At 43.3% G+C, this 72089-nt stretch overlaps 1 protein-coding gene across 1 annotated transcript; it reads right to left on the bottom strand.

Moving 5' to 3' along the window:
• Positions 1-17764: 17764 nt before the first annotated feature.
• LOC137301579 (gonadotropin-releasing hormone II receptor-like) lies at positions 17765-23452 on the bottom strand. The gene is made up of 3 exons (XM_067971133.1): positions 22901-23452; positions 19006-19210; positions 17765-18279 (listed from the first exon to the last, which is right to left on the bottom strand). The coding sequence occupies exons 1-3, from the start codon at positions 23450-23452 to the stop codon at positions 17765-17767; spliced, it is 1272 nt and encodes a 423-aa protein (XP_067827234.1).
• Between the last annotated feature and the right edge of the window lie 48637 nt (positions 23453-72089).

The following is a 72089-nucleotide window of genomic DNA, read 5'->3' on the forward strand; positions in this document are numbered from 1 at the left end:
CACGGACTGCAGCGGTTCAAGTAAAAGGCCCACCACCACCTTCTCAAGGGCAAGTAGGGATGGGCAATAAATGCTGGCCTTGTCAGCGAAGTCCACATCCCGAGAATGAATAAAAAAAGAGACGACGCAGAAATTCAGAATGAAACAGACAAAAAAAGAGCAGAGATTCAAGGTGAAACTTGATAGAGGTCTTTAAGATAATGAAGAGATTTGATAGGGTAGATGTAGAGAAATTGTTTCCACATGTGGGGGAGTCCAAAATTAGAGGTCATAAATACAAGCTAGTCACCAATAAATCAGGAGAAGCTTCTTTATCCAAAGAGTGGTAAGAATGTGGAACATGCAATCACAAGGAGTAGTTGAGGTAAATAGCATAGATGTATTTAAGGGGAAGCTAGATAAGCACACGAGGGAGAAAGGAATGGAGAGGTATGCTGATAGGGTTAGATAAAGTAGGAAGGGCGCATAAATGCCAGCATAGACCAGTTGGGCCGAAAGGCCTGTTTCTGTAGACTTTATGTAACTTGATGCAATTTAAACATCATTTGAAGGTGACTGAAAGAAAGAAGCAAGATCTTGCATTTATATCTTTTGCAGTCTCAACATCTCTCCCAGCACTTCACAGCCTATAACTTATTTTGAAGTGTAATCACTATTGTTATGTTGGTTAACAAGGTAACCAATTTGTGGGCAGCCTTCTCTTGGGACTCAGAGGTAGTCATCTGTAAGAAGGCAAGAGTTGAAGACCATTCATACTCTCTCTATAGAGAACAATTTCAATGCATTAATTTTAAAATCTGCAGGACAGAAAATTGTGTCCAGCCTGACTCTAAAGGAAATTTTAAGAAACAATTTATAGCCTCTCCCACCCCCGCCACTCAAACACCTTGAAACCCCATTGGCTCTGTTCCAATTACTTTCATGGTTGGATATTGCATTGATTTTTGGGTTCTTTTAAGTTTGGGCTTCTGGTAATTGGGTTGCTAGGATACTTGGCTCCCTTTTAAATGGTGTCATAATGCTTTATCACAATTGGCTATTGAGATAGAGAACATGGCACCATTTAAAAGGGAATTGGATCAATATTTGAAAAGGCAGAATATACGGGGAAAGAGAAAGGAAATACAATTGGGGTAGATGGCTCCAGTTGAAGGGCTAGCAGCAGCACAGGCCCGATGAGCCAAATGGCCTCCTTCTGTGTTATAACTGGGATTATTGTAAGGAACCTTACAACACCAGGTTATAGTCCAACAAATTTATTTTAAAATCACAAGCTTTCGGAGATTATCCCCTTCGTCAGGTGAATGAGTGAAAAGGTTCTCAAATCACATATCTTATACTAGGCTGGGACAGCATCACACCAATCAAAAGGTGTCGTTGTTGTTCAAACAGGCCAGTCACGGAGAACAGCACGTCCCAGTACACTGGATATACATTGTGTCAATTACACAGACAGACAGAAAGAAACCCAAATGGCAGAGAGAGAGAGAGAGAGAATATTAAAAACATAACTTTTTTTCCCCTTTTTGCTGGTGGGGTTACGTGTAGCGTGACATGAACCCAAGATCCCAGTTGAGGCCGTCCTCATGGGTGCGGAACTTGGCTATCAACTTCTGCTCGACGATTTTGCGTTGTCGTGTGTCTCGAAGGCCGCCTTGGAGAACGCTTACCCGAAGATCGGTGGCTGAATGTCTTTGACTGCACATCATAACTGGGATTGTACTCCTTAGAGCAGGGAAGGTTAAGGGGCGATTTAATAGAGGGTTTCGATAGAGTAAATAAGAAGAAACTGTTTCCACTGGCAGAAGAGACAGATTTAAGGTGATCGGCAAAAGAACCAGAGGGGGGAGATGAGGAGAATTTTTTAATGTAGTGAGTTGTTATGATCTGGAATGCACTGCCTGAAAGGGTGGTGGAAGCAGATTCAGTAATAACTTTCAAAAGGGAATTGGATAAGTACTTGAAGGGGGAAAAATTTGCAGGGCTATGGGGAAAGGGCAGGGAAGTGGGACTAATTGGCTAGCTCTTTCAAAAAGCTGGCACAGGCATGATGGGCCAAATGGCCTCCTTCTGTGCTGGATTATTCTATGATTCTATGAACTTCTATGATTCTGTCAGTGATATCACAGGAGCAGACCTGGATTGCTGGATCTTCATCCAGCCTATAAAGGATTCTTGTCAAAGAAACTATATAAATGGTAAGAGATATTTTCATAACTTTACTTGTTATGAGACTTGAGCAGTTAGACAAAACATCTCAAGTTAGATATCAAGCCTGGGCTGGATCTACATTAACATTTATAACACAGTGATGAGCAACAAGAGACCAATATTTAACCCCGTTACACAATCCCACGTTCCCCACCATCCTTTATTTAATTTCACCTTATTATCTTCATTTAATAATAATGCTTGATAGAAATAAATTGAGCTCCGGGCACATTATAATTTTGCTTTCAGATTTCGAATTTATTAAGTAATTAGAGTCCTTTTATTATTAATGCTGCTAAACCTTCTAAGAACATAACAGACTCAAAACGGGAAAGCCCATTCCAAAATTCTTAGAATCATAGATTTTACAGTGTAGAAGGGAGCCCTTTGTGCTGGTTCTCTGAAACAATTATCCACTTTGTCACATTCCCCTGCGCTTTTCCATATATCCTTTTACATTTATCCACTTCCCTTTTAAAAGCTATTCCGGATTCTGCTCCCCCCGTTGTTCCTGGTAGGGCATTCCATGTCCTAACAACCCTCCGTGTGAACAAATTTTCGCCCAACCTCTCCTTTTGTTCTTTTGGTGGTGCCAATTTATGCCATTTCGTTACCGACTCACTGACCAGTGGAAATAATTTTGCACTATTTACCATATCAAAACCCTTCATAATTTTAACAGTTCGAACAGATCTCCTCTTAACATTCTCTGTTCTGATGAAAAGTGTCCCAGTTTATCTAAATCACTCTTCATAACTCCCATCCCCGGTATCATCTTAGTAAATCTCTTCTGTACCCTCTCCATGGCCTTGATATTCTTCCATAGACCATGTGCAATCTGCTCTATCATGGACTCTACCTCAACCATTCAGTCTCTGGGAAAAGGTTCTGCAAAATTTCTCCCTGTCCACAATGGTATTTCAAATAAAACTCCAGAATCTCTGTCTAACTTCACATCGTACATTAAACATATTTGGCCTGCTTTTCCTTGATGGGACACTTCTGTGGTCCCTACTAATCAGGAACCCACATGTTCCACATAGCATTCCATCCTTTCTAACTGCACTTACTCCTACAACCCTCAAACCTCTCCCTAACCAGGTCTGTTCATCCAGGTCTGTTCTTAAAAAAGAATCTTTGCAATGTCCCTCCTGAAGCTGCTGGCAATACTGCTGTACAGTTTCACAGGTCCCCATTGTCCAAGAGGCCATTTTTCTTGGGTGAGCCTAGAAAGTGAGTGTTGGCAAATTATTCAACAATCGAGAGCATCACCTCTGAGCCCAATCCTGTCCTTACTCTATGTCCACTTACGCACACTTTTCTTCAGGGGTCTCTGGATAAGGGATCAGGAGCTAAAATCCTGGCTGATTTTACCCCTCTCTAATGCAGGGAAAGGTGAAGCCAATGTAATGTCTTAACAGTACCCCAGCTGAGATCAACTAACTCAGTATTGACCAAGAATCAAACGTAGGATCCCTTGGTCTGAATGAATCTACCACCATGCCAATTCATGACTTTATCCATTAGCTCACCGAACGGGAGGGGCTATTGACCTTTTCCGTAAAAGAAAGGATATCCATTGATAAAAATATTAATTACAAAACCATTTCACTAAAGGAAGGTGAAGGACAACTACACAGCAGGTCCATCACCATCTACAGATAGGAAAGATAGGTTAGTATATTTTGGATGAAACCCTTTGTCAGAACCCCAGGTTATGCCCAAAATGTTTGCCTGTCTTTTTTCATCACAGAGGCTGACTGACCTGCGGTGTATTTCCAGCATTCTCTGCTTTTGTTTCAGATTTCCAGCATTTGTGCTTTTTGTTTTTTATTTGTGATGTAAAACCATCCTTTGAGAGACTGATGTCTTTATTGGGCTGTGTGAGTTCTTAATTGCCACCAAGCAGATTTGTACAGTCACCCAGTATTGTTAACAAGTGCGATCCAACCACCAAACGCATCTTCCCCTCCCCCTTTCAACATTCCGCAGGGACTACCCCCTCCGTGACACCCAGGACCACTCTTCCATCATCCTCAACAACTGCTGGTTATGGTTCTGCTGTTGCCATTTACAGCTACTCTACACCGATCTTTTGTTTGTTAACTTGTCCCATTACCCTCCTTGCCTTGCACCATCATCCCTTTTGTCATTTAGAATCATAGAAACAGCACGGAAAGAGGCCATTTGGCCCATCGAGTCCACGCCAGTTCTTTGCACGAGCAATCCAGCTAGTCCCACCCCCCCCCCCCCCCCCACCCTATCCCCGTAGCCCTGCACATTTTTTTGTTTCAAGTACTTATCCAGTTCCCTTTTGAAGGCCATGATTGAATTTGCCTCCACCATCCCCTCGGGCAGTGCATTCCAGATCCTAACCACTCGCTGTGTAAAAAAAATTTTTTCTCATGTCACCTTTGGTTCTTTTGCCAATCACCTTAAATCTTTGCCCTCTGGTTCTTGACCCTTCTGCCAATGGGAACAGTTTCTCTCTATCTACTCTGTCTAGATCCTTCATGATTTTGAATACCTCTATCAAATCTCCTCGCAACCTTCTCTGTTCCAAGGAGAACAATCCCAGCTTCTCCAGTCTAGCCTCATCCCTGGAATCATTCTAGTAAATCTCCTCTGCACCCTCTCTAAGGCCTTCAAATCCTTCCTAAAGTGCGGTGCCCAGAACTGGACACAATACTCCAGTTGTGGTTTTATAAAGGTTCATCATGACTTCCTTGCTTTTGTACTCTATGCCTCTATTTATAAAGCCCAGAACCCTATATGCTTTTTTAACTGCTTTCTCAACCTGCCCTACAACCTTCAATGATTTATGCACATATACCCCTAGATCCCTCTGTTCTTCTACCCCTTTTAGAATTGTGCCCTCTAGCTTATATTGCCTTGCCTCATTTTTCCTGCCGAAATGCATCACCTCGCATTTTTCCGCATTAAACTTCATCTGCCATGTATCCGCCCATGCCACCAGTGTGTCTATATTCTCTTGAAGTCTATCACTATCCTCCTCACTGTTCACTACCCTTCCAAGTTTTGTGTCATCTGCAAATTTTGAAATTGTGCCCGGTACTCCCAAGTCCAAGTCATTAATATATATCAAGAAAAGCAGTGGTCCCAGCACCGACCCTTGGGGAACCCCACTGTATACCTCCCTCCAGTCCAAAAAACAACCGTTCACTGCTAATCACTGTTTCCTGTCATTTAGCCAATTCTGTATCCATGTTGCTATTGCCCCCTTTATTCCATGGGCCGCAATCTTAATAGCAAGCCTACCATGTGGCACTTTTAATCACTCTTGCCCTCTACCCTATCACAGACCTTATCTTTTGTTCTTTCCTTCCCTCCCCTCCCTCCCCCACCCCCTCCCTTCCCCTGGCTCTGTACTTGCTTAAAAACTTTAACTCTTTAATATCTTCCAGTTCTGTCGAAAGGTCATCGACTTGAAACGTTAACTCTGTTTCTTTCTCCACAGATGCTGCCTGACTTGCTGAGCTTTTCTAGCATTTTCTGTTTTTATTTCAGATTTCCAGCATCCGCAGTATTTTGCTTTTGATTGTTAACAAGCTGATTGCAATCCGTAATTCTTAGAGAGTTGGGCATATCCGCCATTAGCTTAATGTCCCCATATATCAGTATTAATGAGATTCCACTTAGAAACACTTAATGACTCATTCTTCTAAAAGGTTATTTCCAGAAGGCTGTTTCTCCAACAATTCCTTTAAAAATTGCATATTGCAGAAAATTGCAATGAAGACCAAAATAACATGTCATTTTAGCTTAGGAAAGAACATTTCACCATTTGAATCAAATAGAGTGCTTATTGTTCATTAACTAAATCTTGCAGAGACCTTGGACACTCTTGTACCACTCCTCCCCACTCCCCGTACCGTGCTTTTAGTTGAATTTGGTTTAGGGTTCATTGTAATGAGTGAAAAATGTAAGTATTTTAAGGTTTGAAACAATTTTATATGCAACAGTTCAGCCTCTGCTTGGAAACTCCAGCCCTGAAAGTCCATTGGGTCACGATCCTGATGGGACGGCTGGGATTGTGCCTGGCAGTGCCCTCAAGCGCTAAACCTGCTGGAGTTTGTGGGGTCAATGAGAAGGCACCTGATTTGCATGAGAGGGGGAGGGGAGACTGGGGAATGGGGGGGCTGGGGGGGGAGAAGGGGGATTGGGGGGAGGGGAAGAGGGAACTGGGAATGGGGGGGAGGAGTGGGAACTGGCGAATGGGGGGGAGGAGAGACTGGGGAATGGGGGCTCAGGGAGACTGAGGAATGGGAGCTCGGGAAGAGAAGGAAACTGGGAAATGGGGTCCTGGGGAGATTGGGGAATGGGGGTTCAGGGAAAGAGGGAGACTGGGGAATGGGGTGTGGGGGAGGGAGATGGAGACTGGGGAAGGTGGAGAGGGAGACGGGGGAATGGGGGCTCGGGGGAGAGGTGGGGACTGCAGAATGGGGCTCGGCGGGAGAGATGGGGAATGAGTATGAAGGAGACCAGGGAATGGGGGCTTGGGAGAAGAGATGGAGACTGGGGAATGGGATGGGCATGGGGCCCAGTATTTCCTTCAGAGTTGGGAGCAGCAGCAATGTGGTAAGTGGGAGCAGCACTGGGAGAGGAGCAGCCAGTAAAGGGGTGAGTGAAACCTGGTGATCTTACTGTGGGTAAATAGTGAAAGATTGTTTCCACTGGTCGGTGAATGGAGAACAAGGGTTCTCACTGGAAGAAAGAAGGGGGAAAAGAGAAGGAAGGTTCTTGAACTCAGGGCTATTAGACTGTGGGATACTTCACCACATGTGGCTATTGTGATACAGACGAAAACATCATTTCAAAGGGAAAGGAATGAATATTTGAAAAAGAGGAATATAAAAAGATCGGTTTGGGGGGGGGGAAATAGGGTTACAGGAGAGAGCGCCAGCACAAGGGGCTGAACGGCCTCGTCCTGTACTGCAATTTCTATAATTCTATGAAAACCCTCCTTTTATTGAGACTGAGCCCGGGAAGTGGTTTAGAAATTTGGTGCTCAGCTGAGTTTAGGACCATGTGCCCTGTGAGAAGTACCCCAAACATTGAGCCCCCTGCCCTTTGTGCGATCACTCGGTTTGGTTCAGGTCAGTCTGTGCCCCCCAGTTTTGACGTGAAGTCCAAGTACACATTGGCTCTGACAGGTTGTCAGTTCACCGTCACACTGAACTGGAGTCCAAGGTGATAGGGAGATAGGGAGAGAGATGGGGCCTGCTAAAAGTGGCCTTGACTGGGGAGCCTGACCGCATCTTGTGCAGAGCAGGGGGATTCTGATTATGGTTTCAGGGTGAATATCAGCAGGTTTTAGGATTACTATTCATTACAGGTAGGATATCAGACATTAGGCCTATTACTACCAGTTACATATAGACTATCAGTAAGTTATTGTATTACTGTTGGTTATGAGGGAAATCTGATAGTTATCACTATTACTATTAGTTATCTGTGCAATTTCAGTGAGTTACCATTAGTTGCTGGTGGAATCAAAGTTCCTCCCACCTCCAGAAATGCCTCCAACGAGAGTTGGTAACCCTAGTGACATTTGAAATTTAAATCCAAATGAGTGTTCAAAACAAACGAGCTATGGGGTGGAGTCACTCTCTCCCTTATTCTAGATGGCTTGTGCTAAGTTAATCAGTATTTAGTACATCATAAATATTACAACATCAATTTTCAGCCAGCAATGCCTTAATATTTTTACCAGACTCAAATTCTCTGTTTTTATAAAACAAGGTTTTACAAATTCAACAGAAAATTGATCCTTATTCTACAGAGAAAAATTTTGTGTCTTGTATTAAATTTGTAGCATTGTCACTGTGAAGAGACTTAACAGTTTGAACAGACGGAGATAAATCTAAGAAAGCAGTCTTTATGCGAAAATAATATGCATTAATTGATCTCCATTGACACATGGGGAGTCAAGACCAAATATGGGGGGAAAATTGGATAGGGCCTGTTTTTGGGCGGGGGTAGCACAATCCGCTATTACCCCACGCCCAATGGCCCCTGCGCAGGCAGCTCGTCACGCCTGAGGACAAACCTGCAATCTGCATTGGAAATCAGTGTTGAACTTGGATTCAATGCAATTCGCACTTTCCACCAGCAGGGGGAGCTCCAATTGCTTAAAGGCAGGCTGTCTTTTAGAAATCTCTTAAAGGAAGCTGGTACCTGTTATTTGCTGAAAATAACAGTCTACTGTCTGCACGGAGTTTGAACGGAGATCAGACATCGCAAACATAAAGCACAGATGTACGTCCCATCCCTATGTTTACACACTGATGAGTTATGTTAAAACATTGAATAAAGGTTGCACACCATTAAATCTCACATCCTCCAATCTGCAAGCCAGACCTCACCAATCTGCTGATCTGAGTTGGTACCAGGCCTGTGAGAGTGCATGCACCAAGGTTCTCTGCTGATGCACTAAAGACCTTGGTGCAAGAGGTGGACAGAAGGAGGGGCATCCTATATCCGCAGAGGTGGGGGTGGAACAAGAGGCCCTCCAGACATATATCCAAAAGGCAGTGAGAGGCAGCGGGGGACGAAGTCAACACCAGGCACACTGCATCATGAACATGGATTCAGTGCAGGAACAAGTTCAATGCTTTGACATGAGTGGTCAAGTTTAGTGAGGTCAACTGTCAAGTCTCCTACCACCTGCACCAGGCACTACACCCCCCATCACCCTCATACCAACAAACTCTTTCCATCAGTACTCAACTCTTACAACCAGATGATTCCTCTCACCCTTACACATTACCACTGTTTCAAGCCGCCCACCCACAACTCACAGGCCACACACACTAGCTATTTAACCATGACAGGCACATCACTAAGACACACATCCCGCTTTCTTGCAGGAGAAGGTGGCAGATATCAGGAGGCAGCAAGTGGCAGTGGCATTTAGCCCCTCGAGCCTGTTCCACCATTCAATGAGATCATGGTAGACCTGTGATCTAACTCAATATACCCTACTTAGCCACATATCCTTTAATACCCTTGGTTCACAGAAATCTATCAATCTCCGATTTAACATTCACAAGTGAGCTAGCATTAACTGCCGTCTGCAGAAGAGCGTTCCAAACCTCTCCCACCCTTTGCGTGTAGAAGCATTTCCTAACTTCATTCCTGTACGTCCTGGCTCTAAATGTTAGGCTATATCCCCACGTCCTAGTATTCAAGTCTACGAGACCTCCAAAAGCAGTTACAAATGTCTCGGCAGCCAGAAGCAATAATCCAGCCACTAACCTGTAAATCCTGCATCGTCCCTTTAAATAGCACTGGTGGGGGGTCCTCCAGGCATTCTATGACACGTTCAGATGGTCGGGGTTAAGGCTGTGCGTAGAGTTGAGCGTTCAGTCCAAAAATGGTGACTATCACTTTAAGTCAGTGTTGATTGAAGCCATTTTCTCCCTACTTTACATGATTCCAGTGTTCGTTATCTGCGCCTGCGCTAATTCCTTTATCAAGATGTCGTCCGTGCACGTCACGCTGGAAACGTGTGTGCACATCCAAGACACCATCTTGGATGTCAGAGAGGCCGTGTAGCGCAGAAACAACGGGCGCTACACGGCCCAATTTAGTGCCCATAGTCTTCAACTGAAGTGGGGGGGAGGGTTAGGGGGCAGCAGGAAAATTGGACCAGGATGCATAATCTGGGAAGCAGAGAAACATAGAATCATAGAAAGGTTAGAGCCATTCAGCCCATCGAGTCAGCACCGGCTCTATGCAAGAGCAATCAAGCTAGTCCCACTCCCCTGCCCCATCCCCGTAGCCCTGCGCATTTTTTCGTTTCAAGTACTTATTCAGTTCCCTTTTGAAGGCCATGATTGAACCTGCATCCACCACCCCCTCGGGCAGTGTATTCCAGATCCTAACCACTCGTAGAAGTAGAGTTCGTTGAAGCACAAGAGTCTCTCTGCATTACAGGCTGAGGAGACATTCAAGATATGTGGAGATCAGAATGACCACAACACTTGCGATGATGTTGCAGCAGAGTGCATGGAGAGAGGCTGTTGGAAGGGATCATTGCTGATGGCATGGAACAAGAGGGAAAATGCAGTCTCATCGGCCCTCTTAGGTGGCCGTGGGTGTTCTATTAGCACGATTCAAAGAGCATGGGAAATTCTCCGAATGTCCTGGCTAATACTTATCCCTCAACCAACACCACCAAAATAGATTTGCCATTAATTTTCCATGGGGTTCTCCCGATGGTCCGCCATGATTTCAGCAGAAGATCTACAGAAACTCCAGAGAAAAAGCAGACGATGGGGAAAATCCCTATGGAAGTTACCGGGTACAGTAGCGTGGTGGTTATTTCAACCTTCTGGCGCCTCACTCAAGTGGTCATCGTTGACAGTGAATGTCAGCAGACTATTTGACTGCAGGGAACATCACAGCCTGGTCCTGTACTCGTTTGACCCTCCGACCAACAAGGTGTGACTGTGTGTTGATCAGGAGTGTGAGCTTTGGCTGATTTGCCTCTCCCTAGGTGCACTGAGACCCAGTATAACATCCCAACTGTCATCCTGGCTGACATCAGTTAACTCAATACAGATCAGGGATCAAACTTGGAACCTACCTGTATTGGTCCAATGCAATACATTGTGGTGCAATGCAAATTGGGTCATCAGAGGAACTTGTTGTAATAAATCATAAGGCAATAATTATAGCCTGGAAATGACTGTGACTGATCTTATCATACAAAATCTTAATACACTTGTACTAACTTACTCCCTCCACTATTTTAAAAGGCAGTCTAATAGCAGAGAAAAGAATTTGCTTTGAGTGGATTAAGCATTTGTACAGTAACATTGCTCACAGCCATTTCCAGGCTCACATTTCCAGAGTAGCCAAAGTGATGTATCTGTGTCTGTATCACTCAGAGCAGAGGAAATCAATGAAGAGCCAAGGGCTGAAAGTACAGCAGAAAGCCCTCAGGGTAGAAATTACTGTTGGCGCTGTTATCAATGAACACTTAAAACTCTCAAATTTTTCCCTCTGCTATTTTTACAGAGGGGTCAATCCGTTTAAAATAAAAGAGAAATTTCACTTTGCCTCTGCACTTCACTCCTTCTTTAAAGAAAGCAGCTCGTTACCCATCTCTTTGACTAAGTTATTGGTCAACCCTTCCAATCTCTCCTTTCCTGGCTCAACATTGATTTCTATACATAAAAACAGAAAATGCTGGAAGCACTCAGCACGTTAGGCAGCCTCTGTGGAGAGAGACACAGTTAACGTTTCAGATCGATGACCTTGCGAACCGTTAACTCTGTTTCTCTCTCCACAGAAACTGCCTGACCTGCTGTGTGTTACCAGCATGTTCTGCTTTTATTTCAGATTTCCAGCATCTGCAGTATTTTGCTTTTGCTTTCTATACACCTACCTGTGAAGCACCTTGAGATGTTCTTTCCTTTTACAGGTGCTATATAAAGGGAAGTTATGCAATATAAATTTGGTGGTAATGCCTTTAATAGCTATTCAGTTCAAGACAATCTTGCTTTTTTTTACGATTAAGAAGCTGAATGATTTTAGTGAAGGAAGCCTTTTCAAATAATGTAGTCACTCTTCTCAAGGATGTCACATTGATTAATGGTTAGGACTACAATATAATATTGAGTCATGCAGACCAGAAAGATGCCTGATTCAATCCAGGGCTTGTGTTGCCTCAGTTGGGGTATTATAATTGGCTATGGTGCTTCTGGGCTAAGGTTCAGCCAGGATTCCTGCCCCGATTGTTATGCAGTGACCCGTTCTTGAAAGGGTCAGGACAGGGTCAGGCTCAGCTATGATGCATCTCACAGTCAAAACCTTTGCAAACAATCAATATTTGGGCCACGTGTGAAGTACCGCTACTTGGAGCAGGCACTGCAAGGCTGTCTGCAGCATGGAACTTTATTCCAGCATGAGCCAGGCCTTCAGTAAAGGGAGACAGGCAAAAAGAAAAATAATAAGAGTCAGAGAGGCCCTCAGGCTACAATTTGACAAAATCCCAAAACAGTCAGCTTGGGGAGTCGATCAAATCTTCCAGCAAAGTGATCCTTCAGCTCAGCGGGTTTTTTTAAAAACATGGATCCCTATGCAGACCCCCGTGCTTTTAAAGAAAGAACCTGCATTTATATAGTACCTTTTACATCCTCAGAATGCCCCAAAGAGCTTTACAGTCAATTAATTACTTTTGAGGCGTGGTCACTGTTTCATCATAGCAAACACGGCAGCCAGCAAGATCCCATGAACAACAATGAGAGGAACGACCATTTAATCTGTTTTTTGGTATCTGTTGAGGGATAAATATTGTCCTTGATACAGGGAGAACTCTCCTACTCTTCTTTGAATGGTGCCATGTCCACTTGAGAAGGGAGGATGGGGCCTCAGATTAAAATCTAATTCAAAAGACGGCATTTCCGGCAATGCGACATTCACTCAGCAATATGTTGAAACGTCAGTCTAGATTATGCACTCAAGTCCTGAAGTCCTATCACTAGATCACAAAATAGTCACGGATGCAGAAGGTCATTTGACCCATCTTTGTTTAACCATCCAGAAAAACCCTATAGTCCTCATATTGCAGCAGTTAATTCTTAAACCATTGCAGGGTTTTGAGCCTCCATTAGTCTAACTGGAAGCCCATTTTATGTACTGATCCCTTTTTGTGTGAAGAATTTCCTAATATCATAGAATCATAGAATCATAGAAGTTACAACATGGAAACAGGCCCTTCGGCCCAACATGTCCATGTCGCCCAGTTTATACCACTAAGCTAGTCCCAATTGCCTGCAATATCAGTTCTAAATTTGCCTTTTACTAGTTTGAACCTGTGCACCCTTTTCTTGTTCCCACGATTTAGATTAAGGCAATTTTCCAGATTTACCTTTGCCATGCCATTTAGTATCTTATGCACCCTTAATATCACCTCTTAGATACCTACATTCAAGGCTCAAAAGTCCAAGTTTTCCAATTTTTCCCTATATCTCAGGCCTCTGACACCAGGGGTTTGAACCTTGCAGTTCTTCTCTGCACTGCCTCTTGCACTCGAATGTCTCCCTTCTGTCTTGATGACAAGAACTGGGCAGAGTACTCAAGGGGTGGTCTGATTCGAGCACTGGGACGTGTTAAGCATCAGGTCTTCTCAGACTCCTAATTCTTTGAAACTTCGCCCTTTAGTTATTTCAAACCGTTCATGGAGCACATATGCTGCCCATTTTTTTTCTTTTTATGTGCGGTGCTTTACACTTTGCTCTAATAAATATCAATACTTCAGGTCAAGTGTTGGTGCAGCTGCATCTAATCCCCTGCTGGTTTACATCACCTTAGACCATGTCTATTCTGGCAGATGCCAGCATCAATTGTTATTTTTAAATTGTAATTAAACTCAACAGGAAGGCAGTTTGGTTATTAAACTGGCACTCTGGGCCTAGATTGAGAGTGGTCAGACAGTCATATTTTCATGCACTCAAGCAGAATCTGCTAAAAGTTTCATTTCCAGCCAGCCTTAATCAAAGAGGGTCGGCAGCTAAGTAATACCATAGGCCAGTATATTAATTAAAGTCATTCGCTCCTTCACTGTGAATTCATGAATATTTAAAACGTAATGGCTAATCAATATTCCTGGGCTCCAGCTCAATATCAGTCTGCCCTTTGTATCTCTATTCAGTAGTTTCTGTCCTGTATGTTTCTCAAAAACTTGCCTACCACAGCAAGGGAGAACTTCTTCAGCTGGAGGAAGGGGATTTCAAGACAACCGTGGTCCCTTCATGAGGGCTGCTGCAGCATCGTATCCTCCTTTGACTATCAGGGTGTGTCCTGTCCAGCAGTTCCACTAATACTATTGCCATGCCCTGTTCCTCAGAGAAGGCCTTGTCTTGGAATATCTGCACTCCATTCTGCTCAAGTGTTGCTTTTACCTTTTATGGCTAATGGTTATTTCAATTTCTCTGAGTAAGCATCTTAGTTATTGGTTGGTCTTTGGCCTTAATCTCACCTTTACTTTTGTTATTGGCTTTTTCCACTACTGCAGTTGTTAAAATGCTTCTCTGCAGTGATGTCGCCTTTTAAATTGGACTGCTGCAGCTCTTTTATCCAGTTTTCTTCCCTTCCTTGCTCTACTGAAAGTGCAACTCCCGCTGAGCCACGGTTCCAAAGCCACCAGTGGCTCTCTGGTACTGCATCCAAGCTGCCATTCAGTGAGTGCTGGCAGGCTATTCAACCGTGTTAATATCGTATCTCAGCTCTAATCCTGCCCATGGGTAATATCTTATAAGATAGACACCAATAAATCCCGTAGGGAATTCAGGAGGAACTTTGTTACCCAGAGAGTGGTTAGAATGTGGAACTCGCTACCACAAGGAGTAGTTGAGGCAAATAGCATAGACACATTTAAGGGAAAGCTAGATAAAAACATGAGGGAAAAAGGTTTGGAAGGCTTATGTGGAGCATGGACCAGTTGGGCTGAATGGCCTGTGTCTGTGTAATCCAACTGTGTACGCATTCTAGTAAGTCTCACTGAATAATAATCAGGAGGAGGAATTCTGGCTGATCTTTACCCTTTCTCTAATCCACAGATGCTGAGGTCAATTATAGCACCCAAAATACGACCCCAGCTACTAACGCAGCTAACAGACCACAGTTCCTAGTTCAATACCGCAGAATACAATGCATTTAGCTACTGAGCTATCTGGGCCATTGCTAAAGCAATTCTGAATTGACAGTTTACGTCATATGATTCTCATATAAGCGTAACGCACACAAAGATAAACACATTTAAGCATAATTTTATTAAATGAGGATTTTGTCAACATATTAAGAAAAAGCAACAAATACTCATTCACAAAGCCATGGTAAATTCAATTCATAATAACTCATGGCAGAAGAAGGAAGGAGAGAAGACAAATATCATTTTCACAAGTAAAAAATATAATTTATATTAAATCTACACATTTTATTCTAGGAATGTAAACACCTGGGATAAGTAAGATTTTGTAAATGTGAATTTTGTTTCCCATATTTGTCAAGTAAAGATGGGGGGGTCATTGCAGTTGAATAATGTTTATTTATAGCTTGCAAATTGTTGGAAATCATTGATTATGTACATCAGTACTCCACAATATGCACTAGAGAGATGAAACTGCAGAATGTATATGCAATGAGTCAGGGGAAAACGATTTGAAGAAAACATCTGGTCTGATGAACACAACATTTGGAGCAAAAAAAGACGATTTCTTTCCCCATCAAGTCCACTTTATCCAGAGTACACATCTGGAAGATCTGTCCATTTAGTTCCATTTCACTGCTCTTTCCTCATACCCATTTGGATTTTTCTTCTCAAATATTTGTGCACTTCCCTTTTAAGCCCTGCCACAAAATTAAACCCCAACCCCTCCAAAAAAAAGGCCCAAAGCCCCCAATTCTGTCCCTTTAAGAGCTTCCTTCTGCCAAAAGTTTGCCTTTAACAGGCATTGTTCATGATCAGACCTAACACTGAGTGAAGATGATCTGGAAAACCACAGCTCTGCTCCAGGATATCATTTGCTTGTAGGATGCTCAATTAAGCTCGAGCACATTCTCTGCAACAGGTGTTAAGTCCAATCGGTAAATCACAGGTGGTGAAGGTAGGGCAGGGACTGAGTGGGATCGCTGGATGCCAGATTTGCATTGGTGGAAATTGTCGCACTGTGTGTAGAACAGGTGTTATGACTTAAAGGCTAATTTAGACATCTTTCCTCAACTGTTGGACCAGCAGTAACAATAAAATGAACACTAGCGCACTTAACCCAACTGGGGCAAACCATGGTAATGTAACCAAAAACCATCAGACACCGGCCCTGATATTTACAGGGAGGTGGGGAGGGAGCGGGAGGAGGGGTGACTTTTAGCGGAAATACGGGGAATGCGGAGGTCGTGTTGACTTAATGGCAGGACCTCATTTCAATGCTTTTTCTCTATTTCCCGGACGGCAGCCAGCCAGATTGAGAGGCTGCCCAGCTGTCAGGCGGGAAAGCCTGCGGTAGAAGGCCGCAGCCGGAGGAGGGAGGGAGGGAGAGATGGCGGATCGGCCTGGAGATTGGGGGTCGGCGGATGCCGGGGAGGGAGGCCGATTGTGGCAGGTTTGATTGTAGGGCTGGGGGGGGGAAGTATTCCTGCTCTCCCCGCCCACCAGCAGTGCTGGAAGAGCACTTACCTGCTGGATCCGGCAGTTCTCGCCTCCCTTTAGCTGCCGGGTTTCCAGAGCCCTGGGAAACCAGGCCCACATGCCATCAAATCTAAAAGGCTGCTAAAAATCTGAAGGACGCAGCCTCATTAACATATTTAAATTACTGACCCGCCTCACGAGCTTGTTACTCGCTCACCCTGGTTAAACCGGAAGCAGGCTCGTTTGCAGCCGGTTGGGGTCAGGTTTCACATTTTTAAGAATCTAACCCCCCACCCCCACCCATTCTGGGGGGTTAAAATTTCCCCCCACTGACTCAGCAGAAAGCAATGTAGTCCAGCCCTGCTACCACTGTTCAGGGCTGTTTGCAAGCCAAATGCTTGTTATCATTTTGCAACCATATTCACTGCACCTTGTATTCTGTACACATTGTATGCAATATATGACAATGTGCTGTGACCAAAGAACAATTGCAATCAAACAATTTTGTATCAGCCAATTCTGCTGTTGTCATCTAAAGCAAATCAACTCAAGGCCCTGTTGTGATTGAGCATTCAAGAACATTCTGTTCATTGTTAAATTCCAAACTGCATAACTAAAAGTTAAGACTGCAGAAATAAATTAAAGGACATTCAACTCATGCACCTCCCTTTGTATTTCAGATCACATCCAATCTAGCCTCTTTAAAGATCTTTATCCTCCCCCCTCAATCTCTGTACTCTTCACCAAATCCAGCAATCAATCTAAATTTCCATTAAACGTGTCAACAAAGTCAGTGTTTGCTCCAGGAGCTGGTTGTTTGCTCCAAAAGTCAGCAATTCTAATTCTGTAGATGTTGTTCGTTAGATTGAGTAATGAAGCTTATCCATTCTTAATCACTCCTCTATCAGGAATTCCTCTCTGGTGAACAGAAGATCCAACAGAAATTATCCTTCCCCATTCAGAAAAGCTGAAAATAGCCATCATAGTTTTCTCCAAGGTAACCAACACAACATCTGGAATTTCAGAGATGTTGAAAATATTCACATTACCAGACAACTCAGAGTTGAAATGCTTGGAGCCGTTTCTGACAGACAAAAAGACATTCTATATAAATACAAGTCTTTGTGTTTTAACGTTATTTGATATCAATGGCATTATGAGGGAACGTCTGGCTTTGTTTCCAGTTTTTGCAGATAGAGAAACAATTTACTTTTGAAAAAAGAAATCACAAGGTTAAGTAGGGCAGTCACCACAATTGGAAAGAAAAAAATTTAAAAGGTAAACCACTGGTAGAACTGAGAAAATTAAACCATGCACACACCAAATGAGCCATTTCTTGCAGGACTGTAACTGTCCTTTCGTGTACTGCAGGACTGTGTGGTGACTGTTATCATCCTAAGGGGTGTTTTCTGTATTCGTGTTGATGTCTTCATTGACATCATCCTTGTATACATCAAGATAACCATTGGCTTTGCTAGAAGGTTCAATTTCTGCGATCGACCTTTGACCTTCTTGAGCAAGTGCAGTCAACCTCTTGAGGCGAAAAGATGATGCTGAGCATCTGAATGATCCGGTCAGTGTAGAATTGAGATCCGAATTAGATGCTATTTTGGCAGAATGGCAGTAGCGTTGTAAGCCTTTCCTGAAATGGATGGTAAAAAGCCCATAGGTGAGAGGATCCAAGACCGTGTTGAAGAGACCAAAAATGAAGAGTATGTGGCTCAATGCGTGAGAGACCTTTTCTTCAGAAAGCATTTCTGGTGAGAACCAGTACCAAAGTCCCAGGAGGTAATAGGGGGCCCAGCAAACTATGAAGGAGGTTACAATAATGATGCTCATTTTTAAAGTTCTCATGCGTGCCTTTGGTATATTATTCTTTGATCGCCTTAAGTGCACTTCTTTTGAGGATACTGAAAGAGGACACAAAACAAAATATTATGATCTACACTGCCTTCATCAGAAAAATATAAAGGTTTAATAATTAGGTTTTTTTCTCGTTCTAATTTTCTCCACTTCTCTCAGGCTTACAGGTATAGGTAACCCTTCATGAAGTAATCACTCTTCATGTGTAAGACTGGACAGAGAGTACTGGTGGGTTAATTGACTTTACATCTGAGTCCAATCCGGTTCTCACCCAACAGCCACACATGAATACTTTCCCACGGAGGTTACTGGATAACAATTAAGGTTGGGATCACAGGCTGTTTTTTCCCCCTTCTTAGCCCAAGGGCATAAGCCAATTATGTTTAACCCTTTGCTCCTGAGAACAGCATAGACCAGTGATTGAACCTAGAACCTGCCTGGTCTATAAGCTTAGCACCACAACAAACAGTGCATTAATGCATACAGTCTTTGAAAAGTAAAGGTAAAGGAGGAAGGACCTTAGTGCAGGTCACCATCAAGGTTCAAAACAATAGGACAGCAGATTAAATAAATTAGGAAGTTGTGGGTAGATTTGAAATCTATGAATCAATTGAAAATTGTGGGAGGGGAAGACTGAGGGAGGTCTGGAATTCCACAGATTTGATAGCCTGAGAAAGAATGAGTTAGAATTGGAGACTGTGCGATGAGTTTTGATTTCAATACAGTGAAGATGTATGAAAGAAGCTACTGGTGATAATGAACGTTTAACTTACAATTTCCCATGGTCATTCTCTTTGATATCTCCATTAGGATTCGGGTGTAGCAGAATATCATGATGGCCAGTGGCATGAGAAACAGGAAAACAAAAGTAAACATGTTGTAGGCCGTCTCTTGCCAGTGTGCCTTGAAACTCCCCATGGTGGAACACTGAGTGAAGTTCTGGGGCTCAGTAATACTTACAGTGTGAAACAGGACAAGCTGTAACAAATAAAGAGAAGTTACAAATACAGTATTCCATAATATGTGCAAGATCCTCAATCATCTCAGTGCAAAAATAATGGGCTAGAATTTGCTGTCAAAATAACAGTGAGGCTAATGGCGCTCGCTATTATTTATGTGCAAATACTACAGCAACTTCAGGCAAGGGGCAGATTTGCGGTTAAACGCGGAAATCCAAAAGTTGCTGTTGGAGATACGCTGCCCCAACGTTAGCATCACGAAAATGGCATCTCGCTGTCTGCCTCACCATTGAAATGCCTTGAACGGCGTGAAGTTGCTGTGTTTGTGCAGTAGATACGAACTAAACTCACCACAGAAAGTTAAGTTTTGTCCATTTCAGCCTAAGTACCCTTTTAACAATGTGATAAGTGGTAATTACTGCCAGTCAACCTCTCTGGCATTGAAAATTAACTATTACAAGTCTTAAAAGGAGGAGAGAGTGCTTGAGAGATGGAGGGGTTTCCAAAGAGTGAGGTCTAGGCAGCTGAAAGAACAGCCTCCAATTGTGGAGCAAAAAGAAGGCGGGTTACACATGTGGCTAGAGACAGAAGAACAGAGAGTTAGGGTTGTAGATGGCTACAAAGAAGCGATGAAGTAATGGAGACATTTTAAGACAAGATATTTTAAATTTGAAACGTTGGCAATATAATCAGTAAGGATAGAGGTGATCGGTGTCCAAAAAGAGCAGTGGGATTTTGGGTGAGCTAGAGTCTATCGAGGGTAGAGAATAAGAGGCCTGCAAGAAGAACATTGGAGTAATCGAGTCTAGAGTTCTACTGGTCCTGGCCAACATTTATCCTTCAACCAACATTAACAAAACAGGTTATCTGGTCATTTATCTCATTGCTTTTTGTGGGGCCTTGCTGTGCATAAATTTCTTGCTGCGTTTCCCTACATTACAACGGTGATTACACTTCAAAAGATTTTCATTGGCAGTGAAGCACATTGGGACGCTGTGAGAGGAGCTATATAAATGCAAGTTCTTTCTTTCTAAAAGATGAATAATGCACAAGCAGTGTAGATAAATTGAGAGAGTGTCTTCACTTTCTGTTTCACTCATTTGAAAATCACTGTTGGGAATGAGTAAATTATTTGTAACACTCATGGAATTAAAGTTCAGTACATCAGAGTGAAGTAAAAGAACTGTGAGATGTGCAGCTGGCAATATCAAAGCCCTCCTATAACTTTACCTTTGGTTGAGACTAACTACAGGCCAACAAAAACATCCCTTAATAGGTGCAAACACTGTAATGCACTACGTAGTCACTAGTGGAGAAGGTTTTTGTGCACAGTATTATAATTTAATTTACATTTGCTCTGTCATGAACTGCAGTATCATTGAGGCACAGTGCAATCTCTATGAAACTAGGTACTGTTTTTAAAGCACAATCACAGCCTGAGCTCAGCACTTGAAAGTAAATTTTACATTGATTTTGTTAAATCTCTTTCTCCTATTAAGTATGACTTTACAGGAACTTGATCACTCTAATAATGCTTCTCATTTACAATACCTCTCTAGATAGCCCAAGCTTGGCCAAGGCTTAGGTTCAGCACTCACATCTGGGGAGGCTTTTCTAACATGTCTCATGCTCCTGGACAGGCTAAAGGAAAAAACAACTTGTCATCTGATAGGTGGCCTATTGCTCAATTCAAGCCTCCAACCTTTCTTTTTCTCTCTTTCTGTTGCAACCTGTCTTCTCTCTCTATTTTATTGACGCTATTGTGATTATTACTCCAATGGACTTTCTTCTCTTGTTCCTCCTAATCCAAAAATACAATATCCTTCTCACTGTGTTGAATTAAAGTCTCATTGTTGTACCATCTCCTACTCCTTATTCTTCCCCAGGATTTCAAAACTGTGGAACCCCACTCCATCTCCCCTTCCTTCCATAAGCGTAGTATAATTGTAGCCGATCTAAGTGCAGTACAATTTTGGGAGACCACCTCAAGGAGATAGTCTCACTCTGCTTCTACGGTGTTAGGACATCCTTTAAAATTTTATTTTTTAAAGTTTAAAAAAAGATCCTTGGTTTACATTTCTAATGATTGGAAAGAGCCAAAATCAGCGGCATAAAGGCAGCAAATGTTGCTGGGAGCCAGTTTGCACTGGTTAAATACTCATAAATATACATGCTATGGCTATTTGTACTTCAAGAGCAACAGGCCATAGCACTACTATAGATGTTCTGTGTAACTGTAAGTTTTCCCCCATTCCGAATGCCCTCCTTCTGTGCTGTAATTTCTATGCAAACTACCAAAAAGGTCCCTTGACCCTATCTGAACAATCTATTATCATTTTTGATTGTTCACTTAAAGAAGAATTGTCTTCATGAAAAAGCAAGCAAAATTTCATATAAAAATGTATCAACAGGGGCCTGACTGTTTGATACAAGGTACAAATCCAGCTTAAACTGATGAAATGAAATTCTCTTCTATGTGTCCGCACGAGTTGAACTTAAGTGCAGTACTTAATGGATGCAGCCCCATGACACAAAACAATCCCTTAATCTCAGGGAGAGACAACACAGGATGGCTGATGTGGGAAATGGAGAAATGTCACTCTGGTGCAGTAGGTCAGAGGTTGGGTTTAAGGCACACTGTAGAGGTAGCTGTAGTCTGCATCTAACTGCTGTTGCACCTGACCTGGGAGTGCTTTATGGAGCAGGGTAGATGGGGGCTTTACTCTGCATCTAACCCGTGCTGTACTTGACCTGGGCCTGCTTGATGGGGCAGGGTAAAGGGAGCTTTACTTTGCATGTAACCCACGCCGTACCTGATCTGGGAGTGCTTGCTATTGCTACTGAATACCCATAATAGAATGTATTCGATTCCCCAGCACTACTGAACCTCACTTTCATGTGTACAAAATTCACAAGAAAAGAGTTTTCTTTCTAAGTCTTACTTATGGGCAACATCTTCATTCTGAAAATCATGTATTGACCTTCTAACTTTCTCTCTCAACTTCTTGCCCCCATTTTTTTTTAGACCAACCTCTTCTGCTCATGAAGACAGCGCCCCTTAACAAAATAGTCTTTTCTTGACCTGATCTCTCCCAAACGCAGGGCTGTCAACATTGGACAAGTCCTATGTGTGAGATCCATAGTCTAGCGCTGAATGGCCAGGACATTGCCTGGTGGAAAGACACAAACATGGGAAAAAGCCGCCAAATGCATCCATCACGTGGGCCAGCTTTATGGTGTTCCCAATGGGAAAGCTTTGTGCAGCATCTCCATTAAGAACAATGAGGACCGTCACTTCTGCCTGGCTTAAGAGCATATTCAGAGTTACCTGACCCTGGGGAACCATACTGTTGGCTGGGCGTGCTGTACAGCCAGTTGTACAGCAGGTCTTTGCAGATGGTAAACAAGTGGTGCTTTTAGAAACTGTCAGTTCAATAGTTTAATAATATTATTTTGATCTGTAAAGTAGGGTATTCCCCAGTTGTTTTCCTCTATCAGGCGATGTACTTCAATGGGAATTTGAGCTATCCTTTCTACACCAGAACAGAGCATTGAACTGTCACAAAATGCTCTTTGTCTGACTCAAAATGACTGGCAATTTGTAGCCACTCAATCAATCCAAACTTGGGTCAAAACTCAGGACCTCAGTATGAAACTAGAAGCAACAAATGTTAAGCGACTCAAACTCCTGCTACCAAGAATCTCTTACCTGTGGAATGGACAAGAGGGCACTCAGTAGCCAAGCTGCTGTCAACATAATCTTATTCTTCTTTTTGGCTTCACTGATGCCCAGAGGATTTAGAATGGCAGACTGACGGTCCACACTAATCACCACAGTGACGAACGCGCAGGAATACATGGACATTAGCTTTAGGAACATGAGCAGCCTACAGGCGACATCCCCAGCCTGCCACTGCACCGTGATATTCCAACTGGCATCCAGAGGCATTACAATAAAAGTCACCAGGAGGTCCGCGGCGGCCAGGTTGAGGATCAAAATTCTGACATGGGATTTCCTCTTGTGATTCTGAGTGGTTGTCCAGAGCACGGCAAGGTTGCAGAAGGCAGAAATAGTGAAAACAAGAAAGGTGATTCCCACTCTAACTTTGGCTGCATTGGAGAAAACTGGCAGCTGAAAGTGACGGGCACTGCTTTTGTTGCACCAGTGTCCCAAGAAGTTATCCTCACATGTCCCATTATAGTTGCAGAGGAGAGTCTGGCTGAGGAAAGGATTGATAATATCTTCAAGACTTGAGTTCATCCTCAATGCTGTGTTGTGTATTGTGAAGTAGGATATCGGTTTGATGGGATCAAACACAATGGGAATTCTTCTGTGACTGGCAGGTTATCCTAAAGCTGGACAGTCCCATTTTTTACTTCAATGTTGACCTGAGGAGGTGGCCCAATCCTTAGAGCCTGCAAGCAAACAAGATGCATGTTACACATTGAACAAAACAATGTGGAGAAACTATAGATCATGACCACAAGTCTGTGCTATTTTAGCCGATCTCAGGCAGGGTGGCAATAGGGTTGCGAAAATTGGCCTCAGTGCTTCTGGAAAGGCATGGTTCTCCCTCTAGATCTCTATCCCGTGACTTCTGCTGGAAGTGTGTGTGTATGGATGCCAGATGGAGACAGGATTAAACTTGACTATGAATGCTTACTTGTGGAAGCTTCAGAGAGATGCCTGACTCCATGGAACTTTCACCATAGGTCAGCCCCTTCACCAATGGGGCCATTCCCCAAGGAAAGAAAAAGACTTGCGTTTATGTAGCGCCTTTCACGGCCTTGGCATCTCCCAAAGCACTTGACAGGCAATGAAGTACTTTTGAAGTGTAGTCACTAATGTAGGAAATGAGGCAGCCAATTTGCACACAGAAAGGTTCCACAAACAGCAATGTGATAATCACCAGATAATCTGTTTTAGTGCTGTTAGTTGAGGGATAAATATTGACCAGGACATGAGCGAGAACTCCCCTGCGCTTTTTTGAAAAGTGCCATGGGATCTTTACGTCCACAAGAGGACAGATGGGCCTCGGTTTATCGTATCAAACTGAAAGACGGCACCTCCGACAGTGCAGCACTCCCTCAGTACTGCATTGGAGTGTCAGCCTGGATTTTCAAGTCTCTGGAGTGGGACTTGAACCTACAACCTTCTGACTCAGAGGCAGGGTGCTACGACTGAGCCATGGCTAACCCCAGCACTGATCAGCTCCTTCTTTCATGGAACTGTACCCCAGCATGTGTCAGACCTTTAGCAGAGAAAGGGAAAAATTGGGGGAGAACAAAAGAAAACTGCAGAATATGACTGCAGGAATCACACTATAACACGGCCAAGCAACAATCCAGGTAGCCAGCACCTGAACACAAATTTATAAGGGGGTGGGGGAGAGAGTGCAGAGGTTCGATCCACCTCATTCAATAATCCCACTGAAATTACAGACTGTGTACAAAGACCGGGGTGGGGGGGGGGGTGCAGAAATCAGAGAAACACTCAAAGGATTGCAGCAGGACCTGCAGGTTAAAAAATAGTAATCAATGTATGGAGAACCTGCAATAAAGAACAAGGTATGTGATGGAATGAATGAGGTGCTGAAGAAAGAACTGATACTAAGGTGAGGGGTGTTTCTTCGGTGAATGGGACATATTTCCATTTTGGGCAAAGAGCGATGTCTTGAGGATATTTCCATGCAGGCAGCAGTCCTATAAAAGGAAGACACTTCACAATGGAACACGGTGGAAGGATTATAATAGGCTAACTGAAGAGAAGGGGGGTCAGAACAGCTTTTGAAAATTTACAAGGAGAGATACGGATGGATTGAAAGGATAAGCAATGAAATAATAGATGGCCAGGATAAAGGGCCGGGGGAGGGGGGAGGCTGACTGCAAAAGCAATGCTCAAAATTGGTAAATCAAACAATGACAAAGAGTAAGAGGTGACTAAACAGGAGATTAATCCATTAAAAGAAATTAAGAGGACTGCTGTGGGCAACACGAGTTCCTAATTAATCCATTCAAACTTTTTCTAATGAGGTTACTGCTCTGCTGTGAAACCCAGTGTAGCAACAACTTGTATTTAAACAGCACCTTTAACGTAGTAAAACGTCCCAAGGTGCTTCACAGGAGCGTTATCAGACAAAATTTGACACTGAGACGCATAAAGAGATATTAAGACAGGTGACCAAAAGCTTGGTCAAAGAGATAGGAGCGTCTTAAAGGAGAGAGAGGTGGAGAGATTTAGGGAGGGAATTCCAGAACTTAGGGACAATTAATTATTATTACACCACAATTAACCCAGTCACACTCAGGCAAGATGCAATTTACATTACAATTTATATAGATGGGGGGCATTTCACAAGGGGAACTATTTGGTGAGGTACCTGAAGGTTGTGATTCCATGATCTGAGCCTGGAACTGCCCCTCAGTCCCCAACCCCCACCACTACATCATTATCATCAGTTTAACACTTCTATTCAGTAAATTTAGTCCTATATAAACAAACTCTGGTTATAAAATACCTGGCAAAGTTATAAGAGCGAATGGCGTTATTCTGTAGAACTCCTCCAATTATCAATTCGCTCTTCACTTACAGAATTCGTTTTAAATAGATCTAATTTCTATCCCACTTATTCTCAATCGGTGCTTGCTTGGACAGAATTAACACACTTTCTAAATCATTGTTTTCACTTTAAGTAGTTTCATCAAAGCTTCCCGTCGAATAAACGCGAATTTTTAAAAAAAAATTCATTTCATTCGGGTTAAAAAGCACATTTGTCCCTTGGAGAACTTAACATCTATTGAAAAGATGACCAACTGGACAGGGAGCATTCATCCAGACCAAAGGGAGCGATTACTTACCTCGCAGCAGGAAAAGTGGCCGGAGATCGGGAAATGCTGCAGTAAGGGCAGGTCCTGAGTCCCGGGGAGAGGAGGACATCCACTGACCAGGAATATTTAGGGTCAGTTCAGAGCCTTGTTGTTGTGGGCAGGTCCGGAGTGCAGTGAGAAGGCTCCGTCCCGTTCAATGGGATCGAAGCTGTAATCGTGCAGTGTGAGAGGCGAAAACAGACGATGCATCTCAAACACACACACACTGAACAGCACTGCAGATACACTCGGGCTCCTGCTCCTGGCACGAGTTTTTTTTAAAGTCCAGCCAAATGTTAGACACATGTCGAAACCTGCCCCCAACCTTAAGAGACTCCAAACCAAACTGCTGGCAAACCCAGTTTCCTTTTATCTAATTATGAAGCACACACACACACACACTGTCCAAAGTAAAGCATTTATCTCACTTACCTAAACCCAGAAAACTTAAGCACAGGTTGCCAAGAAGCAGATTTGAGGGCAGATGTACTCGATTATTTTAAAAGCAGAATACTGTGGATACTGGAAATTAAAAACAGAAAATGCTGGAGATGCTCAGCAAGTCAGGCAGTATCTGTGGAGAAAGAAACAGAGTTAACATTTCAGGTCGAAGACTTTTCATCAGAACTGGAAGATGTTAAAGAGTTAAAGTTTTTGAGCAAGTACAGAGCCAGGGAAAGGGAAGGAGGGGAGGAAAGAACATAAGGGGAGGTCTGTGATAGGGTGGAGGACAGGAGCGATTAAATGACTAAAAGTGATGATGGTGCAAGGCAAGGAAGGTGGTAATGGGATGGGTTAAGAAATAAAAGATTGATCAGGAGGAGCTATAAATGGCAGCAACAGAACCATTACCAGCACTAGCTGTCCAAAAAAATGGGCCATGATGTGGAGATGCCGGTGATGGACTGGGGTGGACAAATGTAAGGAATCTTACAACACCAGGTTATAGTCCAACAGTTTTATTTGAAAATCACAAGCTTTCGGAGGCGTTCTCCTTCGCATGCGGTACCTTTCATGGAATCCCACACTCACCTGACGAAGGAGAAAGCCTCCGAAAGCTTGTGATTTTCAAATAAAACTGTTGGACTATAACCTGGCGTTGTAAAAAAATGGGAGCAGTGGTTATGATCTGAAGTTATTGAAATCACTGTTGAGTCCAGAAGGTTGTAAAGTGCCTAAATGAAAGATGAGGTGCTGTTCCTCGAGCTTCCATTGAGCTTCATTGGAACAGTGTAAGAGGCCAAGGACAGAAAGGTCAGAGTGGGAGTGGGAGTGGGACAGGGAATTAAAATGGCAAGTGACCGGCAGGTCAGGGTCACGCTTGCAGACAGAGTGGAGGTGATCAGCAAAGTGATCACCCAGTCTGCGTTTGGTCTCCCCAATGTAGAGGAGACCACATTGTGAGCAGCGGATACGGTATAGTAAATTGAAAGAAGTATAAGTAAATCACTGTTTCACCTGGACGGAGTGTTTGGGGCCCTGGACAGTGGGAAGGGAGGAGTGATTTTAATTTTAATTAAAATTTTAATTCCCCTTCCCACTCTGACCTCTCTGTCCTCGGCCTCTTACACTGTTCCAATGAAGCTCCATGTAAGCTCGAGGAACAGCACCTCATCTTTCGATTAGGCATTTTACAACCTTCTGGATTCAACATTGATTTCAATAACTCCAGATCATAACCACTGCTCCCATTTTTTCGGACAGCTAGTGCTGGTAATGGTTCTGATGCTGTCATTTACAGCTCCTCCTGATCAATCTTTTGTTTCTTAACCTTTCACATTACCAACTTCCTTGCCTTGCACCATCATCCCTTTTGCCATTTAATCACTTGTGCCCTCTACCCTATCACAGACCTCCCATTTGTTCTTTCCTCCCTCCTCTCCCCTCCCTTTCCCCTGGCTCTGTAGTTGCTCAAAAACTTTAACTCTTTTAACATCTTCCAGTTCTGATGAAAGGTCTTCGACCTGAAACGTTAACTCTGTTTCTTTCTCCACAGATGCTGCCTGACTTGCTGAGCTTCTCCAGCATTTTGTGTTTTTATACTCCATTATTTTGCTCGATGAACATGGAGCATCTGTCACAATTGTATTTATAATTCTATATATACCCTTAATATCTATATACAGGAAACTGGCTGTGACATTACATTTTAGTTACTGCTACAGTCAGTATTCCCTTCAAAACACACAAAGCCCCCTGCAGACTAGTTCTGTGGCTCTTATGGAGAGAAGTGACAAGTCAGTGTTTCGGGCATAACCTTTTATCAGCCTACAGAGCGAGGGAAAGGGGGAAGGGATTTATCTGCAATATCTTGCAGTTCTGATGAAAGGTTATGCCTGAAAGGTTAACTTGACACTTCTCTCCACAGATGCTGTATCTGACTTGCTGAATGTTCCCAGCTTTTTCTGTTTTTGTTTTTTTTGTTCCATGGCTTTTATCTTCAGTTGAGTAAATAGGACTGTCTTCTCCTGCAAATATATCTTGTTTACAAATCTTGTTATGAGTAAATATACCTCAACAGAGAGCCGTTTGGCACAATGACTTGCTTTTGTTCTGCGAAAGGTCCATTTAGTCAAAAGGAATTTTCAGTCAGGTGACAAATGCACTGTTAAGCAAAGGTATCTCAGGTCCGGTATTAATAACGATATTAACAAAGGGCTATATTTATTTATTTTCTGCATTCAAAGTGGAAAGGACATGTTCAGTAAACTACTGTCATCTAGTGTACTGCCTTTACTACTGCTTAACTCTTAATAAAACTGTTCCGTAGCTTTTAGTGTAAAGCACAATCTGGGAGGATGTTTATGCTACCGCTTTGAGTTCTAGGAGATCATGAGTGTGTGACATATCCGGTGAGCAAAAAACAGTGACAAGGTTTCTGTTCAATCCTTGGGCTCATCAGATTACCAGATATCGCACCTATAAAAGCATACACAGGCTCGTAGGTCGTGGGTGCTCGCTTATGGCAGTGGTCATACATTGGGTCCCGGTCCAGCAACACCTCGGTTTAAAAATTCTCATCCTCATTTTCAAAAATCCCTCCACGGGCGCTCCCCTCCCTATCGCTAACCTCCTCCAGCCCCACCACCTTCCGAGAACTCTGCGTTCCTCCAACTCTGCCATCATCTTCCACCCTCCATAAACTTGAGCTCATCCAAAACTCTGCTGCCCATATCCTAACTTGCATCAAGTCCCATTCATCCATCAAGTCTGTGCTCACTGACCTACACTGGCTCCTGGTCCGGCAATGCCTCGATTTTAAAATTCTCATCCTTGTTTTCAAATCCCTCCATTGCTTCGCTCATCCCTATCTCTGTAACCTCCTCCAGCCTTACAAACCTCCGAGATCTCTGCGCTCCTCCAGTTCTTGCCTCTTGCGCATGCCCGATTTTAATCACTCCATCATTGGCGGCCATGCCTTCAGCTGCCTAGGCCGTAAGCTCTGGAATTCCCTTCCTAAACCTCTCCACCTGTCTACCTTTCTCTCCTCCTTTAAGACGCTCCTTAAAACCTACCTCTTTGACCAAGCTTTTGGTCACCTGTCATAATATCTCCTAATGTGGCTCGATGTCAAATTTTGTTTGATAATTGCTCCTGTGAAGTGCCTTGGAACGTTTTACTACGTTAAAGGCACTACATCTAGGCCAAGTGATGTTTGAGTAACTCTAGCATACAGACTTATACACACTTAATTAGATTAATTGAAGCAGAAACGTCAGTGGTGACTAGTGAATTAACAGGATAGTCTTTTTTAATTCAATGGTCTCACTACAGATGAACAATACACAAAAGTAGGCAGGCTTCAATGATTTACTTTTTCATATTTGTTCTTGATCTGATACCTTGCACACTTGGGGCACTGAAGAGGTGTGAAAACTAATCAAAGCAATTTGCTTGCTATTAGATTTATGGTAATGAATGTACACTCATTAATCCAGGTGGGTCTGAATGTTGTATTGAAGGGTAATTTTTCTACCAGCTTTCCATGGAATTCTTCAGTTTCTGTCCTCTTTTGTTGGATAGTGCAATGATCCCAGAAAAGAGCTGGGTTCTGTTCCTTCTGCCACTGGCCCATTCTCATATCCCACCACTGCAGGATTAACTGGTTATTCATCTCATAGCTGTTTGTGGGATATTACAGAGCACAAATTGCTGCCACATTTGCCTGAACTTAGAGGAGTAGAAATTTATCTTGGGTGGCAGAGCAAAACTGGTGTTAGTGCATCAGCCATCTGTTACATGCCCCGCTCAATAATCAGTTCCATCAAAGTCAACGGAATATTAGGCAAGGTGTACAATGGGCGGCCAATATGATACCACCTGATGTGTATTAACACCCAAGAGGAATTTCTACTTGATAAACTTCGAAGTAATTCAGTGTGTGAAGCCCTGGGATTGGACATATTTTTTGGTTCAGTTGGTAGCACACTTGTGTTTGAGTGAGAAGGTTGTAGATTCAAGCCCCTCTGTGGACTTGAGCATGCATCTAGGATGAGGTGTAAGTGCAGTACTGAGGGACTGCCGCATTGTTGGAGGTTCTGTTTTTCCGATGAGACGTTAAACAAAGGCCCCATCTGTGTGCTCAAGTGGATGCAAAAAATGTCACATCACTATTCGAAGAAGAGCAGGAAGTTCTCCTGATGTCCATGCAAACATTTCTCCTTCAACCAACAGCACCAAGCATAGATTAACTGGTCATTAATCTCATTAGCCATTTATGGGAACTTGTGTAAAAATTGGCTGCTGGGTTGGTCTGCATAAGAAAACACATCCATTGGTTGTGAAGCACTTTTAGGACATCCTGAGGATGTGATGAGGCACTATATAATTGCAAGTTCCTTCATTCTTTCCTCCAATTGGTGGACCTACATAAAGTTAACTCTACCCGTGCTGGTCATGCTTTATCCAACCCTCTCCTTGGTAATGCTAAATAAGCTGTACTCTTACTCTTTAAATTGGATTTAAATTTACTCAACTCACCCTGGGATTCCTCCACCCAGCCAAGCTCTGTCTTGGCCTCCCTTAGTTCTTTTAAACTTCTCTGGGTCAGTTCAATGCAGAGAACTGTGAAGTAGTACGTTTTGGAAAAAAAGTGAAAGAAAACACATCCTGGATGGCAAGTGTTTGAACAGATGCATGGATCTTTAAAGGTGGATGTGCAGGTAGAAAAGACGTAAAAATACAAGTAGAGTTCAGTGTTTTATATATGGGAGCATTGAATATAGAAGCAAGGAAGTGATGTTGAATTTGTATACAACCTTGGTTAGGTCATATTCGGAGCATTGTGTGCAAATCTGAACATGGAAAGGATACAGTGAAGATTGATTAGAATAATGAAGCCAAGCACAAATCTGAAACAAAATGAAGCAGTCACATTGTTACTCTGGTTTATGTAAAAGAAAAAAGGCTTACAGTTTGTCACATCTTTCATAAATTTCTCCACTAGAGAACATGACCTAGGCTGACACTGCAGTGCATACTGAGAAAGTGCTATATTATTAAATGTGGTGTCTTTCAGATGAGATATTAAACTGAAGCCTTGTTTGCCTGTTCAGGACGATAATGAATCTCCTACGGCACTACTGAAAAAGACTAACATTTTTACGATGTCATGACCAAAACCTTTGATCAAGACCATCAAAAAAACAAATTCATTGATCATTTATCTCATTGCTGCTTGTGGGACCAGCTGTGTGCTCTTCAAAGTATCTCATCAGCAGGATTTTGAAACATTTGAGAGATATGATCAGCTGTTATATAACTGCAAGTCTTTCTTCCTTCAACTAAATCAGAGCAACAATGTTACTGCTTCATTTTATTCAAGATGTGTGTCTGAGCCAATATGATACTAGCCATTCCTTGAGGCATCTCTGAATGAGAATGCCAACTTGCTGCTTAAGTGAGGAACAGCTTTGTATTGTGACTAGAAATATGGTTAAATGAAAGTCATTTCACATTGAACCCTTAGAGCCACCATAGAGTGTAGAGCCACCATAGAGTGTAGAGCCATCCCTTCAGTTGAGATTGAATTTGAACCCAAGTCTCAAGGGTGAAAGGATAAGCTGCTGAACTACTTCCCCAAATATGCTTTTACCTGGAAGGGAATTATCTGCAGCACTGAAAATTAGGGTCACCACTTGATGGTGTGAATTAAGTTTTGTTTCTGAAACCTATAAACCTTGATGAAGGGCCAAGGCTCATAGCTGAAGAGAATAGAAGAAGCTGAAGAGAATAGAAGAGACGATGAGATAAATCAAGGAGCAGTGATTGAAAGCACAGATTTTAAAAGCCTATAGATTGAAGGAGGAATGAAGACTGAGAGAGGTAAGAAATTCCAGTTGAGAGGTCCTGGAAAAGGGCTGATTTCCCTTCACTTTATACCCAAGGAATGCTTATTCTCTGGATGCGAAGCACAGGAGAAAGGGGCAGAGATCCGTGATGCTGGGTCGCTGTCCTCTTTACATTGTTGTGGATATTCTGAGATTTCCCCTGGGGATTAGGGGGTGCTGTGCCTGCACCTGCAATAGGGGCAGACCAAAGGCAGCTTTGTTAATGGTGAGGAGGGGGGTATTCCTGGTCCTTCCACCTCATTTTCTCTTCATTCACCAGTGGAATACCCATTTTGAGGTGGGGTGGGGGCACACAGAAAAAATGGGCCTTAGGCTCTGCGACCAGCTGCTGTCTGACTGGATGAGGCTGGCAGCACACTCATGGAGACATTAAAAAGGTAGGTGTCTTTTTGTTTAGGCCCAGCAGGACAAAGCATCCATGCTCCAGGCCTACGGCTGTTGTTTTTGAGACTCTCAGGTCTGCAGCAGTGGCTGTCTTTTTTCCCCCTCTTCCAGACACTAGACTCTGCCAGAGGCAGACCTGCACTGGGTGGGGGGGGGTTTCTGGATCATTAAATCAAAGGAGATATAGGTGGGTTCAGGTCGTTGCAGGTGGAATGCAGTTCAGGTGCACTCCACCTGTCCAGTGCCCAGACATGCAGATGCAGGACAATCAGTCCCATTGAATTAGAATGGGAAACAGTATGATTTGTTTTGATTTGAACACAGTGAGGGACTGAATAAACCAAGGCTTATTTGGAGTTGAAGAGTAAAAGGAGAAGAAAGTTCAGAGTTGTAATGACCATAGTGGTATTGATAAAATAGAGAAAGACCAGGGTTAAGATGGAGAGAGAAAGTTTGGAGGCTAGAGTTGAGGGAACTATGGTCTATCAGATAACAAGGCGGCAGAGCAAAGATTTGAGCAGAAAATACAAGATTGGCGAAGAATTTAGAGATTGTCAAAAATGGGTGATTTTCTGATGAATATTTTTCCTCCCTGGGAAATATATTAGTTATTTTATCAAATCTCATTTTCTTGATGCATTTTACCATTGAAAGTAAATGCAAGTTGACTGAGAAAGTGTGATTCTGCAGTGCTGACAGTGCTGTCAGTGAGCACTGAAACACCACATAATGAGAGATCTAATAATAACCTGTTCCAAGAAAGCTACCAATACAACTACTTTGTTTCTCTGCAAACCCGTTTGTGGAAGGAACGACGCTTAACAATTTTGGCAGACCGCAAATTGTTCTTACCTGTTCACTGAGGCACATCATAAAACACAGCTTGCTGTAGTGCATCCTTAACGGCAGCATATAGTAAAGCAAATTAAACTTATGCGTTACCATGGGGTGCATTTCTTTGGGCAGCAAAGTGTGCTGTGCCTTCCTGAGGTCAATTAGATGCTACAATCCCAAAATTTGACGGGGGTTCTATCGATCTCCTGCCATAACTTCAGCGGGTGACCGGTGGAAGCCCAAGGAAACGGTCAATTAAAGGTCAGACTGGCTTTCTTTCCTTAATGATTTTTTTTAAGTGTGATTCCTTAGGTCAATAAGAAGGTGTTTTCTGCTGCTGGGGAAGTTTCTCTATACTTTGGAAATTACTAGCTTTCTTTTGCGTTTTTTTTTAAATTAAGTATCACAGAAATATGTCTGTGTGATAACTAACTGAAAGTCTCCAGATTTCTTTACTAATGAATCTGCTGTAGTATTGTTCATGATAAGTCAACTGCATATTATTTTATAAGGACAGGAGTATTATACTATACAATTCAGAATGTATCATTCAGCTTATCCCTTTAAGGCTACAAGATCTAATTGCTGTTAAGTAAACACAGGCTGAAATCACAGAGTTTAATTGCTTGCAGAAGGAACTGTGGCGATTGGAAGGTGCCATTTTCAGGCAGGAGCTCAGAAGCAGCTTGCATCTTAAGATTGTTTTGTATTTAACATCTTTCGGATGAGACGTTAAACCAAGGCATCGTCTGCTCTCTCAGGTGGACGTAAAAGGTCCCACCACACTATTTTGAAGAAAAGCAGGGGAATTCTCCCTGGTGTTCTGGCCAATATTTATCCCTCAACCAACATCACTAAAACAGATTATCTGGTCATTATCACGTTGCTGTTTGAGGGACCTTGCTGTGCACAAATTGGCTGCTGCGTTTCCCTACATTACAACAGTGATTACACTTCAAAAGTACTTCATTGGCTGTAAAGCACTTTGGGACATCCTGAAGTCAAGAAAGGCGCTATGTAAATTCAAGTCTTTCTTATCTGTAACAGAGTTTGGAATGTGATGTATGTGTTTGCAGATGTAATGACCCCATTATACAGAATTTTGTTCCTCCTCTCCGCGCCCCCGCCAATGCACGTATGTTGCCTTGCAGTGTGAGGCCCAGAATTGAATAAAGGTGTAGTCTGATCATTGTACTGTAAAGCTGCAGCTTAACCTATGTAAACTTGTACTCTAGAGATCCGAGCATGCTGTTTGCTTTTTTTAATTGCTTCACCACTTTGTTTCGACATTGTTAGTGATGAGTCTAGTACTACTCCTGCATCCCTCTCTAAGTCTCCCTGCACTAATTCTAATCCATTAGTTGTTTACTTATGTTGTACATTTTTTTCCCAACATGCAACATTTGATTTGCCAGTATTAAATTGCATTTGCCATTTATCTATCTCATTGCTTAAATAATCTAAATCCTTCTGTAAATCATTCTTTACATCCTGTTTCTTAATTTCACTTTACCTGTGATATAAGAACAGATCTAAACTGCCATTGATAGTGAAGATTTTGGATTTAAAATCAGTGGGTTAACAGCAGGGTTAAACTAAAGGCCGGTTTTAGAGTCTACAGTTAAATGTTCAGAATCAGCTCCAAACGTGTTTTGGGGAGGATTAGCCTGTTTTTGAAAAGTAGGAAGCAGCGGATCAGTTGCCTTGCGAGAGTTGCTGAGCTCAGTTTATTTACCTCAGGACTCCCCTGTTTCGAAAGCAGGCAGTGACAGGAGAGGCAGAAATAGTACATAATTTGCTGTCAAAATAACGGTGAGGCAAATGGTGGTCGCCATTATTTATGTGCAAATGCTACAGCAACTTCAGGTGAGGGCAGATGCGCGGTTAAACACGGAAATCCAAAAGTTGCTGACCGAGATGCGCTGATCCGCTGTTAGCTTCATGAAAATGGCATCTCACTGTCCGCCTCACCATTGAAATACCTCGAATGGAAATTGCTGCATTTGCACGGTAGATACAAACTAAACTCGCCACGGAAAGTTAAAACGTGTCCATTTCAGACTACATACCCTTTTAACACCGTGATAAGTGTTAATTACTGCCAGTCTCAATCCTTCAGGTTTTAATTGTGGTTGGAGACTTTTTAAATGTCAAATTTTAAATTAACATTTTTTTTTTACTTTGCCTTGTCGTCTCTTTTTTCCCTTTCCCTTAATCTAATCTTTCTTTCCATCTCTGTACCTGATTTGACGTTGAATTCACCCACTCTAATTTACACTTCCTTCTCAGTCCTTGCGGTGTTAATTTCACAATCTTTCAATCTGATTGGTTAAGGAGATACACCGTTGCTTGCCCTGTTCACTCTGGCAATTCACCACGCTAAAATTTTAAAAACCAAAATGTGCAAGGGCATGTCTAACTAATGGCAGACACCATACGATGCCCTGCCACAGCAAATTATGGCCTATGCTCTTTTTGCCTCTATAGTGCCAATCACAGACTGCAATCTACTCAAGAATGCAGGGGTTGCAACATCATATAGTTGGAGATATGTCTAAAAATACACACAGGATAATGGATTGTCAGGATGCATTGTCAAGGTGCATTCACTCTTGAATTTTGTTGTTTTTTTTTGCTACAAGTAGTCATTTTCTCCATATTACATGCAGTGTATTACATTTCCTTGCAGTAACACATTGCTGTCGATCAAATAGACCAGAGGTTGGCATGGTCCTTGTTCCGTGCCGAGTTAGCTGGTCACAGTTGGTATGGTGTTATGTGGAGTTTTACAATTGATCTCAGTGTTCTTTGGCTAGGGAGGGGGAAAATAAAGTCACACATGGTCAAATAGGCCAAAACTGATGCTCTAGGATGATACATGAAGAGCGGCCATTGAGGAAGAGAGTGGCCAGCATGGCCAACTGTAACCCAGCATGAGTCAAACGCCTTCAGTAGAGAGGGGAGAAAATTGAAGAGCATGTAATAATTCACTTAAAAATTAAGCATGACTATTGCCTTAAGAGGCCACTGTCAATGGAGACTTAATTCCTGCTACATCACCATATTTATTAACCTCATATAACAACCCAACTCATGAGTGAAGGGATTAATGTAATTGAATTCTGTCGTGTGCATAAATATTTTATACACTACTGATATTTTTGCCTAATTTTCATTTTTATAGTAAAATTTTATTAGTTAAATATATTTTTGAAATGTATTGAAAGAATTTTAAACATTCTGTTTCGCAGACCATCCCTGCATGCTCCAAATAAGAAATTTAAACTCGACTGATTGCATTCTAGTCACTTAAATGTCTATCCGAACTTAGCAACTGCAACTACATTTTGAGGCCTTCTCCCAAAGTAAATGTGGAACATGAGTAAAGCTATCAATTTTTATGAATTTATGTTACTTTGTCAAAAGTGTTTGATGTTCTTGTTAAACATTAAAGATTGAGATTGAGAATTAAGTCACAGTTATACTATCACTTTCGCATTGCTGCGAGGCGACCTCACAGCAACACAAAAGTGACAGTATCAGGGGAATTTTAACCTAACGTGCCGGCAGGAAACCCATGGGATCGGGTGGAACGCTGGTTTAAACCTCGCCCAATATTACTTCCCATTGGCTTCAACGGAGAGTAAAATCGGGTGGGATGTAAAACCAGCTGATCCCGTCAGTTTTTCGACGGGCAGGTTAGGTTAAAATTGCTCCTAGAACTCTGGAGTCAAGGCCTGATCTAAACTTGGAACGCAGACGTGCGAGAGCCCTTTGGGAGAGGCCACTGGCTGGACATCACACGGAATATTGGGCTAATTCTGCAACGTGGTGCTCCCAGCAGGGAACCACACTCGCTGGGAGTACATGTCACAGAATTGGGGCTGCAGTGATGTAGCCCTACCTCTAACATACTCCATACAAGTGCATTTTCGCTGCTTGGAGTGCGGGATGGTGGAATTAATCCTCCAGCACCATTGCAGCGTCAAACTGGGTTATGTGTTGGTTGTGGCTCAATGGTAGTACTTTCACTTCTGAATCAGAAGGTTGTGGGTTCAAGTCCCACTCCAGGGACTTGATCATCAAATCTAGGCTGACAATCCAGTACAATACTGAAGGAATACTGCACTGTCAGAGGTGCTGCCTTTCAGATAGGATGTTAAATTTGTTTGCCCTCTCAAGTGGACGTAAAAGATACCTTGGCACTATTTTGATGGATAGCAGGGGAGTTCTCCCCGGTGTCATGGCCAATATTTATCCCTCAACCAACATCACCAAAATAGATTTTCTGTTCATTATCACATTGCTGTTTGTGGGACCTTGCTGTGTGCAAATTGTCTGCCGCGTTTCCCTACATTACAACAGTGACTACACTTCAAAAAGTACCTTATTGTCTGTAAAGTGGTTTGGGTCGTTCTGAGGTTGTGAAAGGCACTGTATAAATGCAAGTCTTTCTTTGTCTATGAAGTGCTTGTGTGATCTGTTGGACAGATAGCCCAGCGACACTCAATATGTAGGCTCACTGATGGAGAATGGCCAGTTGGGTGAGATAATGAATTGTGTGCTCACCACATGTGGGACTGTACCCCAGAAAGGATTCTGCACCTTTAGAAGAGGAGGGAGAATAAAAGACACAAATCCAAGCAAGTCGTTTTTGAATGCTTGATAGACAATGTGGAAATAGATGTGTTCACTTAGGCCTCAAGAACCTCTTAGTGGAACAAGCACTTCAGAAACTACAGCACCTGAAGTCAGCCAGTGTGAAGCCTGTAATTTCATAAATTGCTTGAGGAAGTTCAGTTTATTAAAGACAAGTAGGAAGTGACAAGTCAGAATGTTTCGGTGGTTCTGACATTGTACTGCTGCCTTTTTTTTTGTTTTCTTGGAAAGTACAGTTTGGATTTTTATTTTATTTTCTTGGTGAGTTTTTGTGTTTGTCAAAGCAAGTGATGCTCGTGCTGGGAAATCAAATTCTCTCCCATTCCAGGCACCCAGTGTGAACACCAGGCACAACACGGGTTATGTACAAAATGACGCTCCCTCTCAACTGTACTATCAAGCACTCAGAGGCTAGATAAGGTTTGAGTAAAACTCCCTCTATATTGCACCAAGTACTCTCAGAGTAGGTACACTATGGGTCAGATGGAGAGTATAGCTTTCTCTACACTGTCCTATCAAGGTCAGTTACAGCATGGGTTAGATACAGAATAAAGTTCCATTTACACTGTCCCAGTAATGTCTCAGACAGTCGGAGTTGGGGCCTTAATACTCGTTTCCTAATGCAGACCAATTGACTGCCAATAAGGAAAGGGGTCCAGATAAAGTGCCAGCACTTATCCCAAATTAAAATCTTTGGCTGAAATGGCCTTCTCACCCCCATCTCACAAAGTGTCATTCCTGGTGTTCCATGGGGTGTTATAAATGGTGCAGGGGGACCCATTCCCTATAAATAATCCCCATTCCCGGGATTTGGAATGTGGTCAGACGAAGCATGTCTCAACCTTACACTGGCATCCAGCGTAGTTCAAAGGGTCGGCTAGAGGGGTCTGTACTTGGAGATATGCCTAGCACTAGTATGCAGGAGCAAGGGCAGGGGGATAGGACGGCTCAGGAAGCAACTCGTCGGAGGGAGAGCTCAAATCCGAGCCCTGTTGCAAAGGGCACAGATGAAGACATAGAGGCCCCATCATGCACAAGAAGATTGATGGCAATCCACATGGACCTTCTAAGTGCACTGGCCTGCCTGCCAGCCAGCGAGCTTGTACACAATGTCGGAGAGCATGGAGGAGTCCAGTTCAAACTTGTATACTGTCTTCATGCATGGCATCGAGACCATGCAGTCAACCATGGAGGGAGTGGTCACTAGAAACGTGACTCAGAGGTGAGTTTTTTTTTATTCGTTCACGGGATGTGGGCGTCGCTGGCGAGGCCAGCATTTATTGCCCATCCCTAATTGCCCTCGAGAAGGTGGTGGTGAGCCGCCTTCTTGAACCGCTGCAGTCCGTGTGGTGACGGTTCTCCCACAGTGCTGTTAGGAAGGGAGTTCCAGGATTTTGACCCAGCGACAATGAAGGAACGGCGATATATTTCCAAGTCGGGATGGTGTGTGACTTGGAGGGGAACGCGCAGGTGGTGTTGTTCCCATGTGCCTGCTGCTCTTGTCCTTCTAGGTGGTAGAGGTCGTGGGTTTGGGAGGTGCTGTCGAAGAAGCCTTGGCGAGTTGCTGCAGTACATCCTGTGGATAGTGCACATTGCAGCCACAGTGCGCCGGTGGTGAAGGGAGTGAATGTTCAGGGTGGTGGATGGGGTGCCAATCAAGCGGGCTGCTTTATCTTGGATGGTGTCGAGCTTCTTGAGTGTTGTTGGAGCTGCACTCATCCAGGCAAGTGGAGAGTATTCCATCACACTCCTGAATTGTGCCTTGTAGATGGTGGAAAGGCTTTGGGGAGTCAGGAGGTGAGTCACTCGCCACAGAATACCCAGCCTCTGACCTGCTGTAGTAGCCACAGTATTTATATGGCTGGTCCAGTTAAGTTTCTGGTCAATGGTGACCCCCAGGATGTTGATGGTGGGGGATTCGGCGATGGTAATGCCGTTGAATATCAGGGGGAGGTGGTTAGACTCTCTCTTGTTGGAGATGGTCATTGCCTGGCACTTATCTGGCGCAAATGTTACTTGCCACTTGTGAGCCCAAGCCTGGATGTTGTCCAGGTCTTGCTGCATGCGGGCTCGGACTGCTTCATTATTTGAGGGGTTGCGAGTGGAACTGAACACTGTGCAGTCATCAGCGAACATCCCCATTTCTGACCTTATGAAGGAGGGAAGGTCATTGATGAAGCAGCTGAAGATGGTTGGGCCTAGGACACTGCCCTGAGGAACTCCTGCAGCAATGTCCTGGAGCTGAGATGATTGGCCTCCAACAACCACTACCATCTTCCTTTGTGCTAGGTATGACTCCAGCCACTGGAGAGTTTTTCCCCTGATTCCCATTGACTTCAATTTTACTAGGACTCCTTGGTGCCACACTCGGTCAAATGCTGCCTTGATGTCAAGGGCAGTAACTCTCACCTCACCTCTGGAATTCAGCTCTTTTGTCCATGTTTGGACCAAGGCTGTAATGAGGTCTGGAGCCGAGTGGTCCTGGCGGAACCCAAACTGAGCATCGGTGAGCAGGTTATTGGTGAGTAAGTGCCGCTTGATAGCACTGTCAACGACACCTTCCATCACTTTGCTGATGATTGAGATTAGACTGATGGGGCGGTAGTTGGCCGGATTGGATTTGTCCTGCTTTTTGTGGACAGGACATACCTGGGCAATTTTCCACATTGTCGGGTAGATGCCAGTGTTGTAGCTGTACTGGAACAGCTTGGCTAGAGGCGCAGCTAGTTCTGGAGAACAAGTCTTCAGCACTACAGCTGGGATGTTGTCGGGGCCCATAGCCTTTGCTGTATCCAGTGCACTCAGCCGTTTCTTGATATCACGTGGAGTGAATCGAATTGGCCGAAGACTGGCTTCCGTGATGGTGGGGATATCGGGAGGAGGCCGAGATGGATCATCCACTCGGCACTTCTGGCTGAAGATGGTTGCAAACGCTTCAGCCTTGTCTTTTGCACTCACGTGCTGGACTCCGCCATCATTGAGGATGGGGATGTTTGCAGAGCCTCCTCCTCCCGTTAGTTGTTTAATTGTCCACCACCATTCACGACTGGATGTGGCAGGACTGCAGAGCTTTGATCTGATCCGTTGGTTGTGGAATCGCTTAGCTCTGTCTATAGCATGTTGCTTCCGCTGTTTAGCATGCATGTAGTCCTGAGTTGTAGCTTCACCAGGTTGGCACCTCATTTTTAGGTACGCCTGGTGCTGCTCCTGGCATGCTCTTCTACACTCCTCATTGAACCAGGGTTGATCCGCTGGCTTGTTGGTAATGGTAGAGTGAGGAATATGCCGGGCCATGAGGTTACAGATTGTGCTGGAATACAATTCTGCTGCTGCTGATGGCCCACAGCGCCTCATGGATGCCCAGTTTTGAGCTGCTAGATCTGTTCTGAATCTATCCCATTTAGCACGGTGGTAGTGCCACTCAACACGTTGGATGGTGTCCTCAGTGCGAAGACGGGATTTCATCTCCACGAGGACTGTGCGGTGGTCACTCCTACCAATACTGTCATGGACAGATGCATTTGCGACAGGTAGATTGGTGAGGACGAGGTCAAGTAAGTTTTTCCCTCGTGTTGGTTCGCTCACCACCTGCCGCAGGCCCAGTCTGGCAGCTCTGTCCTTCAGGACTCGGCCAGTCATGGTGCTGCCGAGCCACTCTTGGTGATGGACATTGAAGTCCCCCACCCAGAGTTCATTTTGTGCCCTTGCTGCCCTCAGTGCTTCTCAACATGGAGGAGAACTGATTCATCAGCTGAGGGAGGAGGTGGTAATCAGCAGGAGGTTTCCTTGCCCATGTTTGACCTGATGCCATGAGATTTCATGGTCAATGTTAAGGACTCCCAGGGCCACTCCCTCCTGACTGTATATCACTGTACCGCCACCTCTGGTGGGTCTGTCCTGCCGGTGGGACAGGACATACCCAGGGATGGTGATGGAAGAGTCTGGGACGTTGGCTGAAAGATATGATTCTGTGAGTATGGCTATGTCAGGCTGTTGCTTGACTCGTCTGTGGGACAGCTCTCCCAATTTTGGCACAAGTCCCCAGATGTTAGTAAGGAGGACCTTGCAGGGTCGACTGGTCTTGGTGTTTTGCTGTTGTCGTGTCCGGTGCCTAGTGGTTCGATGCCGTCCGGTTTTATTCTTATTGTGACTTTTCGTAGCGAGATTTTACAACTGAGTGGCTTGCTAGGCCATTTCAGAGGGCAATTAAGAATCAACCACATTGCTGTAGGTCTGGAGTCACATATAGGCCAGACCGGGTAAGGACGGCAGGTTTCCTTCCCTAAAGGACATTAGTGAACCAGATGGGTTTTTACGACAATCCGGTAGTTTCATGGCCATCATTACTGATACTAGTAATTTAATTCCAGATTTTTTAATTTAACTAATTGAATTTAATTAATTAATTGAATTTAAATTCGCCAGCTGCCGTGGCGGGATTTGAACTCATGATTCTGGATTTTCGTCCAGGCCTCCGGATTACTAGTCCAGTAACATAACCACTATGCTACCGTACCCGACATAAAGCTGTAAAGCTGATATCCTCAGTATTCCAAAGTGTTACAAAATATGATTAAGTGAAAAAATGGATCCAGAAAACATTTCTCTATCTGAATTATTACAAGAAAAAAAACAGAAATGTACTTTAGTCAAAAACAATATTTGAAAAAGCTGGAAACACATAGCAGATTAATCATAATCTGTGGAGAGAACAGACAGTCACATTTAGGTTCATGCCCTTCTTCAGAACTGTAAATAAGAGGTGGGCAAGCATATTAATAGGATCTAAAAAGGGAAGCGGGGAGAAAAAAGTGAAAAACAAAACGCAGAAAGAAAGTATCATTGCAGTCAAAATAATAGAGGGAAGCATAAAAGAATTGAGAGATAAATTATGTATTCATAATTAAGGCAGTGGGAAAATGCAATAAAATGGGAGAGATGTAAAACGTCGAAAACCTGGAAATCATGTTTGAAACTAAAACGGGTTTGAATTTTAAAGAGAAGACACTTGCAAACAGTAGCAGGCCCACCAAATTCCAAAAGGGAAAGAACAGGCCAAAAGGGAAGGCACAGCCCACCCACAAACACTGTGCTGATGAAGGGCCTCCCCCAACCAAAGAGCCAACCAAAATATTAACACAGCTCTCAAAAGGGGTAAAGCTTCAAATCAAGTTTCATAGAAAAACAGAATCTCGCACCTTTGGGTGACTAACAATTTATATCAAGCTTTTATGTCGCTGTTTCGCATTGAGTGTGTTTTTTTTGACAAAAAGCCAGTGAAGTCGACATGGATTCAGAGTGTGGAAATGACTCCCTCATAAATAATACATATCGGCTGTTCCTGGTCTTTAAACTCACCACACTGGAGAGCGTCTTCATTTTAAAAGGGCTCGCTGATTTGCCAGTTCAACTTTTCACACAGTGGAAAACTACAAAACGTATCTCTGCAAAATTAGTTTTAACCAATGCAATTGTCAACAGGACGCATTTAAAGCAATTCATTGTTTGGAGCAGATTACAGGCTGCAGCGCTGTTCGATTAATTTAATGTGATCTTATACAACATTTATGTGAAAAATAATTTATTAAAATAGCATGGTTCAGTGGATAAATGCAACCCGTGTTGTGGCCCTCAGCCAGACTGATCTATAAGATCCCAATTACATAGAATGTACAGCACAGAAACAGGCCATTCGGCCCAACTGGTCCATGCCGATGTTTATGCTCCAGACGAGCCTCCTCCCACCCCTCTTCTTCTAACCCTATCAGCATAACCTTCTATTCCTTTCTCCTTCATGTGTTTATCTAGCTGCCCCTTGAATGTATCTATGCTATTCGCCTCAACTACTCCTTGTGGTAGCGAATGCCACATTCTAACCACTCTCTGGATAAAGAAGTTTCTCCCAAATTCCCTATTGGATTTATTGGTGACTCTCTTATATTTCTGACCCCTGATTTTGGTCTCTCCCACAAGTGGAAACACCTTTTCTACGTCTACCCTATCAAACCCTTTCATAATCTTAAAGGCCTCAGGTCACCCCTCAGCCTTCTCTTTTCTAGAGAAAAGAACCCCAGCCTGCTCAATCTTTCCTGATAGGGATTGCACTTGAAAGAACTGAGAGGTTATACCTGTGCTGAGTTAGCTGATCCCAACATAGACAGAGGTTGGAGCACTACAATTGGCCTCAGTGTCCTCTAGCTAAAAGAGAGTTCAAGTCAGCCAGAGTTCCTGCTTTGGATCATTAGAATGCCATGTCGCCTGGTAGGAGGTGCACCTGCGGACATTAGGAAAAGCAATGGAGACATTTCCTTTTCATGATGTGATAGGAAATCCTACGTTCTTTATATATGGATTCACAAACTTGTTACACAGAAAACCCTCACCCGATATCGGGCTCGGCCCTGACGTCTCCATGCCAATGCTCATTGTTTAGACTCACGTGAAGAATGAGCATTTACGTGAGGTACCAAAGGGCTGCTGGTGCACATAGAATTATAACCTAAAATCGGTCTGCATCTTCTGAAGAGGAGGGGAACGCATTCTACGATATAATCCTGTGCATTCGTTTTAATGAATCTGTAAATGCGTTTGTACTTATGGATTGATTAAAACTATGCACACAGCAAAATCCTTCAGCTGATTCCTTCAGTCCAGGTTGTGGGTAAAGGCTATCTTCTGTTCTCAGTAAACTAGCAGTGGTTATGAGACTATGAAACCAGCATTTTTCATATACTATTTCCCCCCTCTTTACTGAAAAAGCTCTCTGTTATAATTCTGGCCCATGACTGTCAGGCCTCAAACTCAAAGATATTTGTCTGTTACTTCGAGCTTGAGCCCTGGATTATCAGATGTTTGATCCTTTCAGAAGCCTTTAACTGTCCTCTACATTTGACTGCATTGCACCATTTAAGTGACTGAATGTTCACAGCTGCCCCTCCCCCAGCCCACTGCTTTAAGTGGTGCATCAATGTCTTTGGACAGCCAATCTCTGCCTGTATTTAAACTTGTTGCTAAGACGACCAGTGGTATTACTGGGCTCCTGAATAAAATGACCTCTACGATAGAACAGTTTGGACCCTGTTAACTCCTCATTTCCCAAGCACAAGGTGATTTTACACAATTAGATCCAGCTGACTACAGACGTAAGGGCCCCGAATTTCCCTGGAACTCCTCCTGCTCCGTTGCCACAACTTGGCCGGAAGTGCGACAAAGTTACGACGGCGGAGCGGGAACAGCTCCAAGGAAATTCCAGGCCTGTGGTCTTCCTCGAATAGCTGCGCTCCATAGAGTAAACAAACTCCGACCCCCCTGAAACTGGATGCAACAAGAGCACAAGATTAAAAGCTCTTCAAAAAGGTAACTTGCCTACATTGGAGGAAATGGAAGCAAAATTCTTAAAACAAAATTAGGCAACTAAATTCCTGTTTGACTTCACCAATACAAAAGAAAAAGAAGACTTGCATTTATATAGCGCCCTTTCACAATCTCACGAGGTCTCAAAGCGCTTTACAACCAATAAAATACTTTTGAAGTGTAGTCACAGTTGTAATGTAGGAAACACGGCAGCCAATTTGCACACAGCAAAGACCCACAAACAGCAACGTGATAATGACCAGATAATTTTTTTTAGTGATGTTGGTTAAGGGATAAATATTGGCCAGGAGACTGCGGAGAACTCCCCTGCTCTTCTTCAAATAGTGCCATAGGATCTTTTACGTCCACCTGAGAAGGCAGACAGGGCCTCCTTTTAATGTCTCAACTGAAAGATGGCACCTCTGACAGTGCAGCACTCTCTCAGTACTGCAGTGGAGTGTCAGCCTAGATTTTGTGTTCAATTCTCTGGAGTGGGACTTGAACCCACAATCTTCTGACTCAGGTGAGAATTTACACCATTTGGAATGAACAAAACCATGTTTTTAATGTTTCCTTTGCCCTGTGTTTTGTGGAGATGGAACTGTTGATGGTAATCTTGTTATTGAGAAGCCAGGTGAAGGGCCAAGGCCCACACTGCAGGGCATCATCAAGATTGGAAAGAGTTGGAGAGAAGATGAGATAAACAAAGGAATGATTAGATGATACTAAGCTTGGGTTTTAAAAGCCTGCACATTATAGGAGAAAAGGGAGACAGAGGGAGCTGAGGAGTTCCACAGCTTTCAGGTTCTTGGGAAAGAATTAGAGTCAAAAATGAAGTCAACAGTCTTGATTTCAATGCAGTGAGAGTGGAGAAAGATGAGCTGCAGTATCATTCTATGTAGGTGCAATGTCCAATTGGAATTGAGCCCAGTGCAAACAATTATCATTTCAAAGAACAGCAGAGCACAGCACAAATGATTTTTCACTTTGACATTTGAGTGCACATCCACCCACCGTTCTGTCAAAAGTTTGATAAATCTGAAGAGGTGCAGACTGGTGTCAGAAATAAATAATTTAACACAACTATAGAGAATATGTTTTCTGTGAAATTTTCTTCCCCTCCTGGGGTTAACAGCTCTGACAGAATTTGATAGAAGTAAATTTACATAATAGACAATTGACCTGCTTTACTCTAAAACTTGAACAGGAAAGACTTCTAACTTCATGATGCCTAATCATTAAGAAGACTTGCATTTATATAGCACCTTACATGTCCTCGGGTTGACCCATAGTACTTCATAGCCAGTGAAATACTTCTGAAGTGCAGGCATTGTTGTTGTACACCATGGTAGTACTCTCCCAGGTCTAGGGTCCTGACAGAACCTATTGGCAGATGGGGTTCAGACATGAGGTTCAGAACAGCAAATGGTCATGTAGTTGTGACTAGCTTAGCATGTCCTTTGCTTTCCAATGACATCGTTCAATGTGACTGGAAAACCTCGGGCCATGAGCCAGTTAACTCCTTCATCAAGGTCCAGCTTTTATGTATCCTGAATGACTGCCAAGTTGGAGTGGCTGATAGCCTATGTGTTGCAAGTGATTGAGCCAAAGCATTCAGCCAGAAGAAAGTCAGGAAGACTGAGACTGGGTCTGTACGACAGCCAATACAGCTGATGATATGGCCAATGATTTTTTTGCTTCTGCAACCCGAGTCATAAACAAACTCAAGGTCAAGCCTGCCAGTTGCTCAGCCTTTAAACAGGGACCTGCTCCAGTCACTGCAAAGGAAAAGAAATTTGATATATGAGAATAGAAGGCTTTTGAAGTTGCTCTTGTAGCTTCTTTGGGGCGAGGACAGATTATGATGTAGTGCATTGTGAGCCTTGATAATGACGAGGGAGATGAAGTGGAATCGATGGGTTGCATTCATCTGTAAGGATGTGTAATTCCACAGAAATTATCCTAACTTGTTCTTCAGTTGACTAAAATCTCGCCAGACATGATTAAAAAAATGGACAATTGTCAATGACAGAGAAATCCAGTGCTCTCCAAAAAACCAGTGAGCGCATCCTTGGGGTTTGGAGAGAGCATAACAGTGAGTTGACATCTGACCTAACAGGTCATAGTTCGAACCCATTTGCACTTCAGCCTTAGAAAATTGAACTCTCTGCTACTTTTTTGCACCCAGCCTCAGGGTTATACACTCCTGGGTCAGGTACAGCATAGGTTAGCTACAGAGTAAAGCCTCCTCTACCTAGCCCTTTCAAGCATTCCTGGGGCAGGTACAGCATAAGTTAGATGTAGAGTAATGCTCCCTCTACACTTTCCCTTCAAACACTCTTGAGTCAGGTACAGTATGCTTAGATGAGAGTGAAGCTCCCTCTACACTTTCCCATCAAGCACTTCCAAATTAGGTACAACAACACGGTCGGTACAGACTAAAGCTTCTTCTGCGCTGCTACAAAAACATGTCCTAGTCCTAGACTCAGAAGAGTGTTCGGCACGACAGTGCAGTGACATTCCATTTTCCACATTGACCATCCGTGACCTTAGAACAGTGGGGTCCTGAAATTCCTGAGCCCTGTAGGGTGCTACCAAGGTGTACACCAGATGGGGGAGGCTGGAATTTGGGGGGGGAACCCAGGACAATAAGAAATTCTGAATGGAGGTGGGGTGGGGAGGAGTGGATGCTTCTTTCCCTGGGATTTGGGATGGGATCGGAGTGGAAGCAGTTTGTGGCCATAAGTCCCATCCCACCATATTTCCAGTGGTGGATCAGGACTCCAGGAATTTCAGGCTCTGAGTGTTTCATCACAACTGCGCCTGAAACTGTCCTGGCTTGACATTAATACGTGCCTACCTTATGGCAGGAGTCATCAGACAGTGAGAAGGAGCTCGAACCCTGGCTGATTCATCTTCTCTCTAACCCAGAGGCCCATTGTAGTGTTACTCCCACCTCCCGGGCTGAGATTAATTAACTCAGCACAGACTGAACATCAAAGATGCTCTGTATGGATCAGTACCACACTGAGTGTGACCTTAACAAGGGCTGCCTAAGTGTGCAGATATCCCACACGCAGACACTATTGACTGTTCTGTGATAGCTCAATAAAATGCAAGTACTCAGTTCTGTTTCAATAAAGCAACTACAGCAAACCCACATTCATGGATTTTTTCCAGTTACCTTCATCCATCTACAGCCCTCTTAGGATAAATATTGGGCCAGAAATCTCTCCTAAAATAACAGAGGAGCACAACAGTGCTCTCAGTTTTTAGTGGTGAATTGAAGGAGCAAGTTCCCGCTTTTGCACATGTGCAGTAAAACGTGGAAATCATGTACTTGCTCCCAGTGGTTTGCTGTCGATATGACAGCTTCAAATTAAAAGGGACATGGCACGCTGCAATCAGAGAAATCATTGAAAAATTGGGGTCACCATTGACCAGAAACTTAACTGGACCAGCCACATAAATACTGTGGCTACAAGAGCAGGTCAGACGTTGGGTATTCTGTGGCGAGTGACTCACCTCCTGACTCCCCAAAGCCTTTCCACCATCTACAAGGCACAAGTCAGGAGTGTGATGGAAACTCTCCACTTGCCTGGATGAGTGCAGCTCCAACAACACTCAAGAAGCTCGACACCATCCAGGACAAAGCAGCCCGCTTGATTGACACTCCATCCAGCACCCTAAACATTCGCTCCCTTCACCACCGGCAGACCGCGGCTGCAATGTGTACCATCTACAGGATGCACTGCAGCAACTCACCAAGGTTTCTTCGACAGCACCTCCCAAACCTGGAACCTCCACCACCTAGAAGGACAAGGACAGCAGGCACATGGGAACAACACCACCTGCACGTTCCCCTCCAAGTCACACACCATCCCAACATGGAAATATATCACCGTTTCTTCATCGTTGCTGGGTCAAAATCCTGGAACTCCCTTCCTAACAGCACTGTGGGAGAACCTTCACCACACAGACTGCAGCGGCTCACCACCACCTTCTCAAGGGCAATTAGGGATGGGCAATAAATGCTGGCCTTGTCAGCGACGCCCACATCCCATGAACGAATAAAAAAGCGCCAACTTGCTTATCTGTCCAGCTGGAAAGTAACTATTTACGCCACCAAACAGGTACGCTGAAAAATACCAGGCCTAAACTAAGTTTTAAAAGCGCGGTTAGTCTTAATGACTGCCAAACAACTAAAAATTAACTTTAAAAAATGTGGTGTCTCATATTACTCCTGATTTTAATAGTTTTGCCATTAAAAATTAAAAATTTTTTTTTACTTTTCCATTCTGTCTCTTTAATTTAATTATTTCTTTGGCTTGTTATATAAAAAAATTTTAAAATGTTATTCACAATGACATCCAGAATACTAACTTTAAACGAATGAAGTCTGCTCGCCTGCTTGAGCAATGCAGCCTGAATCTGTGGGCGGGACTTCTCTTCCTGACAGACTTGGTGGGCGTGTCTTCTCCTCACAGTTGTTTCCAGCCGCGCAGAGGCTGGGTTGATAGCGCACATTTTGTTTAAAGTTCAAATTCAAGCAATTGGACGCCACAGAGCCCGCAGTAAGTATTTTCATTAATTAAATTCGCAGGGAGCTGCAGTGAGCGTTTTAAAAACCCTGGACAGGAAGATTAATACCGACTCAGTCTGACATTTGTATCAGTGACTTTCTGGAGCAATTTAATGCTGAGTGTGCAGCTTGGGTTATTTAGATGCAGTTTGCAATGTGCTGATAATGTAACTTTATCAGACCATCTGATTATTATTTTAGTGTGCTAATTAAGGCGAGGGATGTTAGCGGGATGGAATACTTTCCCATTTCAGACACCTAGGATGAGTATCAAGTACTCCCAGATAGTTAGATGCAGGATTAACATCCCTCAGCTCCGTCCCAGAAACGTGTCTTTGCCCCAAACGCAAAAGAAGACCCAATAGTTTTGTTTTATTGGGGTAGATTTTCATCTTGCCGCCCGGGCGTAAAGCTAGTGTTGTAGATTAGCTGCCCGTTATAGAAACCTCCCAATTTTCAGTTCCGTGTAGCAAGTTGAAAATCTACCCAATATACGTCGATGCCTACTCGGAACTGAGTCAAGGCTTCACAAACTAATTTCATCCCATCGAGAAGAGGCAATGCTTAACCTATTGGTCTGGATTTGAACCTAGACGCCAGAGGTGAAAGAACTGTACTCCACAGTTTATGCTGCATTAGCCAATCCCAGCGGGGCCAGCAGTTGGGTTCTGTAATTGGCCTCAGTACCCCTGGGGCTGGAGAGTAGAAAAGTCAGCCATGTTTCCTGTTTCTCGTCATTACCTAGTGGGCTCTGCTGGAACGTGTACATGTGTGGATGTTGAGTGAGGACAGGATTGGGTCAGCAATGATGCCCAATATAGTTGAATAGGCTGTTGACATTCACTATCTAGGCTCACAAAGGATAATGGCCATTTGGACAAGGTACTTTCTATGATTCTATAAGTGACTTCTCCGCATGGTCAATCAGCTTAACTGTTATCAGATAGCAGGAAGCTAGTGATAGATTGCTCCAATTAGTTCAAATGTCCTTTCATGGCCACCATCAGATTGGCATTCGGTTTTATTAGATGATACAATGAAAGATGATGCTCTAATATTCAGAGGTTGTAACATTTCCCAGCATTGGTGATATTTGAATCTACAGAGCCTCTGTTCATTTCCAGATTTATTTGATGTCATTCATTTTTGTTTAGTTTATTTTTAGATTCTGGCTCAGATTGTCCTTGTCCAAACGGCGATTATTCTTTGTGAAAGGTTACAGCACAGAAGGAGGCTATTCGGCCCATCAAGTCTGCGCCGGCTCTATGCAAGAGCAATCCAGCTAGTTCCACTCCCCCGTCCTAGCCCCGTAGCCCTGCAAATTTTTTCCTTTCAAGTACTTATCCAGTTCCCTTTTGAAAGCCATGATTGGATCTGCCTCCACCAACCCCTCAGGCCGTACATTCCAGATCCTAACCACTCGCTGAAATTTCCTCGTGTCACCTTTGGTTCTTTTACCAATCACCTTAAATCTAATGTCCGCTGGCTCTTGACTTGTCAGCCAATGGGAACAGATTCTCTAACTATTCTGACTAGACCCTTCATGATTTTGAATACCTCTATCAAATCTCCTCTCAACCTTCTCTGTTCCAAGGAGAACCACCCCAGTTTCTCCAGTCTATCCAGGTAACTAAAATCCCTCATCCCTGGAATCATTCTAGTAAATCTCTTCAGCACCCTCTCTAAGGCCTTCACATCTTTCCTAAAGTGCGGTGCCCGGAACTGGACACAATACCTCACAGGTAAGTTTTAAAACATTTCCCCCACCCGGCTAGCGATCCACCCACGAACCAGTGTGTGGTGTGTACTCCCGCACCTCCTGAAAGCATCAACGATTTACTCGGTACGTTTCTGTGGATGGCGGTTGCTCCTGGGCACCTCGCCCAAGTGGTCATTATTCATGGGCCTTGACAGTGAATGCCAGAGGACTATTACTGGACATTATGGCCAAGCCCAATCCCGTCTTTACCTGATGTCCACACACAAGGACTTTCCAACATGGGTCACTGGATGGTGATCAGGATTGGGTGATAGTTACTCTACCTATCGCAAAGGTGCTAAGGGCAATTGCAGTTGCTCCTCTTATAATTGATTAATTTTGAAGAACGTTGGGAGGTCCTGAGGATGTGATAAGCTGCTATATAAGTGCAAGTTCCTTCTTTATTACTTCCACCTGAGCTGATAGCACATTCAACACATACTGGGGAGGCAAGCTGGGAGCCACATTTTTCTACACTTGCAAAATTTTTATTCAATTTGAACCCTCATACTTTGGGTTTAGCAATCATTGCTGCAACAGGCAGGCAATTTTTTAACCTCACAGCATATTAACCAAAGGTAGCCTCAAGATTGAGGGAACTGAGACCACGTTCAGTTTGAATTGAATCACTGAACTTGACAGTACAAGCGAGACTGAATATTACTTGAACAACTCTTGCAAGGTATGTTGGAATGCAGTGCTAATCTCAGCCCGGGGAAATTACTAAATATTCAGCAGCTATACCTCCCACTGGATCCCTTTAGCTGTGTTTTTGGCTTCAAAAGGAACAATAAATTCTCTATTATATAACAAAGGTTAAGCTCTTACTCTTATCTCTGACTGTTTCTGCTTAAACCAAAGATGCTATTGCAGAATTGAATTCTCTTTTCAAACTAAACAAACTGTCAGGCCTAGTTTTCAGGCATTTGATAGAAAACCAGCTGGAGAAGCAGATAAACTGGCAGTCAGTACTGCCTTCTAAGTTCACCCATGACAGTCAGTCACTCATCAAATCTGAAGTTCAGGTTAATCGAAGGCAAACACATCAGGGTCGATATTATTTCATCCCGCCTGGTGGAAACTAGGCAGAGGGCAGATCAAATGGAGCGGGGGACTTAGCCACTCCTTTCCTGCCTTGATCTGGTTGACTGCAAGCCGGTGGGGTCCTCTTTAAATATGCAGATCGGGCTCCGATGATATAATAGGCACCCAGTCTGCTATTTTAACCTGAGACCTTAACGGGGAAGCAGTAAAATGGCTTCCCCACCAGGCCAAACCTGCAGGGGAACAAGAGCCAAAGCTAAAATAGCAAGGTAACTTTATAAACTTTTTCTTTTGTTTCCTTGTGGGTCAGGAAGAGCAGGAATGCCTACACCGGGGCCCCACAAGGAAACACTTGGGTCTCTCCTGCCCCTGGCTGCCCCCACCTCCGCTGACCGGGATTCCCCTCCTGGAACACTTACCTCATGTCTGGGGCCATTCCCACAGGTCCCCAGAAATGGTCCCCTGCTGCCCGATTTTCCGCTTCCCACCGACTTTCCAGCCCCTTTTGTCAGAAAGTTGGGACGTGGTTTGTTAATGAGGCCAGCCGTTAAAATTGGCTGAGCCCCCCTGTTGCCACTCCCCGACGGGCCTGCATTTCATTTTTTTGTGTTTCCACCCGGGAGTTAAAATTGAATCCATCGCTTAACAATGCAACAGCGTCTCCACCCATCCCAACCCACCGCTATCCATCCCTACCCACCTCCACCCATATATTCTCTGCAGTTTAGAAGAATGAGAGGTGATCTCATTGAAACGTATAAAATTCTTAGAGGGGCTTGATGCTGAGAGGCTGTTTCCCCTGCGTAGAGAGTCTAGAACTAGGGAGCGTGGTCTCAGAATAAGGGGACAGCCATTTAAGACTGAGATAAGGAGGAATTTCTTCACTCAGAGGGTTGTGAATCTTTGGAATTCTCTACCCCAGAGGGCTGTAGATGCTCAGTCATTAATACATTCAAGGCTGAGAGCAATAGATTTTTTGGACACTAAGGGAATCAAGGGATATGAGGATTGGGCGGGAAAGTGGAGTTGAGGTCAAAGATCAGCCATGATCTTATTGAATGGCAGAGCAGACTGAAAGGGCCGTATGACCTACTCGGGCTCCTATTCCTTTTGTTCTTATGAGGTTGTTGAAACCCTGCATACGGTTGTCTCAGTGAGATTCCACAACATGTTAAATCAGGACAAGACAGCTGCTGTTTATTGGAATCCAAGGGTGCCAAAAGCCACAGTCAGCACATTCCTTACTGAAACTATGCCTATGCTTAGGACCTTGGACAACACTTCAGTGAGCCCTGGAGTGAAATGTGTTCCATGGTGGTCTACAGTTCTGTTAGGCCATTACGCAGCATTGAACAGACACAAAAAGTGGACTCCTCCATACTTGCCTGCAAATTTACAGGCTGTTTGGCCCATTCTCATAACTCTTAAGTATCAAACTTAATTTTCATGCCAACCCTGTTGAGGCCTGAATTCCTGCCTCCCCCATGTGAACGAGCGCTCCAGCTGATCCTCTGACCAGTAGGTTCATGCTGCTCAAATGCCACCTCCACTTACTCCCCCTTGCTCTCATCAAGTAATCCCACCTGCCATTCACCAACATAAATGCCCTAGGAATTGATCTTTCAATGCTGGTTGCTTGCTGGGGTTTGTGTGAATTATGCTGGTGCTGCCTAGAGGGTACGCAATGATATCAGATGGGCACCCGGACCATCAAAAGAGAAGCATCTTAACAATGGTTCCCACCACCACAGCAATGGAACTGCAGAATCAGCTTAGGAACTACCATGCTCCACACAGCATTCCATCACCTCTATCTGTATTTAATCCTCAGCCATGTATCTAATTATATGTTCATCCAGTTCTTTTAAAGACTTAATCAATACAGCATTTAGCTGGGACTTCATTCCACATCTGCCAGAGGCTTGTGGGAAAAAAAATCATTCTAATTTCAGGTCTCACTTGAGGCTTGTTAATTTCACACTCATGACTTCTGATTTGAATAGTAAGTACATGGAAAACTTTTAACAGTGGAATTGAAGATTATGAGAAGGGATATACGGATGGTTCAGGACTGTGCCGTTTCTGCAGCGACTGTGGAAATGGAATGCAGTTTGTCAGGGATGAGTAATGTAGATCATAACGCTAGATTGAAATCATCACCGCTCCATTACCTTCATAAGTCAGGGAGAACTCGATATTTTCACAGATGTTCATTTGTACACACCTCCTTCCCCATTCACAGATTTCCATTCTGAGTAATACCCCGTTATTTTGTCATTTTTTAATGCTAAATATTTCTAAAAACCATGAGTGAATTTTCAAAGTTATGGAGTGTTTGTGACGCAGAATCACTTCCCATCTGTGATATTAAGGATATAATTTACAGCTGGTGGCTCAGTGTGTTTCTATTCATTCTTGGGATGTGGTTGTCACTGGCAAGTCTGGCATTTATTGCCTAACCTTTGTTGCTCGAGAAGATGGCGGTGAGCCGCCTTCTTGAACCACTGCAGTCCTTGTGGTGAAGATACTCCCACGATGCTGTTAGGTAGGACGATCCACGATTTTGACCCAGCGTCGATGATGAAAGTTTGATATACGTCCAAGTGAGGATGGTGTGTGACTTGGAAGGGAAACTGAGATGATGGTTTTCCCATGCACCTGCTGCCCTGTCCTTCTAGGTGTTGGTGGAGGTCAGGGGTTTGGGAGTTGGTGAATATAGCCTCAGGAAAGACCTGGGTTTGATTCATGCTCTGTGCGCAGTTAGCTGATCTCAGCCAGTGAGACAGAAGGTGGAAGTGGTTGATCTGAGTGTCCTTAGGAAGTGAAGAAAATAAAAACAGCCAGGCTTCCCAGTCCTGATCAGTGTCCAATGAGCCTTGTTGAAAAGTGCATGTATGTGAATGTTGGGAGTGGACAGGATGAAACTCGAAAGAATGAATAACCTACCAATACTCAAGCACTTGGGCTCATACATAAAGAATGGCCATTTGGGTGAAATACTGGCACCTGGAGAACCATATCCTAGCATGAGTTTGCAGCTTCAGGATCAGAGGAAAGAGAACTGAGGAGGGAAAACAAGCATATCAGTTCTGCCAGTGAATTCTTGTCAACTCACTTGAAAAGCACAGTTGGAACATGACTGTTAGAAGAAAACCAATTCTCATTAAAAATGTTGGTTTTGTTCAGCTGGGTGCCAGCACTTTTATGACAATACTTCCTAGAATGCCTTGTATTCACTTTATTACTGCATATGGGCTTTGGTTATTTCCTTTCCTCTTTATTTTTCCACACACGTATATGGAGAGGTAACCTTCATCTTGAGCTGCCTGCTAGAAGGTTTAAGAATAATGTAAATTTCTTGACAGGGAGCTACTTCATCTTTTTTGACAACTTCAACATTTGAACATTTAAACAAAAGCATCTTATATTTAAAGATGAGTTTGAAAATTGAGTTCTGGTCAGTCCTGTGATCACTTGGAGCTAATCAATTTCCCTGCAGCCTCACCGCAGTGAAATCAAGACCAATTGCAATCCTAGGTCAGGGACAACACGGGTGAGATACAGAGAAAAGCTCCTTCTACTCTGCCCCAACATGTCTCAGCCCCAATGTTAAAAAAGAGCACCCCCTACTGCGGCCAATGAGGCATTTACCCATTTCCCACCTATTTGGTGGCCTCTCTGAAAGAGATTACCAAATTAATGTCAAATTAGGGGCAGTTTTGTGCTGTGGGCCTGAATTGAGACTGTGCAAACTCATTTCATATAGGACTCTTGAAGCCAGTAGACAGAGGAGTTTCATCTGATCAGCCTGGATTTGAACACAGATTCCAGGAGGTGAAAGACAAAGGGTCTTCACCAGAAATAGTCTGTTTTCATTTCAGATATTGATGGACCTGCTATGTATTTCCAGAATTCTCTGTTTTTATTTCCAATGTAGATAAGTTATCATCCTAGAGATGTCTTATAAGCCAGTACATATATTCATGATAACTGTAAACAATAATTAGCATTGTGAATAATAAAAGGTGATGAAACATGCAAGTGTCTTCAACATGCAGTGTCAGCCCAGTCCTATGCTCAGTTCAGAAAGAGTCACTTTGACACCAACTGTAAATACATCTGATGCTCAGGCCTCCTATTTGGATATTTATATTGTATCCCTATCTCTGTAACCTCCTCCAGCCCTACATCCCTCCCAAGTTATATTTCCATTGAAGTCACTGGGAGATGTAAGACGGGCTGCCAATTCGCTATCGCCTGTTTTACACTATCGCAAAATCAAAATTACCCTTCTTCGCTATCTTGCAGGGAAATGTAGACAGCTTCCAAGGACAAGAATCTGTTGAATTGATTTAGTCTGGAGTAGTAATAGAGATTAATATTAGTTTTGTTTAGTGACACATTCTATCTGTATCCCATAGCAGTCTGAATTATAACTTCAATTCCAAACTTGTGACTTTATTTTAGTTTCAAAATCAATGACAAGAATCCATACAGTGCCTGTAGTGACCATTGTATCTTTTATGTGCTGTCCGTTAATTTTCTTGTTCTCATTGATCCAATGTTTTTCATTGACATGGCTGTCAACCAACGTGGCAAAGATGTGACAAAGACCAACTGCCAGTCAGCTAAGACATATCAGAAACCCCAATCAATTGGAATTGTCGGGTTATCTTCCAAAACCAAGTCTTACTGGGTCAGTGAGCAGCCACAGACACTGTTGGGACAAGAGACAGACCGTCTTGCTGTCAGGTGCAAGTCCATGAACTAATGCAACACGACAAAAGATCCAGCAGTAAATGATAATATTTACCTTGACAAGTGCTTATTGATGAACTGCCATTTCCCTTAAATTACACTTCAGCATATTTTTGATATCAGTTAACACTTCATTCTTGATGTTTTCAAACAGCAGACATGTGTTTGACCAACAGCCCATATTCAGTTCCTTATTTTGGGAGCTGTAGATATTGCCTGGCTTATTCCTCATCGAATTCCACCACAACAATTCAACTCTCCACACTAATTTCCTGTGGAACCCTGACAGCCACTGGGATCTGGACATAAGCTTAAGGCAATAGCTGGATCTCTGATTTTCTGCTGAATTCTCCCATTAACAGTCTACTACTTCCCCTTTCCTTTTGAAACCATGTTTTTCTATTTTTTTTTAATATACACACAAACTGAGATGACTATTTTTATGCCTCTTTCTGGCATGCTAAGATCTATTTACAGGCTATTGGCCGCGTTGTCTATTTCTTTTTATGAGGTGCAAGAAACATTGGCATCTGCCCGACAATGTGGAAAATCTTTAACGTGCACATGAACCATTGGAACAGGCAGACAGGGCCTCAGTGTTACCTGAAGGACCTCTAACAATACAGCACTCCCTCAGTGAAGCACCAGCCTTGATTTTCTGCTCAATCCCTGGAGTGGAGTTTGAAGTTAGGAGCTTCTAATTCAGAGGTGAAAGTGACACTCGTTGAGCCAAGCTGACACATAGTCAGCAAATCTGAACTCGAGCTAGACCTCTGTCCGTTCTTCTCCCAATCTCTCTTCATTTTGATCAGTTCTATGTAAGGAAACCTCTGCAGCTCCGACTGTGCTAGTTCAGATGAAGGGTCCCATCAAAACATCAACCTGTCTTTCTTCTTTAGATACTGAGTGATTTGCTGTCCACATCCAGCATTTTCAAATTTAATGAATTCACGGCTTTTTAAAAAAAATCTCTATTTGTATCTGTCATCCATCTTGGAGGTAAACCCATAAAGATTATATTCCACCTATGTGAAAACCAAAAATGTTGGAAATACACAGCAGATTGGTCGTTGTCTGAAAAAAGTTAGCATTTTGGGTAGCAACCCTTCATCTGAACTGGACAGCAATTTTTTTTTTGGCATGCATGAAAAGTGTTACAATGCTTTGAAGTCTCCAAACTAGAGAAATCCATGGAGAGTGTTTGTTTGCCTAAGATGGACTACACACTCTCTCCATAGTGATGCACCTCATTTAAATAAGCTCGGGAGCTTACTGAGGTTTGGCAAGAGTCAAGACTCAGGGACCCTTTAACTGAGGCACACGGTACTGCTGGAGTTTAACCACCTTGAGCTATGCAGCCTACCTGCCGCAGGTACTGCCATGTTAGGGCATTGATCAACCTGGATAGTTAACTGAAGCTGTAAGGGAAGAATACCAGCCTGCAGTGACAGGTTTACACCTCCAGGTCCCATCATATAAGATCCTGAGGGGACCAGAAGGGGTAGATGCTGAGAGGATATTTCATCTTGTGGGAGAGACTAGAACTAGGAGCCACAGTTTAAAAATAAGGGGTCTCCCATTTAAGATGGAGATGAGGAGAATTTTTTTCTCTCAGAGGGTCATGATTCTGTGGAACTCCCTTCCCCAGAGAGCGGTGGAGGCAGGGTCATTTAATATTTTTAAGGCTGAGTTCGATAGATTCCTGATTAACAAGGGAGTCAAAGATTATAGTAAGTAGACGGGAAAGTAGGTTTGAGGTCACAATCAGATCAGCCATGATCTTATCAAATGGCAGAGCAGGCTCGAGGGGCCGAATGGCCTACTCCTGCTCTTAATTCGTATGTTTGTATGTATCAATAAGCTCGGCTGGCTGCTCACACATCAACAGTTCCTTGGGATACTGCAAGCCTGCTTGGCTCAGATATCAGATTCTCAAATCTGGTCCAAAGGATCGAATAAATTCTTATTCTCCATCCCAAGACATGTCAATTTTCAGTCACCTCAATCAAGAGATTCTGCTTACTTCTCATCCCTGGGAGGATAATTGGACCACAACAGATGTTAATCTGCCTTTTCCCTTTACAGATGCTGTCAGGCCCACTTTATTTTTCCAACATTTTATGTTCTCAGTATTTGCAGTTTACTTATTTTTATGACTCATTTATATTCCCCTGTGCCTCGCCGAACTATATTCTGCCTTCATTATAGATCTTGAAGATTGTAAACACCAGAAACATTAAGATCTACTAGTTCAGAGAGATGAACTGGAAACCCTAGCATCATTATAATGTTTTATTTATTCGTTCATGGGATGTGGGCGTCGCTGGCGAGGCCGGCATTTATTGCCCATCCCTAATTGCCCTTGAGAAGGTGGTGGTGAGCCGCCTTCTTGAACCGCTGCAGTCCGTGTGGTGATGGTTCTCCCACAGTGCTGTTAGGAAGGGAGTTCCAGGATTTTGACTCAGCGATGATGAAGGAACGGCGATATATTTCCAAGTCGGGATGGTGTGTGACTTGGAGGGGAACGTGCAGGTGGTGTTGTTCCCATGTGCCTGCTGCTCTTGTCCTTCTAGGTGGCAGAGGTCGTGGGTTTGGGAGGTGCTGTTGAAGAAGCCTTGGCGATTTGCTGCAGTGCATCCTGTGGATGGTACACACTGCAGCCACTGTGCGCCGGTGGTGAAGGGAGTGAATGTTTAGGGTGGTGGATGGGGTGCCAATCAAGCGGGCTGCTTTATCTTGGATGGTATCGTATAATGTGTGGAATCTATGCCCATTATTACAAGAGTTGCAGGAGCTGGCAGCATTCAACGTCTCAGTGGCAATGTAGGAGATTGTACATGCCAGAAACAATACAACAACAGCTGTCTTGGGTAATGTGGTACAGAACAATTTAGAGTTCTGCTCTAATGCCTTTCTCCTCCTTCCCCACTTCCTCCCACCAATTACATCTCTCCTCTCCTGAAGGCACTTGGCGCATGCCAATGTATGGATACCTGGGCATTGGCGGCTCTCCGCTATCTCACTGAAGTGCCCATTCTCTACATGTGAAGGTCAGCACAATACTTAACCGAGAGAGGGCATTACAACCAAGCTTGATTTTGTCCTCTCCTAAAGTCCAAACACCATCACATTACAGCAGGCATCAATGGATAGCGATCAGGAATAGGAACTCTGGCTGATTTTCCCCCTCCCAGTCACTGAAGCAATTACATTGTCCCTACATCCACCCTGGCTGAGATCAGATAACTCAACGCGGTACACTGCAGATTTATTTTTAGGCCTTGGCAAAGACCATGGCCGTAAAAAGGTATGGTGCTGTTATGGAGAGAAAGGAGGCTACGTCTCGGCCCTCTCCCTCCATTGAAGGATCTTGGGGACTTACTGCCACTGCCCCAAGCCCTACTGCCATATTTCTTCTTGTGGTCTCTGGGGATGGCGAAGACAGTGTTGGCAAGGAAGGAAATCGTCTAGTTACCCGGCCCAGCCCCCTCCCTGTTTCTAGCATTTTCATTGTTTGTCCCAGGTTAACTGTGATCATTGTCCTTTTACCAACAGTGGCATTTTTCCGATTACCAGAGCTGCCATCCTTGTGATCTCTCTGAGTGAGATTACCAATCAAAATTAATCACAAAGATTAGTACAGACGAGGGAGGCCATTCAGCCCACCTTGCTCATCCTTCCATGGAAACCTGCAGTCGCCCCATCACAGGATTTAACTGCCTCTTGAATGCTTCTGGAGTTTTTGCTCCTTTTAGCCTGCCTGGAAGAGAATGCTAGGTATTACTCATTGTTTGAGTGAAGGAGCCAGACATCAGTCCAAAACTTGTCTTGCATCAGTTTGTACCTCTGCTCTCCTTGTCCTGCATTAATTGTTTAACTTGAAACAGTGCTCAGAATTAATCTTTTTATTCTTCATAGTATCTTACATATCCCTGTAAGGTACCCACTCCTATCATGTATCCCCTTTCAAGGTTGAAGAGTCTAATTTGCTAAATTTTCTTCATAACTCACTTCTTTGATGCTGGGGATCAGCCACAACTCCATTCCTTGGCGACCACATCTGAACAAAGCTTTGAACGTGTGGTCTGACCAGGTCACCATACAGCTTCAAGACAATAGTCTGAAATTCTAAGGCTAAGTTCTTCAATCACACATTTTCCAGTGCAAAGCAGAAAATTGAGAGGGAACATGAGTCAAAGGCAGGACGACAAGATTGTTGTTGTTGTTGTTGTTTCTGCCGCTGCTGCTACAACCTGCACTCCATTCGAGCATGGCTCCCTGCTAGAAGCACAAGATTGGTGAATTTATTCTATACTCTACTGATTTATGTAAGGAATCTTACAACACTAGGTTATAGTCCAACTGTTTTATTTGAAAATCACAAGCTTTCGGAGGCTTTCTCCTTCGTCAGGTGAGCGAGTGTGGGATTCCATGGAAAGTTACCGCATTTATATTCAGAGAACAATACCTTGTGATTACAGATAATCTTTCCAACTGCCCGTTGTCAAGGCAATCAAAGTGTTCAGACAGAGTGATGTTACCTACAGGACCAACGAAGACACAAACGGCCAGAACACAAAACAGAGAAAGAGAGGGAGAGAAACATCCAAAAGGAAGAGAAAGACAGAGAATGACCCGTTGTGTTAAAAACAGATAACTTTTTTTCGCTGGTGGGGTTACGTGTAGCGTGACATGAACCCAAGATCCCGGTTGAGGCCGTCCTCATGGGTGCGGAACTTGGCTATCAATTTCTGTTCGACGATTTTGTGTTGTCATGTGTCTCGAAGGCCGCCTTGGAGAACGCTTACCCGAAGATCGGTGGCTGAATGTCCTTGACTGCTTAAGTGTTCCCCGACTGGGAGGGAACCCTCCTGTCTGGCGATTGTTGCGCGGTGTCCGTTCATCCGTTGTCGCAGTGTCTGCATGGTCTCGCCAATGTACCATGCTCTGGGGCATCCTTTCCTGCAACGTTGTCTACCTCATACGTTGCAGGAAAGGATGCACCGGAGCAACACCACCTGCACGTTCTCCAACGGTCATTCTCTGTCTTTCTCTTCCATTCGGATGTTTCTCTCCCTCTCTCTCTCTGTTTTGTGTTCTGGCCGTTTGTGTATTCGGTGGTCCTGTAGAAAGCCTCCGAAAGCTTGCGATTTTCAAATAAAACAGTTGGACTATAACCTGGTGTTGTAAGATTCCTTACATTTGTCAACCCCAGTCCATCACCGGCATCTCCACATCATGGCTACTGATTTAGCAATTCAGCTCAGCATTCTGTTTGCTTTGTTGATTGCTAATTGGTGCCAAATTAGAAGCAGTTGTGTATTACGACCCCATGCCCAATGGGAATTGAGTTAAGATTGCGCGTTACATGGAATCAGATCCAGGAAGGCTAAGTTAACCAGTCATTATTCAACAAGTTTTGATAGCAGATTGTATTCCCCTTTGAGGGAGAGTACTCCCCCATCTCTGCACCTCTCTCTCACTCTTTCTGGTGGTCAGCTTAAAGCCAGTTCGAAAGTCCCTGCCAAACCTTTCCACTACATTGCAATAGAGACTGAGCACGCAAAACAAGACTCGTCCTCAGGAAAAAAAAATAAAAGTTAATGAAACCTAAAGTCTTTAAGTAGCACTTTCTAGTTAAATACATCCTCATTTCCATTAAATTAGTTTTGTCGCAAAAAAGTAGTTAATAATTGCTAAATACCTGACCAGAAAAGGAATAGATTAGTTTGTAATTAAAATTATTCATTGCTTGACCTTCTGTACATTTTACTTTCAATGTAAGAAGTCATGAAAATATTTTAAAAACCTGTTTAAGGACTGAAACACAGTTGACATTTGCATCAATTCCCTGCAATAAGTATTTAGGGAATTGATTTGAGACTGTAGTCCTGACAGTGTCCATCAGCACAGCCGTTACTGAGCCTTGTTGGGATCTGGCACAATGCAGCCTGTGGATGGAGAACAATTATGATAATGTTTTAATGAAGTCTCATTATCATACATGATTGACACATGATATCAAATTAACATACAAAACAATCTTTACAAATTGCTGAGAAGTTAGTGACAGTCAGGAGGTAGAATTCCTTTCCTTTATCCATTTTATATGACAGAATATTTTGTTCTCTTAAACACCCAATTTCTAGAAAGATTTTTTTGAAAAATTGTTTGTGCTAATTAGGGTGAGGAATGTTAATGCTGGGGATTGGAACACTTACCCATTTCAGGAACCTACTTCCAGCATCAAGCATTGCCAAATCAGTTACTGGTTAGATGCAGAGTAAAGCACCCTCTACATTATCACATTAAACATTCCCAGGTCAGATGCAGCATAAAACTGCCTCTACATTGTCCCAATAATGTGTCTCAGCTTACACAAATGTCCCCTACCACACCAGTGTAGCATTTTCCCCATTTCCCACAGCAGCCACCCTGTGGCCTCTCTGAGTGAGACTGCCAATTTGGGAGCAGTTTTTGCTAACAACTGGACTAAGACTGCACAAATTCATTTCAGCTTACCAGCAGCAGACAGAGTATGCTTCCATCTCATCAGACTGAGCTGGATTTGAGTTAGGTCCCAACAGTGAATAGCCATTGTCTAGTTCAATGTACAATCCAGTCCCCTACATGACTTTTTAAATCCTCATGTGTCACAAATGATGAGCAGTGTGATCTTCATTCTAGTACACCTGAGGCCTTGCACATTTCCTGACTGGTGAAACCATAGAATCAACTAATTGTAAATTCCTGCAGGACTGCAGCCTTCTCGAGCTTGGTGCTCCAGCCTTCAGCACTGTAGCCAGGCAAGATTTTCTCCATACCATAGCCCCAGTAATCTTTTTGATCAAGCATCTGCTTCACTTTGGTGTTTCATTGTTTTTGCCCCAACTGTTGTCCTGGCTGATAATAGCTAATACTGGGAATTAGCCTGGAGATTTCTCCTCTGCCTCAACACCACATTGGCAGTGTATTTACTCACTAAACCATCAGGGGCTGAGGCTTGGAGTTATTAATTGATTGAGGTAATTTGATGCTTGAGGCCAGCTGTTTCACAATGTCTCAGGGCATCTTTGATGGTTGATCAGTCAGCCTGGCTTATTAGTGGAACTTGGAGGGGTTGTTACTGGGAACTGGGGTTCATCCCACTTTTTCCCAAATAATTCTGCAAGACAGTGCTCTAAAGGTTAGGATGATCCTATCTGGACAAGCATTGGGAAGCTAATGAGTGCAATGTGTGGGTAGGTTGCACTGTTTAACTAGTTAAGTGCCAGAGTATCCCTGTACATACCTGAAGCTCTTGCTTATTTAAGGTCTTTGGAATTGGGTAAGGTATCTAATCCTTAAGAGGAGAGAATGTGCACTGCACATCAGGCAAACAGAAACTCTTCTCATGTGGATTTCTCAATAACTTTGTTTGAAGACCCTTAAGTGTAATGATGGATTCCTGCAGGCGTCAAATACCCACCTGACCAAACAGAGATATTCCTTAAGGAGTAAAATCCGCACTGTGATCTCCTCCAATTGATATTGGCAGTTGAATTAATTGAATTGCAATCCATCTACCACTCAGTGCAAAAGCTTCCCTTCAAAGAAAAATAAAACAATGTAGAAATGGAATTCAGCAACAAGATTCTTATTGAACGAATTGCAATGAATGCCGAATCAGATCAAGTTATCAAGCAATAACTTTAGATTAAAAGACCTGTCAGTTGCTTGCAAAGGAAGGAAATTTGGTAGTTTTGGAATGCTTGGACTAGTCTAATGATATGTATGGTATTTGCATATTGTTAACTGAAAATTAGATGGCCCACTGATGGGAGTAAGCACATTGCAATAATTACACTCCATGTCTTCGCTTGTATTGGTTTGTTATGCTTTGGGAATGCTCCAGAAGGTCTGGAAAAGAAAAGCAGTTAGTTATTAACACACCAATACAAGTGGTTGTTTGGACATAACATCTAAGAGTAAATTCACCAATCCTGCCACCCCCCTCCCCCTTTACAGGGAGCTGTGCTTGAATCATCATTGCAATGTTGTAGCCCTCTCACAAATCCGCTTTCAGTTAGGGGATTCCACCACCAGTTAGCTAGTTTTCCGACTTCCCTTCTGCCCCTGGTTTCCAAGACTATACAATGTATTTCCCACACTGTTGTTGTTTTTGATTTTTTTTCACCAATCGAATGCTAAAATAATATAACCTTGTCTTCTGCAATATCCGATTATGCCGCCCTGGACCATTTATTACGCTGGTATTAGATATGCTTTTCATATCTTCTGTCATCTTCAAGGTTATATCTTCCATAGCCTAGCCATATATTTCAACTTCTTGTACATTTGGAATCTTTCTTCAATTCCCAGTTCATTATTTTTTGTCTGCGCAAGGTATGTAAAAGAACCAGCAAATGTATGTTATGTCATATAGGACTCCCAGTTCCCAAATGGACTTTTACCAGTCTGATCCTATGTAATTTGAACATCACTCCATGCCCTATCAAAAACCAAATGTACCACTGCACTTTGTGATAATGAGCAGTATAGATTTGGAATGTCGCAGGCTCAGTCTCTAGTTATGTTGAGATGGCTAATTTTCAGTGATGGGGTCACAAGCGTGGTCTCAGCATCCCCTAGGATAATAAAGGGAAAAATCTGCCAGAGTTCCTGTTCCTGATTGCAATCCAATGACCCCTGCTGGAATGGTGTGTGTGGTCACAAGATGGGGAGAGGATTGGGTCCATTACCATCACTCGCAGTCTTGGCTTATACATTAAGAGTGACCACTTGGGTGAGGTACCAAAGGTTGCCCCCTAGCCTGTGGAGCTGTATCCAAACATGACTTGCCGCCAAGAGAGGAGGGTGATGGAGGGAAAAATTGCAGCAGGAAAAATAGGATGAATGAAACTTTTGCAGGCTAAACATATAGAACATATAGAAATTCAGGATAGATCTGCAAGTTATTCTGTTGTAATTTTATTCTCATCAAGGTGATGGATGATAGTGCTGGCAAATGGAACATCTTCCATTTCAGTCGCCCAGTATCAACATCAAGCACTTCCAGATCATATATAGCATAGGGCACACGCATAGTAAAGCTCTCTCAACACAGCCTTGTCAGGTACTGCCAGATCAGCTATAGCATGGGATGGTGGAGGATAATCTTCCCTCTATACTGTCCTATCAAGCTTCCTAAGCCAGTAATAGCACAGAGTAAAGCTCTTATACACTGTCACAATAACGTTCCTCAACTCCAACCTCAGAAGAGTAGACCCTGCTGTAGTGTAATGATTTTAACTGGATTTGTACCATAAAACAAAAAAAAATTGCCAAACACTTTTCATGAGGATATCTTCCCTTTAATACAGCCCTTTAATGAAAAATTTTAACAAAAAGAATTGGATTATGTAAATCAATAGGTAACAATGATTAGGCACAAGCTTAATCCATTGGACATAATTTACATTTGAAAACGCAACAGGAGATTTTATGTTTTGTTCATCATGTTTTGAAGTTCCATCCCTTCCCACAGTGTTTCCTACGTATTTTAACATCAATCATGGCTGAGTTAGAATTGAGACTGATTCATTCCATCAAAGATTAAGTTCAATCCATTAAGTTCGATTATTCACACAGTGAAAGATGATTCCTTCATCATGCTGATCAATAACTGGATTTGTTTTTTTTTAGATGTATTTCTTTCTTCCCATTTGTTCCTTCTTTTTATCCTCACATGCTGTCTTTCACCACTTGTGTATCACTGGGTTCAGGTAATCTCGTTAGACCCACATATACTGTGTATTCTGGGAGATTTGTATGCCCTGAGATTGACTGTGTTGCTTTCACTTGATGGTCCTTCTGCCACCCTAGCCAGAAAGTTATGAAATTCATTTGGCTGGGCTGGAGAGATTGGTGAAGAGCCAAGGTCCACAGTGCAGGACATTACCAAAGTCTGAAAGGCCTGAATATTGTAGGAGGAAGGGAGCTTGGGGTTCCAACGTTTTGAGGTTCTGGGAAAGATTGAGTTAGAGTAAGAAACTGTGTGATGAGTCTTGATTTCAACACAGTGAGGATGAAGAATGGAGGAAGCATGTGTAGGACAGTGTATGTGAGCTCAGCAAGACAATGAGAAGAAAGTTCCAAGCAACAATGATAACAGTAGTAGCATTAAAAAGAGAGATAGAAACGTTACAACACAGGGAAGAAGGTTAGAAAAGAGAGAGAGATTGCCTGTCAGACAATGACTGTTATACAGGGGCTCCAAGAAGTTATGAACTTTTATCTTTTCACCCTACTGTTGCCATTTTATTCACATTTTTATGCAATTTTGGCAGATTATCAAATCTCTCTAATTTCTCCCTGGTCTGTGCACCACTTGTAGCTGAGAGACCAGGCAGGGTACACAGTCCAATGTGTTTATCAATGCCACAAGTCAAAACAAGTTGTTTTAACCTGCATAATACAGTGTGAATACATATTTAGAATACAGTGTGAAGTTTTAGGCACCTTCAAAGAATGGTGATGGATTGGAGAGAGCATCAAAGACAGCATCAGGACGTAGGCCTCTGAGTTATGAAGAGAAACTTAAAGAACTGATGGTTCTTTTTAATTGGTGAAAAGGAGATTGAAGGGAAACATGATTAATGTCTTTAAAATTATTATTACAGTCCCATGGGAGTCCGCAACCCTCTGAATCTCTCCCTATTGTCCATTGTTTGTGCGTGAGCCGGTGACAGTGAATGTTGGCAGCCTGCCCTCAGCCGACATCCACAGATGTGCTCTTTTCAGCAGAAATTACAGGGTGGTGATTGGGGCAAGAACCTTGGTTGGTTTTCCCCTGTCTAGCCCAGAGATGCTGAGGCTAATTATAGCACTGACCTGCACCATCTGATCTATGTGCAGCAGTAGCACATCAGACAACCAACATATCATCCAATTATATTTAACAGTAATGAAGCCATTCTGGGGAGGTAGATTTGGAATCTTTGCCGAGGGTGAGCATTTAAGCTTATTTTACATTTTGAAGTGTGTCACATTATTCTCGAGCTCTGTTCAGCTACTTGAAGGAGCACAGCAACATTATTAAATGTAATTGTAGGGATGCTGGTTGGAATGAAATGGAGAGTGATGCAGTTTGCTGAAAATTGATTTCAGTAATATTTTCTTATTGTAATTGCACTGCACCAATGGCTTTGAATGGACCCAGCTTCCTGCACGATATAAAAAATCACTAGCTATTTCCTCACAATTCATGCTCCTGAAATGAAGTTCCTGTATTTTGCTGCACTAAAGTAATGAGATTTCTAGAAATGGAGAGACTGAGGTTTTTTTAAATCTCTCTCCTCCTCAATGAAAGGCCCAGACTCTTTGCAGAGGGACAGTTCCATAACTGCTGGCTACAATCTGGTGGCTATTCTGCTTGCGAGAACTGAGTCGATGAGGCCTAGATTTACTGGTCAGCATTATTTTAACATTGGCGATAACCCATAACGGATTTAGAGTGTCAGCTTGGCTCAGTAGGTAGCACTCTCGCCTCTCAGACAGAAGTTCATGGGTTTAAGTCCCACTGAGGGACCGAGTACATAACCTAGGCTGACACTCCAGCACCGTACTGAGGGAGTGCTGCTTTGTCAGACACCCTATCTTTTGGATAAGTTGTTAAACTGAGGTCTGGTTAGCCTGTTCAAATGGACATAAATGATCCTATGGCCCTAATCAAAACGAGCCAGGAGTTGTTCTGGTCAGCATTTATCCCTCAACCAAAACCAGATTAACCATTCATTTATCTCATTGCTGTTTGTGGGATCTTGCTGTATGCAAATTCCCAGCTGCATTTGTCTACATAACAACAGTGACTGCAATTCAGATTTAACCCATTGGATGTGAAGCGCTTTGGGAAATTCTGAGGACATGAGCAGCGATGTGTAAATACAAGTTCTTTTGGTTTTTTTTTACCACTGATGTTAAAATAATGACATTCATCAAATTTATGCTTAAGTGTTGGCTAGGTAGTTAACCGTAAGGGCATAACAGCCAGCCCCAATCCTGTTCATATCCAACATCCAGTCATATAGCCCCCATTTTAACCCCGGGCGGGGGCCGAGACAAACCACCCTGACCTCGGCAGTTTGAGGCCTGGCCGATTTTAACTCCTGGGCCTCATTTGCATGTCCAGGTGCCAGTTGCCCACTCGAAACTGGCAGCAAGTGGCAGCTGGCCGGTGGGTAGGAGTGGAAAGTTGGGCAGTAGGAGGCCGCCTTCTGGGACTGAAGGAACAGCCCCCAGCACTCGGGTAAGTCACAGGGAGGGGTTTTTGGGAGCGTCTTGCAATGAGAAAGGGGGTGAACCGGGGGCCCAGAGTGGCCCCACAAGGAAAGTTGAAAGAAAAGTTCAATAACTTACCTTTTTGAGCCTTTTCTGACCCTGACCCTGACCCTTCCTCCCATTAGCTACACCTAGTGGGAAAGCCAGAATGGATTCCCTGCTCAGGCCACTTTAAAATAGTAGTCCATCTCCAATGATGTCATCAGAGTCTGATTTGCATATTTAAAGGACCCTGCCGGTTTCCAATGGATGTCCTTCCCGCCTGCCCAGAAGACCAGGTTAAAATGGAAGACTGCAGGAAGGGAGCAAAACATTTGTGGGTAAATCTCCTTGTCAATTTTAACTGCCTGCCAGACTTGTTTCTGCCGGGCAAGCAGGGTTAAAATTGCACCAATATTCTTTTCAGCAGAGATCACCAGATAATGATCAGGAACTAGAACTCTGATGGATATTTTCCCTCCAGAGTTGTTAAGGCCAATTCTAATCCCATCTACTGCCACCCAGGTGATATTAGCTAACTCAGCACTGAGCAGAAATGACTTTACATTTAAAGTGGGAATGTCTTTACTCTGTAACACGGCAACTCTCTAGGCTCACACATGAAATGAGAATTTACCAGCCTTCAATTCAATACGATTCATATAATTCAGACGTTCCCCAGTATCCTCCTGACTCTTTATCTGTTGGGACCAACTCAGCTGGAATAGAAATGAATTGCCTGCACTCTCCTGCATTAAAGATAGGACAACGAGGAAAAGATTTTTTCATTTATAGCTAGAACTCTAGAATTGGACAATTGCCCAGTCTCTGCACCTATATTATTCTCATATTGGAAAAATGTCAAGTATGCTAAAAGAGGTGATATATTCTCTTTTATGTACAACATGTCAAATGTAGCCCATTAGTTATTTCATAAATGGCACCAACAAAATATAGGTGTATAAAGGCAAGAGAGATATTGGTGCACTAGTTACCTGTTTTACATTGGTGATTAAATCTTCACAGGAAATCCTTTACATTTTCTATGCTCTTGCCTGTACTCTATCCATTGTGGCAGGAGTATACAGCTGGATTAACCAGCGCACCATCCTTTAAAGCATCAGGGAATCACATGCAGGTCTATCGCTGGGAATACATTGAGGGTATGATTAGAGCTGAGCCATACTGCATGGACTCACACAAAGAAAATATTTTGTTTTCTTTAAGTACATTTTTGCTTCTTCACATCCTGTGAATTTTATGACACGATTAAAAAGGTTCTTTTCCATAAAATTTTATTCTGGAATGTATGCTACCAGCCGTTTCTCCTCAGCTTATAATCTCATTGCCGCCATCGGTTATGTCGCAAGACAGTCTAGAAGTTTCCATTTACAGTGACTGAGTGGATGAAACCAATCATTTTGACTGGCCGTGCCATTCATCACACAACAACAACAACAACAACTACTACTACTACTACTACTACTACTACTACTACTACTCACATTTATATAGCGTCTTTAATATAGTAAAATGTCCCAAGGTGCTTCACAGGAGCGATTATCAAACAAAATTTGACACCGAGCCATATAAGGGGCTATTAGGACAGGTGACCAAAAGCTTGGTCTAAGTGGTAGGTTTTGAGGAGTGTCTTAAAGAGGAGGGAGGGGTAGAGACAGAGTTGTTGAGGGATGGAATTCCAGAGCTTAGGGCCGAGGCAGCAGAAGGCCGCCAATGGCCAATTCACAGTAAGAGTGCAGTTTGAACATCACGGCTTCTAATTGTGTTTTACCTCTTTAACGGTGATCAGTCGCCTGAAGGTTGGGACTAACCTGGAGCACCATTACTTATATTGAATGTGAACAGCTCCTTTCCCCTCCCGGGAATAATAGTCAGAATACCCACCACCCAAAAAAAAATCATAGCAGGCACACAACCTGCTTCGTCCAAGATTGCTGAAGATTGACATCAGCTGTTTTATTATAGTGACAGGAAGCAAATCTCCATCATT

The sequence above is a fragment of the Heptranchias perlo genome, chromosome 34 (assembly GCF_035084215.1).
Source record: "Heptranchias perlo isolate sHepPer1 chromosome 34, sHepPer1.hap1, whole genome shotgun sequence".
NCBI lineage: Eukaryota > Metazoa > Chordata > Chondrichthyes > Hexanchiformes > Hexanchidae > Heptranchias > Heptranchias perlo.

Excerpts from the sequence above, each read along its gene's own strand:
- LOC137301579 (XM_067971133.1), bottom strand. The coding sequence starts at position 23,452 with ATGAACTCAAGTCTTGAAGATATTATCAATCCTTTCCTCAGCCAGACT. Across the intron at positions 19,211-22,900 it reads CCCTCTTGTCCATTCCACAG|CTTGTCCTGTTTCACACTGT; the intron begins GTAAGAGATTCT and ends TATTTGTTACAG. Across the intron at positions 18,280-19,005 it reads GAGAATGACCATGGGAAATT|TATCCTCAAAAGAAGTGCAC; the intron begins GTAAGTTAAACG and ends GTCCTCTTTCAG.